At 42.0% G+C, this 56,163-nt stretch overlaps 1 protein-coding gene across 1 annotated transcript; it reads left to right on the plus strand.

Annotated features, from left to right (window-relative positions):
- The first annotated feature begins 3,481 nt into the window (after positions 1-3,481).
- Positions 3,482-46,125, plus strand: LOC111977532 (brorin-like). Its single transcript, XM_024006984.2, has 4 exons — positions 3,482-3,797; positions 21,513-22,270; positions 24,726-24,855; positions 44,699-46,125. Exons 2-4 carry the CDS (start codon positions 21,593-21,595, stop codon positions 44,839-44,841), a joined length of 951 nt encoding a protein of 316 aa, XP_023862752.1. The 5' UTR covers positions 3,482-3,797; positions 21,513-21,592; the 3' UTR covers positions 44,842-46,125.
- Positions 46,126-56,163: the final 10,038 nt, after the last annotated feature.

A 56,163-nucleotide genomic window follows, 5' to 3' on the forward strand; every position in this document is an offset into this window, starting at 1 on the left:
GTACGCAACAAGGCACTAAAGTTATACTGCAAGGAAACACCGCAAAGCAATACACTTTTTGGCCTAAATGCAAAGCCTTATGTTTGGGGCAAATCCAACACAACACATCACTGAGTAACTGCCTCCTTATTTTCAAGCATGGTGGTGGCTGCATCATGTTATGGGCCTTAATGGCCATGTACTCTTACAATCTCCACCCGGCACATCCAGAAGAGGACTGGCAACCCCTCATAGCCTGGTTCCTCTTTTCTTTCTAGATTCCTGCCTTTCTAGGGAGTTTTTCCTAGCCACCATGCTTCTACATCTGCATTTCTTGCTGTTTYGAGTTTTAGGCTGGATTTTCCCCCCACTTTGACATTACAGAGATCATTGACAAAAAAAGTATAATTAAACGTATTTTAATCTCACTTTGTAACACAATAAAATGTGAAGAAATCCAAGGGAGGGGAATACCTATAATACKCTCTGTACAGTATATCTTTCTCATTCACATGAAGAGTGAGCCAAAATTCAGATATGGTATGGTAATTGAGTCCACAAATACCTTTCCACTTTGCTAGATTCTTTTTCAATAATTTATTGTATACTAAAGTCCATGTTATTTTTGTCAAAATAACCTTTTTCTTGGAAKTAACCCTATTTATACCTAGTATTCCTATGTGGGAAATTGTACAGAGTTGCATGACAGTATTCAGGATATGGAGTTACAACACTGTTTTATACCTTGGCTAGAGGTTGTCATAATAGTTATCCTGATCATACCATACAAAGTCTAATGCAGTTATAGTTAAGTTTGGAGCATGTTTAAATATGCAAACCTTGATAGAGTACTCTGTAGTCTCGCTGGTGAAATCTATGTTGATCGATACGTTTGTATGACTGTTGTGTGCTATTTATTGCATCAATTCTTCAATCTTGTTTTTGTGGTTGGTCACAAATCACATCACAAATCTTCTGTCTGTCAATACCCTAGTAATAAACCCTAGTTTCCTATGAAATAATATTGCTTTCTGTCAAATGATACACTGTACCTTTAAGCTACAAACAGTGGGCAAACTGTTTTAAATAATAAAACATTTAGATGAACTTGGCTTAACCCAAAACATCAACTCAATATTCAACACTGTTTCTCATGTCCAAATAGTATATTATTTCCATTCAGGTCTAAAATGCTGTTGGTGATAATCAATAGTTAATAGGGGATGGAAATGTAATGACAGCGAGTGAAGCCATTTCAACCTTAGGGTGAAGTGTAAATGCAGCAGCCAACTGCCAACAGTGTGCTGTGCTGTGTGCCCTGGGCAGTTAGGAGTTCACAGATTCTTGCTTAATGCTATATTAATGATTTCCCCTATCACCCTGTCACAGGGAAAAGGGAAGGGACACTGAATTACTCTAAATAATCAATTATATTAATGCAGTACACACAGTATCGAGAATGAAAAGCATTTTAAGGGCAAAATCACTCTGCAGTGCTGCATATTGCCATACTCACTCAGTTAGTTGCCTAGATTTTCAGACAATGACCATGGAGTAAGACATAGACCAAAGGGCTTAATTATGGTACTGGAAAGCTTTATAAATTACTCGTGGTAAAGGGTAAGGAGTCCTGAAGCTTGTGAGGGATGTTTGTGTGTGTATGTGTATGTAAACTCAAAAAAAGGAAACGTCCTCTCACTGTCAACTGCGTTTATTTTCAGCAAACTTAACATGTGTAAATATTTGTATGAACATAACAAGATTCAACAACTGAGACATAAACTGAACAAGTTCCACAGACATGTGACTAACAGAAATGGGATAATGTGTCCCTGAACAAAGGGGGGGTCAAAATCAAAAGTAACACTCAGTATCTGGTGTGGCCACCAGCTGCATTAAGTACTGCAGTGCATCTCCTCCGCATGGACTTCACCAGATTTGCCAGTTCTTGCTGTGAGATATTACCACACTCTTCCACCAAGGCACCTGCAAGTTTCCGGACATTTCTGAGGGGAATGGCCCTAGCCCTCACCCTCCAATCTAACAGGTCCCAGACGTGCTCAATGGGATTGAGATCCGGGCTCTTCGCTGGCCATGGCAGAAGACTGTCATTCCTGTCTTGCAGGAAATCATGCACAGAAGGAGCAGTATGGCTGGTGGCATTGTCATGCTGGAGGGTCATGTCAGGATGAGCCTGCAGGAAGGGTACCACATGAGGGAGGAGGATGTCTTCCCTGTAACGCACAGCATTGAGATTGCCTGCAATGACAACAAGCTCAGTCCGATGATGCTGTGACACACCGRRSCAGACCATGACGYACCCTCCACCTCCAAATCGATCCCGCTCCAGAGTACAGGCCTRGGTGTAACGCTCATTCCTTCYACGATAAYCGCGAATCCGACCATCACCCCTGGTGAGACAAAARTGCGATTCGTCAGTGAAGAGCACTTTTTGCCAGCCCTGTCTGGTCCAGCGACGGTGGGTTTGTGCCCATAGGCGACGTTGTTGTCAGTGATGTCTGGTGAGGACCTGCCTTACAACAGTCCTACAAGCCCTCAGTCCAGCCTCTCTCAGCCTATTGTGGACAGTCTGAGCACTGATGGAGGGATTGTGCGTTCCTGGTGTAACTCAGGCAGTTGTTGTTGCCATCCTGTACCTGTCCCGCAGCTGTGATGTTCGGATGTACCGATCCTGTGCAGGTGTTGTTACACGTGGTGTTCCACTGCGAGAACGATCAGCTGTCCGTCCTGTCTCCCGGGAGAGCTGTCTTAGGCGTCTTACAGTACGGACATTGCAATTTATTGCCCTGGCCGCATCTACAGTCCTCATGCCTCCTTGCAGCATGCCTAAGGCACGTTCACGCAGATGAGCAGGGACCCTGGGCATCTTTCTTTTGGTGTTTTTCAGAGTCAGTAGAAAGGCCTCTTTATTGTCCTAAGTTTTCATAACTGTGACCTTAATTGCCTATTGTCTGTAAATGTTAGTGTCTTAGACCATTCCACAGGTGCATGATCATTAATTGTTTATGGTTCATTGAACAAGCATGGGAAACAGTGTTTAAACCCTTTACAATGAATATCTGTGAAGTTATTTGGATTTTTACGAATTATCTTTGAATGACTGGGTCCTGAAAAAGGGACGTTTCTTTTTTTGCTGAGTTTATGTGCGTGTCTGTGTATGTGTGTGCGTGCGTGCGTGCTATTAGACTATAGGATTGATCCATCTGGGCACACTCTCAGTTCACCATGTATTTCTCATATCAGCTCAATTAAATTACAGTCGTAAAACATTACACAGAGACCATGAAAGATTAAACAGGAGACTAAGATTGGTTAATCTGAGCGTCTTCACAGAGTTCACTCATTGATTCTCTACAGAGAAGCTATACCCCTCCTAGTGGTCAAGTCGACGCTCCCATTTCGCTGAACCATGAATATGTGACGTAAGGACCCTAATATATTTTTTTGTCACTCATACCAAAAAAAGTGCCAACGTAGACGAGGAAGAAAGCATTGGCGCCACTCGCCTTGCAGTGTTTCGAACGAAAGACTGAGGAAGGAAGACCTCCCTATATGAAGGATGACGGCAAGTTGCGCAAGARGCATCTACGGACAATCAAGCATCCTTATTGGGAACTACTAGATCCGTGTTTGCAATAGTGTTTGTAGTTTTGTTTTGTTGTAGGCTATATGCGACAGTTGTCTCTATAGTGATATGTTGTTACCGTGAGCAGCTTATAGCCTGCAATAAAAAAGCTTCGACTTTACCTCAACCCAACGGTCACCCAACGGATAAGGACACATGCAGAAGCTTACAGGTATGCATCTATATTATCTGCCACTCTTTCAATTGTTTCGCAACTTAACAGGTGAACACTCAACCAATTCATCCAATATGAAATCATGTACATTCATACCAACTTACTTTGTTGCAATAGGAGATAGTGTCTATATATAGATTCATAACGTTACGCCCCTGACGTCCATAGTAGCCCATCTGCAAAGGATTTAAAGGTAGTAAATGCACATGCAATTGTTATGCATCTGAAAAGCATGGAATCCAGTGAGGTAGTAATAAGAGCACCATTCGAAGACAGTCTACCTGCTAAGACTGTGGTGCTCGATTGTGCCAACCAAATGAATGAACTCAAAATGTGTATGCCGCTATATTCAGAGTAATGAAAGGTTTTATTGTCATTTTGAGGTGGACTACAGTACAATGTGGATTGGCTGCCCAATTTTWTTTATTTATTGTTTGATCGTGCCTCCTGTTTTGCGACGTTCTGCAATGTCTGAAGTGCGTGCAGTAGACTAGGCTAGGGCTGTAACAGGTGGGGATGTCAAGACTAAGCATCATCTATTTTTATCATACAATGCATTATACAGCAAATGCACGCCTTGGAATGAGCAATTGCAATATGGAACATTGCATTCTCCTATCACATGCATCATTTGTCATCAAGTTAAATCCTATTGAAAGGTATGTAATGCATACATTGTGTTGAATGACCAGCAAACCCCATTTTTCATGGGGACCCATACATTATCCATCTGCACGATTCCAGACATGCATTGACTTCAGGGGCCAATTTTTTATAATATTAATCAATATCAAAATGATCATGCTTTGTCTAAGATTCTGTTCACCCATAGGAGTGGCAATATTTCAACCAAAGAGGCAATATTTGGTTGAAATGCAATATTTAAATTACATAGCATGGGATCATTAATAAAACAGGATCTTTGCTGTTGCACAATATGCAGTATCATCAGATATCTGGTTCAAATTTGATTTTAAGTTCCACCCAAAAGCAAAGAAATACCAGGGTGGTGGTGGTGAGGGGATACATTTGATCTGGATTACTGGATCAAAGATTTTGCCACCTCACACAATTTCTGAATAATCCCACACATCTCAGATAGCCCARATGGTTAACACATTAACCCCAGCAGACATGAACCTGGGACCTTTTGCATATCAGCCTTATTAACTGGCCATTAAGCTTGAGGATCAATATTGTTATTTCCAGTTACAACCTTCAACAGGCTTAATGTATTTGGGCATACACAATTATATTCATAACTTACATTTTGGGGTAATTTAATTATTTTTGATTAAGGATTGTTATTGAATGTTTAGGCTTGTTTTTTTTGGGACTTGGGATTTGGGTCAGTAATAAATATCACAGACAATGCCTGCAATTCAATGAAACACTGGCAGGCAGCATTAGCCAAGTATTGTATTCTGTCTCAGCCACTCTCATTGCTTTAATTCTATTTTTATAATTTCACACCATTTATTCACATAAACATATGGAAGCTTTTCAAGTTAAGGAAAATATATTCAATGCCGTCCCAACACTGTCAACTCTCAGCTCACTTGCCACCACTGTTGGAACACTTTCCATTTCATCTCACTTGATCTACATTGTCACAAAACTAAACCGATCTCAAAGGAAACGCTTGAGCTGCATATGTCTTCTTTGCAGAACATGCTATGTCATCTATGCATACAGTGCCTTCAGGAAATATTCACACCCTTTGAAGTTTTCCACATTTTGTTGTGTTACAGCCGGAATTTAAAATGGATTAAATAGAGATTTTTTTCATCTGGCCTACACACAATAACCATTGGCCAGATACATTTGAATTATGTTTTTAGAAATTTTACAAATGAATMAATTGAAAATGAAAAGCTGAAGTGTCTTGTTATGGCAAGCATAAAGTTCAGGAGAAAAAATGTGCTTAACAAGTCACATAATAAGTTTCATGGACTCACTCTGTGTGCAATAATAGTGTTTCATTTTTTTTTGAATGACTGCTTAATCTCTGTACTCTACACATACAATAATCTGTAAAGTCCCTATATTCGAGCAGTTCATTTCAAACACAGATTCAACCACAAAGACAAATGCCTCGCTTAGAAGGGCACCTATTTGTAGATGGGTAAAAAWTWAAAAAAGCAGACATTGGGKTTTCAACATCAGGCCAATGGTGACTTAAAAACAGTTACAGAGTTTAATGGCTGTGATAGGGGAAAACTGAGAATGGATCAACAACATTGTAGTTACTCCACAATACTAAACTAAATGACGGAGTGGAAAGAAGGAAGCCTGTACAGACTAAAACTATTCCAAAACATGCATCCTGTTTGCAATAAGGCACTAAAGTAAAACTGAACTTTGAACTTTACAGTGCATTCGGAAAGTATCCAGACCCCTTGACTTTTTTCACATTTTGTTACGTTACAGCRATATTTTAAAATGGCTGTAAAAAATAGATGAGAACTCTATTGGTAGATAGTGTGGTCTACAGCTTATCATAAGGTACTCTACCTCAGGCGAGTAATACCTCGAGACTTCTTTAATATTAGACATTGCACAGCAGCTGTTATTGACAAAAAGACACACACACCCACCCCTCGTCTTACCAGACGTAGCTTCTTTGTTCTGCCGGTGCATTGAAAATCTCTCCAGCTCTATATTATCTGTGTTGTCGTTCAGCCACTATTCGGTGAAACATAAGAAATTACAGTTCTTAATGTCCCGTTGGTAGTATAATCATAATCGTAGGTCATCAATTTAATTGTCCAATGATTGTATGTTAGCWAGTAGGATTGATGGCAAGGGGAGTTTACTCACTCGCCTACGGATTCTCAAAAGGCAGCTCGATCTGCGTCCTCTTTTCCTCCGTCTTTTCTTCACGCAAATGACGGGGATCTGGGCCTGTTCACGGGAGAGCAGTATATCTTTCTCATCGGACTCGTTAAAGGAAAAAGCTTKTTCCAGTTCGTGGTGAGTAATCCCCGTMCTGATGTCCAGAAGTTATTTTCGGTCATAAGAGACGGTAGCAGCAACATGATGTACAAAATAAGTAAATAAATAAGTGACAAACAATGCAAAAAAATGAACAAAATAGCACAATTGGTTATGGGCATGTAAAATGTCAGCCATCCTCTTCGATGCCATCTTAACATGATTGGAGTTCCTCTGTGGAGATGGGTGAACCTTCCAGAAYGATAACCATCTCTGTAGCACTCCACCAATTAGGCCTTTATGGTAGAGTGGCCAGAATGAAGCCACTCCTCAGTAAAAGGCAGTGGTGGAAAAAGTACTACATTTTCAAACTAAAAGTAAAGTATACCTTAATAGAAAATGACTCAAGTCAAAGTGAAAGTCACCCAGTAAAATACTACTTGAGTAAAAGTCTAAAAGTATTTGGTTTTAAATATACTTAAGTATCAAAAGTAAATGTAGTTGCTGAAATGTACTTAAGTATCAAAAGTAAAAGTAAAAGTATGAATCATTTAAAATTCCTTAAATTACCCAAACCAGAAGGCACAATTGTTTTMTTWTTTTWATTTATGGATCGCCAGGGTCACAATCCAACACTCAGACATKATTTACAAACAAAGCATTTATGTTTAGTGAGTCCCCCAGATAAGAGGATTGGACCATTTTCTGTCCTGCTAAGCATTCAAAATGTACTTTTGGGTGTCAGAGAAAATGTATGTAGTAAAAAGTACATAATATTCTTTAGGAATGTAGTGAAGGAAAAGTAAAAGTTGTCAAAAATGTTAATAGTAAAGTAAAGGACAGATACCAAAAAAAACTACTTAAGTAAAAAATACTTTAAAGTACTACTTAAGTACTTTACACCAATGGGAAAAGGCACATGACAGCCCGCTTGGGGTTTSACAAAAGGCACCTAAAGGATTCTCAGACCATGGAAACAAGATTCTCTGGTCTGATGAAACCAATATTGAATTCTTTGGCCTGAATGCCATGCACTGGAGGAAACATGGCACCATCCCTACGGTGAAGTATGGTGGTGGTAGCATAATGCAGTGGGGATGTTTTTCAGCAGCATGGACTGGGAGACTAGTCCGGATCGAGGAAATGATGAACGGAGCAAAGTACAGAGAGATCCTTGATGAAAACCTGCTCCAGAGCGCTCAGGACCTCAGACTGGGGTGGTTCACCTAAAGTTCACCTTCCAACAGGAACATTAGCACACAGCCAAGACAATGCAGGAGTGGCTTCGGGACAAGTCTGAATGTCCTTGAGTGGCTCCGCCAGAGCCTGGACTTGAACCCCATCGAARATCTCTGGAGAGACCTGAAAATAGCTGTGCAGCGACYCTCCCCTTCCAACCTGACAGATTTTCAGAGGCTCTGCAAAGAAGAATGGGAGAAACTCCCCAAATACAGGTGTGCCAAGCTTGTAGTGTCATCATACCCAAGAAGATTTGAGGCTATAATTGCTGCCAAAGGTGCTTCAACAAAGTACTGAGTAAAGGGTCAATACTTACAGTACCAGTCAAAAGTTTGGACACCTACTCATTCGATGGGTTTTCTTTATTTGTACTATTTTCTACATTGTAGAATAATAGTGAAGACATAAAAACTACGAGTTAACACATTTGGAATCATGTTGTAACCAAAAAAGTGTTCAACAAATCAAAATATATTTTATATTTGACATTCTTCAAAGTAGCATTTGCACACTGTTGGAATTATCTCAACCAGCTTCATGAGGTAATCACCTGGAATGCATTCCAATTAACAGGTGTGCCTTGTTAAAAGTTAATTTGGGGAATTTCTTTTCTTAATGCATTTGAGCCAATCAGTTGTGTTGTGACAAGGTAGGGGTGGTATACAGAAGATTGCCCTATTTGCTCAAATACAAAATCTATACTTTGGGAAGAACAGCTCAAATAAGCAAAGAGATATGACAGTCCATCATTACTTTAGGACATGATGGTCAGTCAATCTGGAAAAGTGGAGTCGCAAAAACCATCAAGTGCTATGATGAAACTGGCTCTCATGAGGACCGCCACAGGAAAGGAAGACCCAGAGTTACCTCTGCTGCGGAGGATAAGTTCATTAAAGTTACCAGCCTCAGAAATTGCAGCCCAAATAAATGCTTCACGGAGTTCAGGTAACAGACACATCTGAACATCAACAGAGGAGACTGTGCGAATCATACCAAATTCATACCAAATCATACCAAATTTCAAATCAAATGTTATTTGTCACATGTGCCGAATACAACAGGTGTAGACCTTACAGTGAAATGCTTACTTACAAGCCCTTAACCAACAATTCAGTTTTAAGAAAAATGCCAAAAAAACTAAGAAATAAAATTWACAAATAATTAAAGAGCAGCAGTAAAATATCAATAGCGACGCTATATACAGGAGGTCAATGTGCGGGTGCACCGGTTTGTCGAGGTAATTGATGTAATATGTGGGTAGAGTTATTAAAGTGACTTGTGCAATGCAAGTAGTTTGGGGAGCCATTTGATTAGATGTRCAGTYAGCTAAGGATCCTGGGACTAAACACCTCCCTTTGCAACTGGATTCTGGACTTCCTGTCGGGCCGCCCCAGGTGMTGAGGGTAGGTAGCAACACATCTGCCACGCTGATCCTCAACACTGGAGCCCCTCAGGGGTMRGTGCTCAGTCCCCTCCTGTACTCCCTGTTCACCCACGACTGCATGGCCAGGCACGACTCCAACACCATCATTAAGTTTGCAGACGACACAGCAGTGGTAGGCCTGATCACCGACAACAACGAGACAGCCTATAGGGAGGAGGTCAGAGACCTGGCCGGGTGGTGCCAGAATAACAACCTATCCCTCAACGTAACCAAGACTAAGGAGATGATTGTGGACTACAGGAAAAGGAGGACAGAGCACGCCCCCATTCTCATCGACGGGGCTGTAGTGGAGCAGGTTGAGAGCTTCAAGTTCCTTGGTGTCACATCACCAAAAACTAGAATGGTCCAACACCACCAAGACAGTCGTGAAGAGGGCATGACAAGCCTATTCCCCTCAGGAAACTAAAAGATTTGGCATGGGTCCTCAGACCCTCAAACGGTTCTACATGCAACATCGAGAGCATCCTGACTGGTTGCATCACTGCCTGTTACGGCAATTGCTCGGCTCTGACCGCAAGGCATACAGAGGGTAGTGCGAACAGCCCAGTACATCACTGGGGCTAAGCTGCCTGCCATCCAGGACCTCTATACCAGGCGGTGTCAGAGGAAAGCCTAAAAATTGATTTGACTTATGACTTGGGGATAGAAACTGTTTAGAAGCCTCTTGGACCTAGACTTGGCGCTCCGGTACCACTTGCCGTGCGTTAGCAGAGAGAACAGTCAATGACTAGGTTGGCTGGAGTTTATTTTTTATTTTTTAGGGCCTTCCTCTGACACCGGCTTTCATGGTCGAATTGCTGCAAAGAACCACTACTAAAGGACACCAATACTAATAAGAGACTTGCTTGGGCCAAGACCACGAGCAATGGACATTAGACTGGTGGAAATCTGTCCTTTGGTCTGATGAGTCCAAATTTGAGATTTTTGGTTCTAGCCGCCGTGTCTTTGTGAGACGTAGAGTAGGTGAACGGATGATCTCTGCATGTGTGGTTCCCACCATGAAGCACGGAGGAGGAAGTGTGATGGTGTGGAGGTGCTTTGCTTGTGACACTGTCGGTAATTCATTTAGAATTCAAGGCACACTTAACCAGCAGGCTACCACAGCATTCTCTCAGCAATACGGCATCCCAACTGCTTTGCACTTAATGGGATTATCACTTGTTTTTCAACAACAATGACCTAACACACCTCCAAGCTGTGTAAGGGCTATTTGACCAAGATGGAAAGTGATGGTGTGCTGCATCAGATGACCTGGAATCTACAATCACCTCAACCCAATTGAGATGGTTTGGGATGAGTTGGACCGCAGAGTGAAGGAAAAGCAGCCAACAAGTGCTCAGCATATGTGGGAACTGCTTCTAGACTGTTGGAAAATAATTATAGGTGAAGCTGGTTGAGGAATGCCAAGAGTGTGCAAAGCTATTGTCGTGTCTTTGACTATGCCAGATTGATTGCTATGACATGCTATTCTTAAAATTATTTATCCGTAATTAATATTACCTGATTGAACTAATCATGTAAATATTAATTAACTAGGGGGACACCACGAAAGAATATTTATAGAGCTGTTATCTTTCGAATAAACTCTTAAAGATTTAGTAATATTTTACTAAATATCCGTCACATTAATCGTCATTTTATTCAGTCTCATCTGAAAGTTGTAAGTCCTTGATTATCTGCAAGAATCCTGGCTAACAAGTTGAATCAGCAATACAAAATTGGGTTTAATTATTTTTTACTAAATACCAACTAATCACACAGAATCACACATATACAATTAAATCATAACTTGATCACAAATTACGTCATACAGAAAACGTCCCTAGCGGGCGGAATAGATATGACAGCTTGTTACACAAAGGGAATGGGCTGAGTCTTAGTGAAAGAGCGGGAGATTGAAACATAGGCGAGCTGTGCTCTCGTAAATCAGTATCTGATGCATTCTAAATTACCGCCCATTTGAAGAAGAAAATGCAATACATATTTACTCTGAGCTGCGCTTCAGTAGGTTGGTGGTAGATGGAAGAACGTATCGCCAACCCGAGTCCTCTGTCCTTTGGAGAATGTCTCTGGTTGTCACGGGATACTTTGTAGTAACGTTGTGTGTGGAAGACGGGATACTCGGACTGTCCTTCCTAACCTGCGTTTGTAGCAGCTGTTGCCAACTCAACGGCTAGGAGATATCACTTCTGTAGTGAACACGAGTTCAAAGTTCATACCATTCACAATCAAAGTCCATGCTGATGTTGGCCTAGTTCTGTAGTTATTGTCTGAACCATCTGAAATCGGATCGTCATCCAAAATGTACCCGGAACAGGCAGTTACATTTTTGTCACTGGCTTTATATAGTGGAGGTAGAGGGGTGTGTCTGAAAAGTCTATTACCCATGCCTCTTCACAGGGCGGGCCACTGTGAGCAGAGAACTTATGAAAGCACAGATCTCTCATTTGGAAGCTAAAATTACATTTCACCTCTTCACAAATAATGTATATTCAAACATTTTAATTAAACAACAATTCCATGTGAATCCGATACCTCTGACGTTTAGACTTTTCACAGTAGAGTTTGTCATTCTATCATTGATGAGAATGTGTCAGAGGGCAACCGAACTGACATAATATACCTTGTATACCACGCATATGTTCAGTTGGTTGGTTTATCAGAATATAGTTCATTTCCCCAACTTCTGATGTTACCCAGAATCTCTATGTTACCCCATGGGTTTCCTTATGTCACATCAGTTATAGTGGGGAGAGAGAAAAAGGGGGAAAGAGGTATTTATGACTGTCGTAAACCTACCCAACCCAACGTCATGACACTGTCATTAAGGCAAAGGGTGGCTACTTTGAAAAATCTGAAATATATAATATTTTTTGAGTTGTTTAAAAGAAAAATGGTTACCACATGATTCCGTATGTGTTATTTCATAGTGTTGATGTCTTCACTATTATTCTAAAATGTAGAAAGTAGTCCAAATAAAATAAATTACCTTGAATGAGTAGGTGTGTCCAAACTTTTGACTGGTACTGTATGTAAATGTGATACATTCAAAACATTTTCTTTGTCATTTTGGAGTATTGTTGTCACGTTCCTGACCTGTTTTCCCTTGTTTTGTATTTGTTTAGTATGGTCAGGGCGTGAGTTGGGGTGGGCATTCTATGTTATGTGTTTCTATGTTGGGTGCAATGTATTAGCCTGATATGGTTCTCAATTAGGGGCAGGTGTTTTACGTTTCCTCTGATTGAGAACCATATTAAGGTAGGCTGTTCTCACTGTTTGTTTGTGGGTGATTGTTCCTGTGTCAGTGTTTGTACCACACGAGACTGTTTCGTTCGTTCGTTCGTTCGTTCGTTCGTTCGTTCGTTCGTTCGTTCGTTCGTTCGTTCGTTCGTTCGTTCGTGTGTTCCGTCCAGTTCGTGCGTTCATGTGTTTTGTTCTCAAGTTCAGGTCTGTTCACGTCGTTTGTTATTTTGTAATTTGTTCAAGTGTTTTTCGTCTTCGTTTAAATAAACGTGATTATGTCTTTAAACTACACTGCATATTGGTCCGATCCTTGCTCCTCTTCAGATGTGGAGAAAGACGAGCGTTACAATTGTGTGTATATTGATGAGAGGAAAAAACTATTTAATCCATATTAAAATAAGGCTGTAATGTAACAAAATGTGGAAAAAGTCAAGCGTTCTGAATACTTTCTGAATGCACTGTATGTCCTGAATAGAAAGCCTTATGTTTGGAGCAAATCCAACACAACACATTACTGAGTACCACTCTTCATATTTTCAAGCATGGTGGTGGCTGTATCATGTCATGAATATGCTTGTCATTGGCAAGGACTAGGGAGTTTTTGGGGGGGTAAAAAACCCAGAATAGGGCTAATCACAGGAACAATCCTAGATGAAAGCCTGTTTCAGTCTGCTTTCCAACAGACACTGGGAGTTTAAATTCACCTTTCAGCAGGGCAATAGCCTAAAGCACAAGTCCAAATATACACTGGAGTTGCTTACCAAGATGACATTGAATGTTCTTGAGTGGCCGAGTTACAGTTTTGACTTAAATCTGTTTGAAAATCTATGGGAAGACTTGAAAATGGTTGTTTAGCAATGATAAACAACCAACTTGACAGAGCTTGACATTTTTTTTAAAGTATGATGTGCAAATATTGTACAATCAGGTGTGCAAAGCTCTTACCGAGACTTACCCAGAAACACCCACAGCTGTAATCGCTGCAAAAGGTGATTCTAATATGTATTGACTCAGTATTTCATTTTCAATACATTTGCTAYAAAGTCTAAAAACATGTTTTCACTTTGTCATTGTGGGGTATTGTGTGTAGATGGGTGAGAGAAAAAATCGATCTAATCCATTTTGAATTCAGGCAGTAACACAACAACATGTGGAATAAGTCAAGGGGAATACTTTCTGAAGGCAGAACAGAAATATGAGCCCTCAGTGTGCTTAGTAAGCATCTCTCACACAATCCGTTTAGAAAATTGTGTGTCTATGTTATAGTTGTAATAGTGCTTCTTATAAGCCTAAGGAGAACACTGCCTTTCCCTTTAATTGCAGCTTCGCTTTAATTGGGGAATTTTGGTTGTAGACTCCATTTATTTATGCTTTTTAAAATATTTTATTTAACTAGGCAAGTCAGTTAAGAACACATTTTTATTTACAATGACGGCCTACCCCGGCCAAACCCTAACCCGGCCAATTGTGCTCCGCCCTATGGGACCTCAACATGATGGAGTTGAACTACTCTGGAGATTTGTGGTGTGAATGGGGCTTCATTGCCGATGTGATAGGTGTCTGTACACACTCAAGTTGTACAACTGATACAAATGGTAGTGATACAACAGAGAGTTTTTCTGCACAAAATAAATACACAAGCATTTTGGAGTCACCCCACAGTCGTTGTGTAAACATTATTTGTGCAGTCAAGCTCTCTGTTGACTCACAAAAATATCAGCTGTATCACAACCATTCTGAAAAATTATTTGTACATCAGTTGTACAACATGAGTGTGTACAATGCCACAAAAGAGGAAATGCCAGTTATCCTCTTCCCAGCCGTAGTCTGTTATTATACACTGCTGATAATATCCTACCTCGGAGGTAAGAGCACACTCCACCTCATTCCTATTTGCATAAGACTACATTTTTGGGTAGACACTCCCTGACACAGGAGGCTGAACAACATAGTGTAGAGATGATAATCATGAATAAACCATTGTGGTAATTARTTGCTAATTGCCCCCAGAAGAGTTTGGCATGAAGTGAGAACTCCACTCAAGAATAAGAGTTTGCCCCTTCATAGATGTGTGTTGGACCAACAAGAGCATTCGAACAATCAGCCATGGAACAACCATAGGCTCACAACAAAGAAGGAACCCACTGGGCAGAGACGTCATTTCAACATCTAGTTTTGATTTACATTTGTTTGAGATGTCAACTAACATGAATTCAACTTGAAATCAACAAAAAAGGTCACAGTGTCATTGGATTTAGGTTAAAAGTTTGGTGGGGAAAAAGARGAAATTCCATTACGTTGATGACTTTTTGCAAATCCCAATCCGTTGATTCAASATCATCAGATTGCGTTTTTTGTTGTTGAAATGACGTGGAAACAACATTGATGCAACCAGTTTTTGACCGGTGGGAAGGAAGGAGGAGGAAGATCAGGTCCCCTAAAGTGCTAATTTGCTGTGTGTGCCTCCAGTTGACAAACTACACTGCCTCCCCAGTTACGCTTGCACACAMGTGTTCCTAGCACGCTAGATAGCTAATTAGCACAGGTGGCCGCCTATGTCTTCCGTCTGTCTTCTGTAAACAAGCAATATAACATGGCGATATGGCCGTGTGGGAACACTAACRCTATCAAGGTGTGTAYTATTTTAACCATTTTGATTTTGGAAAATTATTTCTCGCTAATATGAAAGATAAGTTCCGTATGTTTCCAAAACCGTACAGCAAACTATACGTTTTAACGTTCAGAACGAGTGTCGGGGATCTTAACAAAACTCCTGACCAGAAGATGCTGCCGTCCATAGGCGTGAAAGCAGTTTGCGTCTATGAATGGGTTAATACAGGACAGAGAGAATTACCCAATGAAATTACGGTAAGCAGCCAGTTACATTATATCAAAGTACTGATGTAAAAAAAAWAAWAAACAGACAAGCCCTTGTAGAATAGATCATTGTGTAATATGATGAGAAGTAGGGAGAGAGATCGATCTTCAGTCAGTCTTCAATCAGGTTAGATCTTGACCACTTAGCCGGCCACACAGGGACTGGCTCTCTTCCCATCTATCGATGTGGAGCTCCTCTTGATGAGCAGCTTGCCATAAGTCCCTCCCACCTGGCCCATGGTCAGGCGTCCAGGATTGACACACACACACAGCCAATCACATCCTTGATGAAGTAGCGTAGCTTGGAGGGGACGATGAGCACATCAGGACTGAGGGGCATCTGGCCGTAGCTCTGGAATTTCTCATTTCACCAGCAGGTACAGCGGGTAGTAGCTTCTCTGGGTCAGCATGTGTTTCAAGATGCGTGAGAATCTTTCCGAACCGGAAGCACAGCTGATCTCCTCTGCTCCCATGTCGAACACGATYTTCGTAGAGGTCAGGCCAAAGGTCACGCCCTCCATGAGCAGGGTGCAGGGGTCAGGCACCAGGGTCACGCGCTGAGGTKCGGCAGGGTGAAAGGGGGTTGTGGGTAAATTAAGCGATGGAGGACATATCTCTGGGAGGGAAAAAATACCAACCGACATCCAACTCCTTGTGTGCCCTCTACAATGCTTCCCACACATCTGGAGAAGATTGCATCKAACGTCTCAGTCACCTGAGATTTCTTTATCTGCTCATGCAAAGTCGCCAAGCAGTATGCAGACGTCGGGGCGGTCCCTGACGKTGACGTTAATGAAGTCCACCAGGGGGTGAAAGGTTAGGCTGTCAGAGGGGTTTAGGGARCACAGGCCATCAGCTGCTCTGGTACATCAGGAATGTCCATTTCCTGTTTGATGGGATTTGAGTAGAACAGAGAGTAGAGTTTAGATGCCACCAACTTCCTACTACAGTCTTACAGAATAAGACTATAATATAACGTATGTCACAATTTCAATGTCTCGATGAGTGTTATTGAACCTGGCAGTCTCACACTCTTCAATATCTTAGCTCATTTCAATGTGGCTGAAATATTGCTCTGCTCTGTTCTGTATAATTTTTTGGAATCCTTTGCACTCCAGTATCTCTACTTGCACATTCATCTTCTGCACATCTATCACTCCAGTGTTTAATTGCTAAATTGTAATTATTTCGCCACTATGGCCTTTTTATTGCCTTGCCTCCCTTACCTCATTTGCACACACTGTATATATACTTTTTTCCTATTGTGTTATTGACTGCATGTCTGTTTATTCCATGTGTAACTCTGTGTTGTTTGTGTCGCACTGCTTTGCTTTATCTTGGCCAGGTCGCAGTTGTAAATGAGAACTTGTTTCCAACTAYCCTACCTGGTTAAATAAAGGTGAAAAGAAATAAAATAAAAATAATCATTTGAGATGTAAAGACAGCCTTGACCTTAAACAGAATGAATTAAAACTATGTCAACAGTAATGACCTAACCTTCTCTCTTTAACAATTAAGACAAAACACGTTTATTCATTCTGACGCAGTAGAGCAGTAATGCTACACACCTTAAATGTCACCGGAAACATTGATAGTCTTCTGTCCGCCAGAGAGGAACCATTCATTCTGTGCTGATAAAACCACAATGCTTGTTCTGTGCTATACAGAAATAGCTAATAACCACTGTTTGATAACCATTGGGATTTTTTTTCCACATACGCAATTTCCTTTCACATGCACTAACAGATAAAAGGCAATAAGAAAAAATAATATGAGCAAAACAAAGATGAACATGCAACTGACTAGGGCCACTAGGAACCAAGGAGATGATGGTTAGCCTGAGGGCCATCCAGAGGCAAGTAGGAGGGGAAGAGGACAGCTAGCAGCAGTAGCAGTGGTACTGTGACAGCCAGGCACTAGCAGCTGTTAAAGGTAGTGAGGTTATGGAGAACGGAGCCAAGTTAAGTACTTTTACTAATTAACTATTGGCTCTGTCTGATGCGGCCCTATCTGTACGGCACTATCACTACCTCGTTCTGCTACCTCGTTTGGCCCAGTCATAGCCTTGCTCCTTGGATTTTGCCTCTTGGCTCATACACAACAATATAACAGAACAGAATCACCTCACAAATACCAAACACCACTGGCGTAACAGTTGGGTAGAGTCCATTCATTTTCAAGTCAAGTCTGTTCTGTTCTGTGAATAGATTGGACTGATTTTCGGGCATTGCAAAATGGTCATTATTTTAAATGCATACCGTGCATTCAGAAAATATTCAGACACCTCATTTTGTTACATTACAGCCTTATTCTAAAATGGGTTAAATATATATATATATTTTTTAATGTATGCACATTTATTACAAATAAAAAACAGAAATACCTAATTTATATAAATATTCAGCCCCTTTGCTATGAGATGCGAAATTGAGCTAGGGTGCATTCTGTTTCCATTGATCATCCTTGAGATGTTTCTACAACTTGATTGGAGTCCACCTGTGGTAAATTCAATTGATTGGACTTGATTTGGAAAGTCACACACCTGTCTATATAAGGTCCCACAGTTGACAGCGCATGTCAGAGCAAAAACCAAGCCATGAGGACGAAGGAATTGTCTGTAGAGCTTCGAGACAGGATTATGTCGCGGCACAGAACTGGGGAAGGGTACCAAAACATTTCTGCAAACCTGGCACCATGCCTACGGTGAAGCATGGTGGTGGCAGCAACATGCTGCGGGGATGTTTTTCAGTGGCAGGGACTGGGAGACTAGTGAGGATCGAGGCAAAGATGAATGGAGCAAAGTACAGAGATCATTGATGAAAACCTCAGACTGGGGCGAAGGTTCACATTCCAACAGGACGACGACCCTAAGCACACAGCAAAGACAATGCAGGAGTGACTTCGGGACAAGTCTCTGAATGTCCTTGAGTGGCCCAGCTAGAGCCCGGACTTGAACAAGATCGAACATCTCTGGAGAGACCTGAAAATAGCTTGAGAGGTTCTGCAGAGAACAATGGGAGAAACTCCCCAAATACAGGTGTGCCAAGCTTGTACCGTCATACCAATGAAGAATAGATGCTGTAATCGCTGCCAAAGGTGTTTCAACAAAGTACTGAGTAGAGGGTCTGAATACTTACGTAAATGTGATATTTAAGTTTTTTTATATATGGGGTATTGGTATAGATTGAGAAAAAAACWATTTTATCAATTTCAGAATAAGGCTCTAACGTAACAAAATGTGGAAAAAGTCAAGMGGTCTGAATACTTGCTGAAGGAACTGCATTGTGAAGTAACTGCATCCCCAGGCTGGAAGTCTGGTGACTTTCAACTTATATTTAGAGTTGTCTAGAATTGAGATTCACCACAGCCCTTATCTCTGTATCTCTATCTCTTATCTCCTGCTGTTTTCAACTCTCTAGAGACAGCAGGAGCGGWYGAGATACTCTGAATTATCGGCTATGAAAGCCAAACGACATTTACTGCTGAGGTGCTGACCTGTTGCACCCTCTACAACCACTGTGATTATTATTATTTGACCCTGCTGATCATCTATGACCATTTAAACATCTTGGCCARGTTCTGTTATAATCTCCACCCGGCACAGCCAGAGGAGGACTGYTTCCTCTCTAGGTTTCTTCCTCAGTTCTGGCCTTTCTAGGAAGTTTTTCCTAGCCACTGTGCTTCTACACCTGCATTGCTTGCTGTTTGGGGTTTTAGGCTGGGTTTCTGTACAGCACTTTGTGACATCAGCTGATGTAAGAAGGGCTTTATAAATACATTTGATTGATTGATCTCAATATACACTTCCCTGAGGTGCCAGGACATGATTTTACGTGTCAGGCGCATCCATTTATTAAAATGTAGTATTCCCTAAGAAATACAATGTTTTTATTCTTACTGATAACATACGTTTTTCATTCCCTTTATATTAACCTACTGCATTTTTAACAAGGCTGACTTGCTCAGGGAAAGCTTAAAGTATTTATATACCTTCTGTTCTTTCTTGAGAATCCTAATTCGGAAAGAGCAGTTGCACTCTACTCTATTGAAAACAAATTCATTGCCAGCGGAGTTGACATATTAATAAATACTGAATGGTTTATTCTTAAATGAGTCCAGACACTCATCTACAGCTAATTGTCAGGACAAAGTCAATACAGCGGAATCTCACCTTTTTACACAAAGATACAAATATTAATCCCACTGCAAGTGTTTTAATAGAGAAAAAAAAAATATGTACACAACATACTACTCTTAAGAACATGGTTGAAAGTCGAAACAAAACACAGCAAGGCATTCAAACTCAAATCATTGACATGTCAAGTTAGTTGGGTAATCAAATCATTTGATTAGTAATGTAACAAAAAAAGAAACTCATCCACTTAATTCAGTCATTGTCGTATGTCCTGCTTTGTGTCGCCCCTTTGTACATTGAAATGTTCAGTCTTTTTTTGTAAGACCAACTTAGTGGCATTGCGATTCGTGTCCACCCTGAGATTGGAAGGTTGGGAGTTTGATCCACGGCCGAGTCATGCTATAAGAGATAGACTCTCTGCTTTTGCTGGTCTGTGACTCCGCCCCCGGTCAGACGGGAATAAGGTAGGCTCACAAAAGTTACACACACAGGGAAACTTTAATTACACACACACGCACACAAACATAAACACAGAGATTCATTCTCTATACATACCAAAGACTGTAAAAATGGGACCAGATGTGGACCCATAGGGGTAAACCCTGTCTCACGCTACAGAAACTGTAGATAGGCTCCTGCTCCTACAGCATGAGTCGTTCTGGCTCACAGAAGCCAAGCCTCGTGCAAGGCTACTACTTAACTAGGATGTTGGTGCCATGATAATATCATAGCCAATGTCATAAATAGTCATGACAGTTTCTGTCTGTTCATGACAGCATGTTTATGTCATAAAACAACCATTGTTTGATTACTGAATTCAATAGATTTCATTGTAAAAAAAAATCAAATAAAAGGGGGGGAACCATTGTTTGACCAATATAAATAGTGAAACAAATATTGATTCCCTTTACATTAGTGGTCTTAAACTCCTGGCCTGCGTGCCACATCAGATCCGCAAGCTGCAGTTTGGTGGACCCAGGCCTGGTGTGTGAGCCCACTGCACATGTACAAAACCAGAGCCATAGATCTACAACATATAATGGAGCACTTAATTTTATTGTTATTTTTTTCAAATCCATTTTTTGCGGTCGCATACACATATTTAGCAGATGTTATCGCAGGTGCAGCGAAATGCTTATGTTACTAGCTCCAAAAATGCATTAATGCCTAACAAACACCAAACAATGCACACAAGTCCCCCAAAAATGTAAAGAAATAAATGAAGAAATATACACTTTTTATGCTGTTCAGTGATCTAAGTTGGTCTAGAAATGTCCTCTAGCTACAGTAAATTCATTCTTCCTGAAGAGAATCATGATCTCTTTTCGAATCAATCTCTCCCTGTATAGTTGTCTGATTTTATTTGAACCCGGAATCCATTGATTATATTTCCTTTGTTCCGGGTGGGGAGTGAGATTCAGGTTCTTTTTTTTGGCAATTTTCTCCACAGTCTATCCCTGCTGGGAGCATTTGATGCGAGGAAGTGTTAGTGTAAGAAAGCCTATTGATTTCCTGACACCGGCAATATGAATACACTCCGTTCTGACAGCCCAAGTCGCTGAGGTTTTCTTTAGGTCATGTGAGGTGTTTCTTTGATAGGATCCGGCATTGCAATGAAAAAACAGAGTCCTTATTGGGGCTAACATGAAGACAATTAGTCAGATATGTCTATGCTGTATAGCCAACTCCTATGGTCATTGTCTTGGTCATTGTTTGGCCATGATAACGACAAGAGGAGTTTGCTATAAAGCACAGAATTTGGACCAGGCTAAGAGACAATATCAATGTCTAGACTACATACTGTCAAATACTTTATTCCAGTTTCATTCTCTTTTTCCAGATGGACTGGCTCACACCTGAGATATGAAGTGTGTTATATGAAGCCAAGGTGTCATCCCACCTTCCAGGTGGTGGGGAGAGATGGTGCACTCTGTTGCCATGACAGTGGAAGTCCTCTTTGTTATGTTGTTTCTGACCAGTACTCAGTGTAATCCCGTGGCAGACTTGTCAGTGAGCCGGGAACGCTTGGAGCGTGTCCTGACCCAGGCCAGAGAGGACAAGCAAGACAAGCAGCAGGCCTCAGTGGGTGCGCTCAGCTACAGCACGCAGCAGCAGCTGGAGGAGATCAGCTTCATGGGCCTGGAGACCCACAGAGGGGCCAGCAACAGAACCTCTGTCAACAGATCCAGGCCAAACTCCAGCTCCCAGAAACTTGCTGGATCCAAGGCCGGGAAGGCATCACAGGAGTTGTGGGAAGAGCAAGAGGGGGGCCTGAGCCGAGTAGACGAGGGTCCCACGAGTGAAACAAATCTCTCTCTTGACGCTATCGACGAGTACGCATATCCAGATTACAGGGGGAAGGGCTGCATGGACGAAAGTGGCTTTGTGTTTGCCATTGGGGAGAAGTTTACCCCGGGGCCCTCCACATGCCCTTGCCTCTGCACGGACGAGGGACCCCTGTGTGCCAAACCTGAATGTCCCAAAGTTCACCCTCGCTGTATCCGGGTGGACACCAGCCAGTGCTGTCCAGAGTGCAAGGAGAAGAAGAACTACTGTGAGTTCAGGGGAAAGGTCTACACAACGCTACAAGAGTTTAAGGTGAGTCTGGAAATGATATCTTTAAAGGTTTACGGGGTGTTATTCTCTAGGAACCAAACATAAGCAAACGAGCCAAAACGGGAATGGATTACCTGAACGTGTACAACAAGAAACGCTAGTGTTTGTTTTCCGTTTCAAAACGTTTTTCGACATGAATACACCCCAGGTGATGATGYCATCCTTAGGCAGCCTCATTCATAGTGCTATTTAATTTAAATGTATTCTTGTAACAGTCTGTGCTTCAAGAGATCAACCTCTGAAATGAAAAGAAACTCCAGCACACTAGTGACCTAGTAGCTGATTAAACGCAACTCCACGATTTACGATGGAGTTGAGCGGCGACTTGTGTGGGAAGACTGGAGCTCTGACGTCACATAAAATGAATTACACACTACCAGTGGTTGAAAAAGTACCCAAATATCATACTTGAGTAAAAGTAAAGATACTTCAATGGAAAATGACTCAAGTAAAAGTGAAAGTCATCCAGTAAAATACTACTTTAGTAAAAGTCTTAACAGTATTTGGTTTTAAATATACTTAAGTATCAAAAGTAAATGTAATTGCTCAAATATACTTAAGTGTCAAAAGTTAAAGTATAAATCATTTAAAATTCCTTATATTAAGCAAACCAGACGGCACTATTTTCTTGTTATTTTTTTTTTTACGGATAGCCAGGGGGGGCACACTCCAACGCTCAGACATCATTTACAAATGAAGCACGCGTGTTCAGTGAGTCCGCCAGATCAGAGGCATGTTCCCTTGACGAGGGATGTTCCCTTGCTTAGTGTATGAATTGGACCATATTTCTTTCCTGCTAAGCATTCAAAATGTAATAATTAATTTTGGGTGTCAGGGAAAATGTATGAAGTAAAAATGACATGATTTTCTTCAGGAATGTTGTGAAGTAAAAGTTAAAGCTGTCAAAAATATAAATAGGAAAGTAGCATACAGATAACCCAAAAAACTACTATAAAGTATTTTTACTTAAGTACTTTACACCTCTGTACACGACATTGTTCTGGGTAGTTGCGAGCTATTCTTTGGATGCTAAAATGACGTCGGAGCTCCAGTCCCCACTAGTCGCCGCTCAACTCCATTGTAAATCATGGAGTTGAATTTAGTCGGCTCGTAATCTAGATGTTCCACAGTTTTAGTGGATCTCGTTACCAACGTTTCGGTCTCCGTAGACATTCCATGTGGGAAACTGTTGATAGATTGCCAGTGTATCGTGAATACTATACCAAAATACTTTTCAGTGTAGCAAGCAAACAAGCAGCGAAGCACATTTATGATGGCAAAAGTCAGCATTTATTTTTATTCACACAAAGTTTGAACATAACATTACTCTAAATTGAATAGTATGTTTAAGCTTAAGAGTAATTGTGTTAATATTCTTATCTTGATATATTCTAGTCTTGGTGGAGTTATCTATTTTAAGCCAAGCCCAGGAGACCTCAAAAGGGCTTATTCCTTCATTTATTTTAGAAGCTCCATCCACAACTATTCCATCAGCCTTCTATTCTATCTTTGATTAAAGAAAGGTATTATATGTGACTGTTTCAGGCATCTCTTTGTGCTAGCACTGGAGGGTCACACCAGGAGGTTAGGTCTAATATGGGACTTATTTCCGTTAATGCAGAGTGATACAAGCAGCTCGCTTGTAGCTCTCCTGGGAGAAGTCTGTGGAGAGAGAGAGAGATCAGAAAGAGAGAAAGGAAAAAGAGAGAGAGAGAGAGACCCACTTCCACTAAAGTAAATGTCTTCTATCCTCTGTGGATGCCTGCCTAGAGGATTAGAAACAAAGCAACAGGCGAGCCTTGTGGTTGATTGCTGTGTTCTGCGGCGGTACTGTAAGTGGGGTCTCCCTCTTGCCGTTTTTCACATTGGCGTGCTGGTCAGAAGCTCGAGCCGCTCTGCAATCGACTTGATCCATGCTGTTAGGATTAACCTATGTTCTCTGATTTAAAAGGAAATGCTCACGTGGCTTCAGACTAAAGCCTACGGTGGTAGCATCTCCAGTCAAGGGAGGTGACTTGGTTGAAGGCATATTGTCGACACAAGTTGCATCATAAGGTCTTGGGCCCTGTTTTTCTCCAATACTTTTGGACTTGGAAAGCTCCATTAATCAAACTGTTCTCTCTAGTTCACAAAGCAAGACATTTGAAGCGTATAGCTTCTGTTTCCAACTGAGCACACAATCAGCACATTGATTTCCCTATTTTCGGTTGATTGTGCACTGAAGTTCATTTCTCGACGCATGTCTCCTTCAAATGAAGTATGTATTTCCAATAAAGTGCCGTAAGATGGGACCTCCCTGTGTTCTAAGCTCTGTGGCTGAATGTTTGATGTTCAATGTCCTTATATTGGCTAGTGGACCAGACAGGTGAGTGAGTGAGTACTTGCATGAGAGAGAGAGAGATTTTGAAACACACAGTCTTTTTCCCTCTGCCCCCAGGTGTCTCCGTGTGAGAAGTGTCGCTGTGAGGGGAGTGGAGAGGTGTTGTGCTCTGTGTCAGCTTGTCCCCAGACAGAGTGTGTGGACCCAGTGTATGAGCCTGAACGGTGCTGCCCCATCTGTAAGACCGGTGAGAGATCCTGCTTGTCTCAACATTTTTGGTACCTTAATACGGAACACACAGCATTTCATTTACCATTTTCATTTGACTGTGTGTCTTTGAGAAATCATACATGATTGGCCTGACAAATGATTGACAATAGTTGGTTGCAGTGCTAGATTTATTCGTATGATTGTGTGTATGTGATAATGCATGACTCTCTATTAGCCAGCCCTGTTTGTTTCCAACGTGAACAGATATTCCTGTTTCGGTGCCACAATATGCTGGCGTGAATAAAAGGCGAATCAGGGTTTGAGCATCCTGGGTTAGTGTGTGAGAGCTCTCTGATTTGAAAGAATTACACTCTCTTATAAGAGCGCTTCTCTGGCTCACTGTGGATTATCTGAAGTTGTTTCAGATGATTTTAGACAGCATGTCCTAGATTGTGTCCCCCTTATTTTTCTTGGCGCGACTCTAATGCAACATGGCAATGTCAGCGACGTTGCTTCCTTCAGCAAAAAGAATGATGACTGGCGATACGCATCTCAGACGTGGCCTCTTAAAGCGATGCTGTTTATCACAAACAAGGGAAATGCTATCAACATTAAATGAAATACAGTGCATTTGGAAAGTATTCTGACCCCTTGACTTTTTCCCTGTATTGTTACGTTACAGCCATATTCTAAAATGTATTAAATCATTTTTTCCCCTCATCAGTCTACACACAATACCCCATAATGACAAAGAGAACTGGTTTTCAGACATTTTTGCAAATGTATGGAATAATTCAGTACCATGGCTATGAGACTTGAAATTGAGCTCAAGTACATCCCGTTTCCATTGATCATCCTTGAGATGTTTCTACAACTTGATTGGAGTCCACCTGTGGTAAATTAAATCTATTGGACATGGTTTGGAAAGGTACACACCTGTCTATATAAGGTCCCACAGTTGACAGTGCATGTCAGAGCAAATACCAAGCCATGAGGTTGAAGGAATTGTCCGTAGAGCTCCAAGACAGCATTGTGTCGAGGCACAGATCTGGGGAAGGGTACCAAAAAATGTCTGCAGCATTGAAGGTCCCCAAGAACACAGTGGCCTCCATCATTCTTAAATGGAAGAAGTTTGGATCCACCAAGATTCTTCCTAGAGCTGGCCGCCCAGCCAGACTGATCAATTGGGGGAGAAGGGCCTTGGTCAGGGAGGTGACCAAGAACCTGATGGTCACTCTGACAGAGCTCCAGAGTTCCTCTGTGGAGATGGGAGAACCTTCCAGAAGGACAACCATCTCTGCAGCACTCCACCAATCAGGCCTTTATGGTAGAGTGGCCAGGCAGAAGCCACTCCTCAGTAAAAAGCACATGACAGCTGGCTTGGAGTTTGCCAAAAGGCACCTAAAGCACTCTCAGGCCATGAGAAACAAGATTCTCTGGTCTGATGAAACCAAGATTACTCTTTGGTCTGAATGCCAAGTGTCACATCTGGAGGATGTCTGGCATCACCCCTACGGTGAAGCATGGTGGTGGCAGCATCATGCTGTGGGGATGTTTTTCAGCGGCAGGGACTGGGAGACTAGTCAGGATCGAGGCAAAGATGAATGGAGCAAAATACAGAGATCCTTGATGAAAACCTGCTCCAGAGCGGTCAGGACCTCAGACTGGGGTGAAGGTTCACCTTCCAACAGGACAATGACCCTAAGCACACAGCCAAGCCACAGAAAAGTAGCAAGGATAGTCTCTGAATGTCCTTGAGTGGCCCAGCCAGAGCCTGGACTTGAACCCAATCGAACATCTCTGGAGAGATTTGAAAATAGCTGTGCAGCAACGCTCCACATCCAACCTGATAGAGCTTGAGAGGATCTGCTTGAGAGGATCAGCAGAGAAGAATGGGAGAAACTCCCCAAATACAGGTGTGCCAAGCTTGTAGCATCTTACCCAAGAAGAATCGAGGCTGTAATCGCTGCCAAAGTGCTTCAACAAAGTACTGAGTAAAGGGTCTGACTACTTATGTAAATATGATATTTCCATTTATTTTATATGATACATTTGGAATAAAATAAAATGCTTTTGCATTGTTATTATAGAGTTTTGTTTGTAGAATTTTAGAATAAGGCTGCAATGTAACAATGTGGGAAAAGTCAAGGGGTCTGAATACTTTCCGAATGCGCTGTATCGCATTCGCGCGAAACTGAAAGCACGAACCACTGCTTTTAATCAGGGCAAGGTGACCGGAAACATGACCGAATACAAACAGTGTAGCTATTCCCTCCGCAAGGCAATCAAACAAGCTAAGCGTCAGTATAGAGACAATGTAGAGTCGCAATTCAACGGCTCAGACACGAGAGGTATGTGGCAGGGTCTACAGTCAATCACGGATAACAAAAAGAAAACCAGCCCCATCGTGGACCAGGATGTCTTGCTCCCAGACAGACTAAACAACTTCTTTGCTCGCTTTGAGGACAATACAGTGCCACTGACACGGCCTGCTACCAAAACCTGCGGACTCTCCTTCACTGCAGCCGACGTGAGTAAAGCATTTAAACGTGTTAACCCTCGTAAGGCTGCAGGCCCAGACGGCATCCCCAGCCGCGTCCTCAGACATGTGCAGACCAGCTGGCTGGTGTGTTACAGACAATTCAATCAATCCTTACCCAGTCTGCTGTTCCCACATGCTTCAAGAGGACCACCATTGTTCCTGTTCCCAAGAAAGCTAAGGTAACTGAGCTAAACGACTACCGCCCCGTAGCACTCACTTCCGTCATCATGAAGTGCTTTGAGAGAACTAGTCAAGGACCATATCACCTCCACCCTACCTGACACCCTAGACCCACTCCAATTTGCTTACCGCCCCAATAGGTCCACAGACGACACAATTGCAACCACACTGCACACTGCCCTATCCCATCTGGACAAGAGGAATACCTATGTGAGAATGCTGTTCATCGTCTACAGCTCAGCATTTAACACCATAGTACCCTCCAAACTCGTCATCAAGCTCGAGACCCTGTGTCTCGACCCCGCCCTGTGCAACTGGGTACTGGACTTCCTGACGGGCCGCCCCCAGGTGGTGAGGGAAGGTAACAACATCTCCACCCCGCTGATCCTCAACACTGGGGCCTCACAAGGGTGCGTTCTGAGCCCTCTCCTGTACTCCCTGTTCACCCACAACTGCGTGGCCATGCACGCCTCCAACTCAATCATCACGTTTGCAGACGACACTACAGTGGTAGGCTTGATTACCAACAACGACGAGACGGCCTACAGGGAGGAGGTGAGGGCCCTCGGAGTGCGGTGTCAGGAAAATAACCTCACACTCAACATCAACAAAACAAAGGAGATGATCGTGAACTTCAGGAAACAGCAGAGGGAGCACCCCCCTATCCACATCGACGGGACAGTAGTGGAGAGGGTAGTAAGTTTTAAGTTCCTCGGCGTACACATCACGGACAAACTGAATTGGTCTACCTACACAGACAGCGTGGTGAAGAAGACGCAGCAGCACCTCTTCAACCTCAGGAGGCTGAAGACATTCGGCTTGTCACCAAAAGCACTCACAAACTTTTACAGATGCACAATCGAGAGCATCCTGTCGGGCTGTATCACCACCTGGTACGACAACTGCTCCGCCCACAACCGTAAGGCTCTCCAGAGGGTAGTGAGGTCTGCACAATGCATCACCGGGGGAAAACTATCTGCCCTCCAGGACACCTACACCACCCGATGTCACAGGAAGGCCATACAGATCATCAAGGACAACAACCACCCGAGCCACTGCCTATTCACCCCGCTATCATCCAGAAGGCGAGGTCAGTACAGGTGCATCAAAGCAGGGACCGAGAGACTGAAAAACAGCTTCTATCTCAAGGCCATCAGACTGTTAAACAGCCACCACTAACATTGAGTGGCTGCTGCCAACATACTGACTCAACTCCAGCCACTTTAATAATGTAAAAATGTATGTAAAAAATGTATCACTAGCCACTTTAAACAATGCCACTTCATATAATGTTTACATATCCTATATTACTCATCTCATATGTATATACTGTACTCTATACCATCTACTGCATCTTGCCATCTTGATGTAATACATGTATCACTAGCCACTTTAAACAATGCCACTTTTATATGTTTACATACCCTACATTACTCATCTCATATGTATATACTGTACTTGATACCATCTACTGCATCTTGCCTATACCGTTCTGTACCATCACTCGTTCATATATTTTTATGTACATATTCTTCATTCCTTTACACTTGTGTGTATAAGGTAGTTGTTGTGGAATTGTTAGGTTAGATTACTTGTTGGTTATTACTGCATTGTCGGAACTAGAAGCACAAGCATTTTGCTAAACTCGCATTAACATCTGCTAACCATGTGTATGTGACAAATACATTTGATTTGATTTGATATCATTTACCTTATTGCAGCAAACATTCAATGAAAAGTGGTACCAACAAATATTTTTGGGGGGTGTATTTATTGATACACATCAAATAACCAGTGTTGGTGTGGCATTTCTTGTGAAGTTAAAAGGTCACTATGAACCTTTGTCAACTACATTTGAGAAATACAATATTTTAATATTTTAATATATTATTAAGTACTGTATTGTTTTAAATTGCAATTTTTGCAATAGATATTTTTGCATACATGTGCATTTGTTCTCTTCAGCAGTAGTACTGTCTCTCTATGGATGTTCTGGGGGTACTATAGTTACTGCAATTTCCCTGGTGCAGAGATTTAGACGGTAATCAATGTTTGCCCCAAAGTCAGGATTTTCAGAGTTAAGAGGCACAAGGACTAGCAGAAATATGACATACTGAACGTAGTGTCCATGTATATTCAAAGATCGTAACAAATTCATGTGCTCATTCAGGCAATACGAGCTTTGTGGTTTCTTGCTTTTAAGACGAATCAAGGCCCGTGTCAGGCCCTCTATTACCATAAGATTACTACATTACCATTTTCCCCGTTTCAGAGTGGCACTGTAAAATTGTCAAGTGGTACTTGACTCTACATTTAACGCAAATGTTGTCATGGCTTCATTGGGAAGTACTGCCATGTAACAATGAAACCGTAAGAGGATGTCACCTATAGTAAAGGCCACTTGTATCTGAGTCAAGCTGAGAAGTTAACCTTTTTCTCATTTGTCTCTGTTAATGTCACACCTCCAGCTGCTTTAAAGGACTATGCATGAACATTTTTGGCGACCCCAGTCACACCCATTCACTACGTTACACAAATCTAAAATAATTKAAATCAGTGAGGCTAAGTGAACAAGTGCACACTTTGCCAGGAAGCAAAGATAACTGTGGCGTAGCCAGTGTTGATGCAGGAAGTTGTGTTACTGGGCCAGTAGGCAGCATCTTCATTCTGATCTCAATGTCCCAGTGTATCATAGACACTGAGCTGTTTAGGTTCTCATGTTTTTGATCCCCCCCCCCCGCCCACCCCCCATCAAAGAGATTGAAATACATGAACACATGTTTGGTTAAGCTCATTTGCTTCCCTTGATGGTCCCTTGCTACCTCATTCACATTTCTTCCATTAGGTTTCCTTGTATGTGAACGTGTAGGTAGACAACACAACTTTTCATATTTTCCTACAGTAGGCTACTTTGTTACTTACAGTATGGGCTCTATTTTAACAAACCTAACACAAGGGAACATCTTAGCGCTGGCAGTAGTTGTTAAACATAGCACCCACACTGATATAGTGGCTAGGCCCTACCGTAAATGCATTATGGCTGAGCTATGGACATGCAAAAATGTTGTCAATAAGCAAGATGAAATGCATTGTTTATAAGGCCTAAATAGAGAGTGAATAACTCTAATGAAATTCTAATCAAAACAGCTTGTTTTAAATAGGCTATGTCTAAATACAGTTGGGGGGGTGGGGGGCGGGGAGGACTGCTAGTGTGTGTAGACAACACTACAAGAAACATGCAAGATCCAATTCCTCATTAAGCCCTTATGGGTGTAGAGTTTTTAAGGAGAAGATCCATAGGGCTTCGCCCTGGAGAAGGCGCTCATCCGTATTGCGCCATCTGCAGCTTGAGAATGCGGTCAATGGCACAGAATGTAAGATCAATCACAACATGATTAGCCTCATGAAAACGTCTGGCCACTGGTAACCTATGGATCTTCTCCTTAAAAACTCAAGGGCTTAATGACAATTTATGTTTCTTCTAGTGTCGTCTACACACTAGCAGTCCGTCCATATCTATTGCTTCTGGTATTGCTATGTAGCCCAGACTGTTATCTCTTCCCAATTATATGTGACATATGAATTGTCTATTTTTTGAAATTCCTTTTTATATATTATTTCATATATTAATATGCATTGACTCCCTATTCGCCCGTCTCTAATTAACTATCTGCTTACACCTGTTGCACTRGTTACGCACAGCAGGTGATTTAAGTACGTGTCTTCTTAATTTGTTTGTACAGGACTGATGAAGGCATATGGTCGAAACGTATGCTCTGTTTATTTAAAATAAATATATWTTTTTTTAAAGCACTTTCACTTTTTGTATTCTTTTGAGCATGGAATAAATTAATTGGGGTCAGAAGCATGATATCATAAAATTGCCAGGATAAAAAAGACATGACACATTGCTTTTGAACCAGCCTTCATTATAGTAGCCTAGGCCAAGGGTAAATGTAGCCTACGGAGGGCTTGGTTTTTAATCATATGAAACGGAAAACAAGCAATTGTTACAGAAAAATAACTTATAAATACGAGGGTCACCAGCATCATCTCATCTCTCCGTTTCATGGTCATATGGACACATACAGGACATTTTCCACATTTTGTTACATTACAGCCTTATTCTAAAATTGATTAAATGTATTTTTTTCCCTCATCAATCTACACACAATACCCCATTGTGTCGAGGCACAGATCTAGGGAAGAGTACCAAAACATGTCGTCAGCATTGAAGAGCCCCAAGAACACAGTGGCCATCATTCTTAAATGGAAGAAGTTTGGATCCACCAAGACTCTTCCTACAGCTGGCCGCCCTGCCAAACAGCAATCGGGAGAGAAGGGCCTTGGTCAGGGAGGTGACCAACAACCCAATGGTCACTCTGACAGAGCTCCAGAGTTCCTCTATAGAGATGGGAGAACCTTCCAGAAGGACAACCATCTCTGCAGCACTCCACCAATCAGGCCTTTATGGTAGAGTGGCCAGAAGTAAGCCACTCCTTAGTAAAGGGCACATGACAGRCCATTTGGAGTTTGCCAAAAGGCACCTAAAGCACTCTCAGACCATGAGAAAAAAAGATAATCTTGTCTGATGAAACCAACATTGAACACTTTGGCCTGAATGCTAAGCGTCAAGTCTGGAACAAACCTGGCGCCATCCCTACGGTGAAGCATGGTGGTGGCAGCATCATGTTTTTGGGATGTTTTTCAGCTGCAGGGACTAGGAGACTAGTCAGGATCGAGGAAAAGATGAACGGAGTAAAGTACAGAGATCCTTGATAAAAACCTGCTTCAGAGCAGAGAAACTCCCCCAAAACAGGTGTGCTAAGCTTGTAGCATCTTACCCAAGAAGACTCAAGGCTGTAATCGCTACCAAAGGTGCTTCAACAAAGTACTGATTAATGGGTCTGAATACCTACAGTACCAGTCAAAAGTTTGGACACATCTACTCATTCCAGGGTTTTTCTTTATTTTTACATTTTTCTACATTGTAGAGTAATAGTGAATACATCAAAACTATGAAATAACACAAATGGAATCATGTAGTAACCAAAAAAGTGTTTAACAAATCAAAATATATTTTAGATTCTTCAAATTAGCCACACTTTGCCTTGATAACAGCTTTGCACATTCTTGGCATTCTCTCAGCCAGCTTCATATGCAACACTTTTCCATCAGTCTTGAAGGAGTTCCCACATATGCTGAGCACTTGTTGGCTGCTTTTCCTTCACTCTGCGGTCCAACTCATCCCAAACCAACTCAATTGGGTTGAGGTCGTGTGATTGTGGAGGCCAGGTCATCTGATGCAGCACTCCATCACTCTCCTTCTTGGTCAAATAGTCTTTACAAAGTCTGGAGTTGTGTTTTGGGTCAGTGTCCTGTTGAAAAACCATTGATAGTCCCACTAAGCGCAAACCAGATGCGAGTGTGTATTGCTGCAGAATGCTGTAGTAGTCATGCTGGTTAAGTGTGCCTTGAATTCTAAATGAATCACTGACCGTGTCACCAGCAAAGCAGCCTCGCACCATCCCTTATCGCTTTGTTATTATGGGGGTATTGTGTTTAGATTGAGGGGGAAAAAACTKATGTATCCATAATATATATTTTTTTACCTTTATCTAACTAGGCAAGTCAGTGAAGAACAAATTCTTATTTTCAATGACGGCCTAGTAACAGTGGGTTAACTGCTTTGTTCAGGGGCAGAACGACAGATTTTTACCTTGTCAGCTCGGGGATTCGATCTTGCAACCTTTCGGTTACTAGTCCAACACTCTAACCACTAGGTTAGAGGCTACCTGCCCCCCCTAAGGTTGTAATGAGGCTGTATAAGGCTGTAATGTAATAAGATGTGGAAAAAGTCAAGGGGTCTGAATACTTTTCGAATGCACTGTATAGCTAACATGAAGGGGGTTTTACGCATGTCCAAAATGGGAGCTGGCTAAAATGTGGGGATGTCCACTCACTGTTTTGCTGCTCCCAAACTTGATCTTTTAATAAAGTTTTGGTTGTTTAGATTGATTTCAAACCAGTCACACGAGCCAAACCCTTTATTGATAGGCTTGCCTAATTGGCGAACGCATTACGGCAGAACAAAAAAAACGTGGCTTCATTGAGGGGAGGTTATGCTTGTTTTAAATCAAATGAAACTTTATGGAGAAAAACATTCGTTTTTTTATGTTTATTAATGCAAGGGTTACTGGCACAAAAACAGATCTCCTCTCTTGTTCCAAGAGCATAAATCAAATCAAATATTATTTGTCACATACACATGGTTAGCAGATGTTTATGCGAGTGTAGCGAAATGCTTGTGCTTCTAGTTCCGACAATGCAGCAATAACCYACAAGTAATCTAACCTAACAATTCCAGAGCAGTGTGCACTGTGCATCGCGGCCGGATAGGTTGCGCTTAAGCTCACAAAATCCATGGCATTACCAACTGCCTTTCCGCTATGACCTGCTTTTCGTTGGTCTTTAAAATCCCAATATGCACTTAATTTTAAACACACACCTCAAATATTGCCACCTCTGCCACCCGAGCTGTTATTAGACAAGTAATTTGCTGAACCTGGCGCAAGGGGTGGAAAATGCCAGAACGGCAGTTTTTACATGCTGAAATTGCCAACTAATGTGCGTTTGGCACTTGCACCGCCTTAGTAGAGCCATATGTGATCTTTATGTCCTTATCCACTTCAATGTTGATTATACATCTACCAATATTCAACAACTCACCCATTCTCCAATAAGTTTGACTCGGGTAGTCTCAAGTTTTGACTGTACTGTAGGTGTCAGGCTCATACTCCAGATGTTGTTTAAGGCGGAAACAGCTGTTGCAACCCCCCGAGAGCGCCGTGCATCTGAAGTATGACATCAAAGCATCTCTCATTGCTAATGGCTATCATGCTGCAGACAGGGTGGGAGCCTCACAAAAAAAGATTGTGCAGTGGAAATACTTGTTTATTACCCTTTCCTTACTGACATGTACAATTAGGAATTGTTTTTAGAAGAAAGTCTGAGAAATAGAAGTTGGTCATAGAATACTTGTCATCGTTCATGCTGTCATTCTTTTATCTAATTTTCACACACATTACATGACAATAATTAATTTGATAGTATGCATTGTATTACCATTGTAAAAAACCTAAGGGTTGGGAAGATTGACACAGTCATTTGGGTCATTTTCAGGCATGCAAAATCAGTTATGATCAGCAGCTAGAGCACCATGTCTCAGATGTGTTGTTCACACTGTATGCAAAGAGACACTTGAGGAAGAGCCAGGGAGAGAGATGAAAGTGAGTGGTATTGCTAACATCCACCCCAGGCAGTTGTTCATGAATATCAAAGAACATCTGTGGCATGGCACCTTTGTGAAATTAAAACAGGTTCCACCAGGTTTTTACCTGTTCATTTAACCAGTGTAATCTGTCGTGAAGATACAATCATCATGTTATATTTTCTTTCATATAACAGCTAAAATACAATTAGTCGATTGTTTGGTCGTTGGGCTGTTGGTCGACCGAGATTGTTTTAGTCGAGCAGTAACAAATATATATATTTGCGCCCATCTCCGTGAACTAATCCATTGCGGAGGCCTAGACTTAAAGTCAATTTATGCTTGATTCGAAAATGTGGTCAGAGGATCATGTGGAGGGTGTTACGCAATTGCGGAGCCTCGAGGCATGCAGAGGCCAAATCGAGCTCTGTACCACATTGCCAGTTCTGTCAATTTAGTCATTGTCTTTTGTTTGGAGCACTCCTGTCAATGTTGAGTAAGGACACACACGCATAAAAATAGGCCTTTGGGCTACCTGGCCTGCGCGCAAATGTAGGCATATAAATGTGCCCATTTGGGGATCTGATAGTATTTCTGATTGGCTTAACGCACCACCACTAATGACCTGTGGAGCTTCTCAAAGTAATGTTTTCTTCACATCAAACAGCAAACAACGAAGTCTGTTTTTACATCCATTGAGATTTACAATAGTTCCTCAATGTATTTGAAAAATCTTTCCAGCTCTCTCCCTTTCGATATCCACTCAGCGTGAAAGGAAAAAATGTCATGTTCTGAGCTAGTGGAAACGTCATAAAATAGGCTTATTATCAGTGCATGACTTGGACTGAAATAGGTTCCGGTACTCATTTTGGGTGCTGGTACTGTTTTATATTTAGGTGGAGGAGCTTCATAATACTTTTGAGCAAATATTCTATGAGAGGAACAGGAGCTCAAGCAGTAGAACATTTGAGGTGCCGCTACTCAGCTCCGGTGAGCTCCTGCCCAAGTCAAGCACTGCTTCTTATCCCTTGCGCAAATAGCCTAAAGCTGTGTCTGTCCCGAGCTCACTGGCGCGGGCAACTGCGGGCCCAGAATATTTTATACAATGTTGTAAGTTCGCTAGTGCAAGCTTTGGACCAGACCCTAGTTAATAGTTGATACATGACAGGCCATATCTAGCCAATGTGATTTATAGGATTATTTTTTTTTATCCGGATATTTTCTACCTGCAGGTTGCAATGTTTTTATTTGTTGGCTTTATGTAGGCTATTTTTACATAGTTAGCAATGGCAGTAGATGTAACGTCTCTCGTCGGAAGGCATGGACCAAAACGCAGCGTGGTAAGTGTTCATGATTCTTTATCACTAAAAAACACTCTAACAAAATAACAAAGTGAAAAAACGGAACAGTTTTGTCAGTTGCAGACACTAAACAGAAAATAACTACCCACAAAACCCAACGGAAAAGGACAACTTATATATGATCTCCAATCAGAGACAACGATAGACAGCTGCATCTGATTGGGAACCACACAAACATAGAAATAAATAAACTAGAATGCCCACCCTAGTCACACCCTGGCCTAACCAAAATAGAGAATAAAAGCCTCTCTATGGGCAGGGCGTTACAGTACCCACCCCAAAGGTGCGGACTCCAGACGCAAAACCTGACTCTAAAGGGGAGGGTCCGGGTGGGCATCCCTTCACGGCGGCGGCTCCGGTGCGGGACGTAGACACCCCTCCGCCCGCAGATCCCTCCGCTTTGGTGACGGCCCTGGTGCATGGACCTTCACTGGAGGAACCGGGCCGCAGATCATCGCCGGAGGAACCYGACCACCGATCATTGCCGGAGGCTCCGGACTGGGAACCGTCGCTGGAGGCACCAGACTAGGGACGGTCGCTGCAGGCTCCGTACTGGGGACCGTCGTGGCAGGCTCCGGACTGGGGACCGTCGCTGCAGGCTCCGGACTGGGGACCGTCGCTGCAGTCTCCGGACTGGGGACCGTCGCTGGAGGCTCCGGACTGGGGACCGTCGCTGGAGGCTCCGGACTGGAGACCGTCGCTGGAGGCTCCGGACTGGGGACCGTCGCTGGAGGCTCCGGACTGGGGATTTCTGTTGTTTTGAATTTGGCGCCCTGCAATTTCACTGCCTGTTGTTGAGGTGGGACGCTAGTGTCCCGAATATCCCAGAGAGGTTACTTGACTACAGCTCAGTATTCAACACCATAGTGCCCTCAAAGCTCATCACAAAGCTAAGGACTCTGGGACTTAACACCTCCCTCTGCAACTGGATCCTGGACCTCCCGACGGGCTGCCCCCAGGTGGTAAGGGTAGGAAACAACACATCCGCCACGCTGATCCTCAGCACAAGGGCCCCTCGGGGGTGCATGCTCAGTCCCCACCTGTTCTCCCTGTTCACTCATGACTGCATGACCAGGCACGACTCCAACACCATCATTAAGTTTGCCGATGACACAACAGTGGTAGGCCTGATCACCGACAACGACAAGACAGCCTAAAGGATAGGAGGTCAGAGACCTGGCCTTGTGGTGCCAGGACAACAACCTCATCCTCAATGTGATCAAGACAAAGGAGCTGATTGTGGACTACAGGAAAAGGAGGACCAAGCATGCCCCCATTCGGCAGGTAGCCTAGTGGTTAGAGCGTTGGACTAGTAACCGAAAGGTTGCAATATTGAATCCCAGAGCTGACAAGGTAAAAATCTGTCATACTGCCCCTGAACAAGACAGCTAACCCACTGTTCCTAGGCCGTCATTGAAAATAAGATTTTTTTCTTAACTGACTTGCCTAGTTAAGTAAAGGTAAAATAAATAACAATTAAAAACGGGGTTGAGAGCAGTTTGAGAGCTTCAAGTTCCTTGGTGTCCACATCACCAACAAATTAACATGGTCCAAGCACACCAAGACATGTCGTGAAGAGGGCACGACAAAACCTATTCCCCCTCAGGAGACTGAAAAGACTTGGCATGGGTCCTCAGATCCTCAAAAAGTTCTACAGCTGCACCATCGATAACATCCTGACTGGTTGCATCACTGCTTGGTATGGCAACTGCTCAGCCTCCAACCGCAAGGCACTACAGAGGGAAGTACGTACGGCCCAGTACACCACTGGGGCCAAGCTTCCTGCCATCCAGGACCTCTGAACCAGAGGAATGTCAGAGGAAGGCCCTAAAAATTGTCAAAAACTCCAGCCACCCTAGTCATAGACTGTTCTCTCTGCTACCGCACGGCAAGCGGTACCGGAGCGCCAAGTCTAGGTCCAAGAGGCTTCTGAACAGTTTCTACCCACCAAGCCATAAGACTCCTGACCATCTAATCAAATGGCTACCCAGACTATTTGCATTGCCCCCCCTTTCTTTTACGCTGCTGCTACTCTCTGTTATTGTCTATGCATAGTCACTTTAATAACTCTACCTACATGTACATATTACCTCAATTTCCTCGACTAACCTGTGCCCCCGCATATTGACTCTATACCTGTACCCCCTCTATATAGCCTCGCTATTGTTATTTTACTTCTCCTCTTTAATTATTTGTTACTGTTAATGCTTTTTTTTTAGGTATTTTTCTTAAAACTGCATTGTTGGTTAAGGGCTTGTAAGTAAGCATTTCGCTGTAATACCRGTTGTATTCGGCGCATGTGACAAATACAATCTTATTTTATTTGTATGTGTTAGGAGCCTGTAAAACGGCAGCCATCTCTCTCAGCACTAAATAAATAAAATGTTGAAACAAAATGGCATTGCACATCTCACTATTAATATTCTCACTATGATGAGGTTTTAATATAAGGTCCTTCTTTTTTAATTTTGTCCAAATATATCAAAAAAAAAAAAATACTTTTTATCTGTGTAAACAGACTTTATTAGGGCAAGTCTACAGTGTTCACAAATCAGTTCACTTGCAAGACCTATTACGCTGGAAATATTTTAATGTTCATTTCAAGCACTTTTGATTTAGCTAGAGTACACTTGCCAAGACCAGAATGAGCACAATCGCTTTATAATGCAACATTTTTACAGACAAAACCATCAGTAGAGTCATTTTTATTTCCACWYCCTTTTATCCCCAACAAGTCAGTTTGATGGAAACACCCCTCTGGTGAGAAAATGTGCATAGTGTTTTTATGCAGATTTTTGAATATTCGCATGTAAATCTGTCGCCACATGGATGGCAACCTAGCTAGTAACCAGATTTCCATCCAACCTTTTTATGTGAGTAAAGTACATGTACATAATCATTCCGTGCGTACTTGTTCGGTCTGTGTTGTTTATTTTATGCCTGCTGGTTAGTCGGGCAGACACAGAGAGAAGTGACAGAGGAATGCACTATCAAGAAGGATAGAGAACAGTTGCTTCACGAGGTATCTACCTGAAAATGCATGACCTAAGTGATTGATAGTTGGTATTCAGCATTCGTAAAGGTATGCCTTATTTAATTTGAAGAACTACTAAAATAGTGATTTTTGTCAGACAGCATATGCAACATTTGAAATATTTTATTAAAGAAAAGTAATGTGAACAAATGATGGTTAAGTGAAAAGCAGTAATGGGAAGTCTCTACCATCATGAGACTTTTATGAATTGCTTTATTCTGTCTGGTTACAACATTCAACCCACAAAATACAGTGCATTTCATTTAAAAACTGAAAACCGTGATCATTTTTAAAATAATAGATCAGAAACCAAAACGACACTAATTGCTTAGCACTAGTAATCGCTCAGCATTCATGGTTTTGTGTTTCATGACAAAACCACTAGTAAAGTTCAAAACCCATTTAACTTTTTTTTTTTGGTACATAGGAATTTAATCAATAATTTTTTGGTATGTGCACTCTTTCATTACACACAGTTAATTTGATGGAAACACATATCGGGTGGGAAAATAGGCATATTGTTTTTATGCACTGGTGTAAAGTACCTCAGTAAAAATACTTTAAAGTACTACTTAAATGTTTTTTTTGGCATCTACTTTATTTTATTATTTATGTTTTTGACTAATTTTACTTTCACTTCACTACATTCCTTAAGAAAATATTGTACATTTTACTCCATACATTTTCCTTGACACCCAAAAGTACTTGTTACATTTTGAATGCTTAGTAGGACAAGATAATTGTCCAATTCACACACTTATCAACAGAACATCTGTCACGTTCCTGACCTGTTTTCTCTTGTTTTGTATTTATTTAGTATGGTCAGGGCGTGAGTTGGGTGGGTTGTCTATGTGTTGTTTTCTATGTTGGGGTTTTGTGCGTTCGGCCTGGTATGATTCTCAATCAGAGGCAGCTGTCAATCGTTGTCCCTGATTGAGAATCATACTTAGGCAGCCGGGGTTCACGTGTGTGTTTGTGGGTGTTTGTCTTCCGTGTATGTAGTTGTGCCACACGGGACTGTTTGTCGGTTAGATTCTCTTTTGCTATTTTGTTTCGTTTAGTGTTCAGTTTAATTGTTAATAAAACATGGACACTTTCCACTCTTCTGACGAAGAGGAGGAAATCTGCCGTAACAGAAACACCCACCACCAAAGGACCAAGCGGAGTGGAAAAGGGCAGCAACAGCAGCAGCAGCAGCGGCCAAAAACCCAGGACTCCTGGACTTGGGAAGAGATCCTGGACGGCAAAGGACCCTGGGCTCAGCCAGGGGAATATCGCCGTCCCAAGGCAGAGTTGGAGGCAGCGAAGGCAGAGAGGCGCTGGTATGAGGAGGCAGCGCGGCGACGCGGTTGGGAGCCCGAGAGTCAGACCCKAAAATTTCTTGGGGTGGGCACACGCGGAGTGTGGCAAAGCCGGGTAGGAGACCTTAGCCAACTCCCCGTGCTTACCGTGGAGTGAGAGGGCGTCGTACTGGTCAGACACCGTGTTATGCGGTGGAGCGCACGGTGTCCCCAGTACGCGTGCTTAGCCCAGTGCGGGCTATTCCACCTCGCCGCACTGGTAGGGCTAGGTTGMGCATCGAGCCGGGTGTCATYAAGCCGGCCCAAKYSATCTGGTCTCCAGTGCGTCTCCTCGGGCRGGCGTACATGGCACCAMCCTTACAAATGGTGTCCCCGGTTCGCCAGCATAGCCCAGTGCAGGCTATTCCACCTCGCCGCACTGGCAGGGCTACGGGGACCATTCAACCTGGTAAGGTTGGGCAGGCTCGGTGCTCAAGAGCGCGTGTCCTCCTTCACGTTCCMGTAATTCCGGTGCCACCTCCACGTACCAGTCCTCCGGTGGCAGCCCCCCGCACCAGGTTGTCTCTCCGTTTTCTCTCTCCAGTTGCTCCCACCTGTCCAGCGCTGTCAGAGCCTTCCTCCTCTCCAGCGCAGCCAGAGTCTGAACTGCCTGCCTGCCCAGCGCTGTCTGAACTGCCTGCCTGCCCAGCGCTGTCTGAACTGCCTGCCTGCCCAGCGCTGTCTGAGCTGCCTGCCTGCCCAGCGCTGTCTGAGCTGCCTGCCTGCCCAGCGCTGTCTGAGCTGCCCGTCTGTCCCGAGCCGTCAGAGCTGCCGTCTGTCCGAGCCGTCAGAGCTGTCCGTCTGTGTTGAGCAGCCCAGAGCCGTCCGCAACAGGAGCAGCCAGAGCCGTCCGCCAGACAGGAGCAGCCAGAGCCGTCCGCCAGACATGAGCAGCCAGAGCCGTCCGCCAGAGAGGAGCAGTCAGTGCCGTCCGCCAGACAGGAGCAGTCAGTGCCGTCCGCCAGACAGGAGCAGTCAGTGCCGTCCGCCAGACAGGAGCAGCCTGTCCAGACAGGAGCAGCCTGTCCAGCTTCTGACGAAGAGGAGGAAATCTGCCGTAACAACATCCCTGGTCATCCCTACTGCATCCGATCTGGCGGACTCACTAAACACACATGCTTCATTTGTAAATTATGTTTGAATGTCGGAGTGTCCCCCTGGCTATCTGTAAATAATTTTAAAAAACAAAAAAGTGGTGCCGTCTGGTTTGCTTAATGTAAGGAATTTGAAATTATTTATAATTTTACTTTTGATACTTAAGTATATTTTAGCAATTACATTTACTTTTGATACTTAAGTATATTTTAAACCAAATACTTTGACTTTTACTCAAGTAGAATTTTACTGTGTGAAAATTCTCAAGTAAATGACTTACTTGAGTCATTTTCTATTAAGGTATCTTTACTTTTACTCAAGTATGACAATTGAGTACTTTTTCCACCACTGTTTTCATACGGATTTTAGAATATTCACATTCAAATCTGTAGCCAATTGGATGGAAACCTAGCTAGTGACAGCTTGAGATAAACAAGAATGGAAAATTCTCTACTTCTAGATAAACACTAAAAGCTAATATACCCTGTCGCTTCACAAGATAAAACCTTCTGCTGTCTTACAGCATTGTTCCGGAATAAAAAGATAAAAAGAAAGAAACAAAGTCACACACTCTAATTATTCTCATAGTTTACTCTCTGTTATTCAGCACCTCTACAAAACAAGAAAAATGGGGTGTGCGTCAGCTTATGCCTTTTACTCGACTAGAATAAAAAGATGACATTTAACATGTGACAGCACATATTCAAGACTACACACTCATTCTATTGCAACATGTTGGGAAGTAAATGATTCATACCATAGAAAAATCACTGCTCCAAAGGCTTCTCCCTCTTCTAACACTTTCACTTACCATTTTCACAAAGCCAAGGCATTTTGCTGCATTCATAATGCATATGTACTAAGGAACTGCATTACGGGGAAGTGATTTTTGTCTATTCTGCTATTTCCTTTACCTCAGCTCTCAGAGCCAGAAAAGTGGAGCATTAAGGTGTCCCTGATTTCTCTCATCTGGTAATGGTAATGGCTGTTCCTTTCACACTCAGTCCACCTGCTTAGTGACATTTTGGGACAAGTTTTCAGTACCTGCATATTACACAAGCACATTTTGGACTGTCCATTTGTGTTTTCTGATACAGTCTGATGCTGGAGGTTATTAATGGTGGATAATGCTCTTTTGAGGCCCATTTCATGTGTTCGGATAAAAACACTATCTACTCTCAGAGAGAAGAGAGATGTGTTAATGAAGCCACTGTGACTAAAAGGTGGGTGTTCAAGTGCTAAGCGAAAAAGAAAGGGTGACAGCAATGAGTAAGCACAGCGAAGCACAGAATGGGTGCATCAATTAATAGGAATGAGTGTCATGCTAATCATTCTGTGCACAAATTGATGACAGGCTGTCGCTTAAGTCTTGGCTGCATAATACCATTTCTTCTGATTTGTGTTGGGGTGCAGTCTACCTCTTTATAGTGTCAAACATATGATTACATGCCAGTTTGTTCATTCGGAAGTGTGTCTCAATCATTTTTATGGACTATCCTTGAGGCAATATTTAGCTTGTTATTAATGAATCAATTGCGACAGCAGACAGGGACATGTGGTGAGTTGTTATTCAGGGAGGGTTTCTTCAGTTTCCATTTGAAGAGTTATAAATGTGTGAGTGCTCACATTTTTACATTCTCAACAAACTGTTCATTACTGATTGATGCTTATTGATTGATGCTTATTGATTGATGCTTATTGATTGATGCTTATTGATTGATGCGCCAGCATGCTTTTCCTTAGTGTTTCTGTCCAGTGAAGATTCCTTTGCTTCAGCTGAAAGACTTGCAATGTATCAGTGGCAGCGGCATCTTAATACTAGAATAGTGTTGCTCAAGCCCATGTTAAAGGAGAAACCATTCCCTGCAGCTGTATGCCATGCTGTGGCTGCAGCTCCAGGAGTGGGTATTTGGGTCCATGCTGCTTGAAGGGGTGATTTATGTGAATATCTTTTTCGCCAGTCGGGAAAGACAGATGGGGTTTCTCGAGACAATGGCTAATGTTTCACATTGGGAACCAGAGCTAAGTAGGTTATAATGTAGGTTACGTGTAACTGAAGATTGATGAACAGAGATTGTACATTTCATTGCAACTGCATCCTTTATCAAATCAATGTTTTTATTTGTCACATGCGCCGAATACAACAGGTGTGGAATGCTTACTTACAAGCCCTTAACCAACAATGCAGTTCAAGAAATAGAGTTTAGAAAATATTTACTAAATAAACTAAAGTAAAAAATAAAATGAAAAGTAACACAATAAAATAGCAATAACAAGGCTATGACCCCAAACTTTTGAACGGTAGTGTAGGTCCTGGATGACAGGAAGCTTGGCCCCAGTGATGTACTGGGCTGTACGCTTTACCCTCCTTAGCGCCTTATGGTCAGATGCCGAGCAGTTGGCATACCAGGCGGTGAAGCAACCGGTCAGGATGCTCTCGATGGTGCAGCTGTAGAACTTTTTGTGTATTTGGGGATCATGCCAAATCTTTTCAGTCTCCTGAGGGGGAAAAGGTGTTGTCGTGCCCTCTTCACGACTGTCTTGGTGTGTTTGGACCATGATAGTTTGTTGGTGATGTGGACACCAAGGAACTTGAAGCTCTCAACCTGCTCCACTGCAGCCCCGTCAATGTTAATTCGGGCCTGTTCGGCCCTCCTTTTCCTGTAGTATCCATTGGATATCTGTGTTTTACAAAGTTGTACAGTATGTTGTATGGTATGTTGCTTGATATACTCATGATGTTGAAATGGTTTTGTTTACAACTATTAGTAAATATTTTTGGTTAATGGTCATTTGTGCATCAGTAACAATATCTTTCATCAGAGAGACAATCCAATGAAGGGCAACGAATTAAGGCATGTCTTCCATTTAGCCAAATGAAAAACAGCTCAGTGGGATCGTTGTTGGAGTGGGTGGAATGGCCCTACTGTGTTTGCCATTCCATCCACTCCAACCACAATCCCACTAAACTTTTTTTCAGGTCTTGGATTGACTGTATACAAGATCATGAGATTGACTGAGACCAATTTAACAGTTTATTCAATTCCTCTTTTGCCAGGGCCAAACTGTTATGCAGACACACAAGTGATCCCAGCTGGACGTGAGGTGAAGATTGATGAGTGTTCAATCTGTTACTGCACGTATGAGGAGGGCACGTGGCAGATTGAGCGTCAGGCCACCTGCAGCAAGAATGAATGCTAGCAGAACTAGAGACTGGCACTGGAAGTGGGCATGGGGGCAGGGGCTATGGGGCCATGGGTGCTCCCACCATGATAATTGCCAGTAAGTACGCAACTCAATGCTAGCCTGACTAAACCAAAGTGAACGTTGTTGAGCACAAACAATGGTGAGCGCAGTGTTCATTCTGGTTTGACCAGGCTAACTCAACGCAGCCTTCACTCAGTCTAAACCTGACGTCAGGGTCACCCTCCAGACCGTATGATTTCTGCATTTATAATCACATGGATTATTAAATCAAGCTTTGTATGAAGATTTGTAATCCACATACAGAATATCTATTTATCTATGTACTGAATTATTTATGGAGATATATAGTAGAAGAACTATAAACTAGCCAAAATATATTTTTTATAGGCACTGTATTTTATTAAYCTGCTATGTATTGGGGTTATAGGTCAAATAAACATCATGGAATGTATAGAATCCTTACTGTACAGCTGTCTGTGTTTTATAGAGGTAGAAACCATAGCCTACAGACAGGCATTGTCATTACCTGAAGTTAACCAATTGGTAAGGTTTCAATATGACAACTTTACACAATTTTGAAAATGACTTATTGAAGAAATGTAAGAAATTACTTGACTGTTTAATGATTTAGCTCAGTTTTCTTGCCATTTTGATGTGTTTTGATTTTATGTGCATTTTGTAAGCAGTTCTCTATTATGTATTCATGTTTAAAATAAACAGCAACCTGTGCACTGTAGGTGCTTGTATGGTAATATCAATTCCTTGACCCAAATACAGTTTTTAGATGTCGTAGCACACATCCTATTGATTCATATAGATTTAGATATTTAATTTTTGCAACTGTTAGCTCACGAGACCGTTTTTATATGCTTGATGCAAGAGCTGATGGTTAATATTTCATAGACTGTCAAGAGAACATAGATGAAAGTATTAAACAATTGTGCCAATTAATATGCAACAGCTATCTGCATTACAATAGAGGTCCAATGGTAACTGAAAATCTTGAATTTCCATAAAATCTGCCTAAGGACATAAGCTGGAATCGTGTTATTTTGAACTGAATTAATAAGGAGGAGACTGGGCTCTAATTACGTTGATCCCCACTTCCTGCTCTCTTTCCCAGCTGTAAAAGGTTTGCTGACTGGGAATATGTCAGTCAGAATGAATATTTAGGAAAGAGAGAAGGTTGTCTTTAATCATACAGGTAGGCTAAGGATGAAAAGACAGTACAATGTCATGATACAGTGCATTTGGAAAGTATTCAGACCCCTTCCCTTTTTCCACATTTTGTTACATACAGCCTTATTTCTAAAACCTGTTTTTGCTTCATCAGTATGGGGTATTGTGTGTAGATTGATGAGGGATTTTTTTTTTTTTTTTTTTTTAATAAGGCTTTTTAATAAGGCTGTAAATGTGGAAAAGGGGTCTGAATACTTTCCGAATGCACTGTATAATGGGGTACTAAAACCAGCTCCTGGGTTGGAGACAAAATCTGTAATGGTGGATTTAGTGTTCAGCTCTATTTTTGTATTGAGCCATTTTCACTCACAGTGTGATCTGTTGTAGTAGTACCAGATATGTATACATCTAAACTCAGCAAAAAAATAAACGTCCTCTCATTGTCAAGTGCGTTTATTTTCAGCCAACTTAACATGTGTAAATAGCTGTATGAACATAACAAGATTCAACAACTGAGACATAAACTGAACAAGTTCCACAGACGTGTGACTAACAGAAATGGAAAAATGTGTCCCTTCCACCAAGGCACCTGCAAGTTCCCGGACATTTCTGGGGAGAATGGCCCTAGCCCTCACCCTCCGATCCAACAGGTCCCAGACGTGCTCAATGGGATTGAGATCCGGGCTCTTCGCTGGCCATGGCAGAACACTGACATTCCTGTCTTGCAGGAAATCACGCACAGAACGAGAAGTATGGCTGGTGACATTGTCATGCTGGAGGGTCATGTCAGGATGAGCCTGCAGGAAGGGTACCACATGAGGGAGGAAGATGTCTTCCCTGTAACGCACAGCGTCGAGATTGCCTGCAATGACAACAAGCTCAGTCTGATGATGCTGTGACACACTGCCCCAGACCYTGACGGACCCTCCACCTCCAAATTGATCCCGCTCCAGAGTACAGGCCTTGGTGTAATGCTCATTCCTTCGACAATAAACACCAATCCACCCATCACCCCTGGTGAGACAAAACCGCGACTCGACAGAGAAGAGCACTTTTTACCAGTCCTGTCTGGTCCAGCGACAGTGGGTTTGTGCCCATAGGCGACGTTGTTGCCGGTGATGTCTGGTGTGGACCTGCCTTTACAACAGGCCTACAAGCCCTCAGTCCAGCCTCTCTCAGCCTAATGCGGACAGTCTGAGCACTGATGGAGGGATTGTGCATTCCTGGTGTAACTCGGGCAGTTGTTGTTGCCATTCTGRACCTGTCRCGKAGGTGTGATGTTCYGATGTACCGATCCTGTGCAGGTGTTGTTACATATGGTCTTCCACTTGCGAGAACGATCAGCTGTCCGTCTTGTCTCCCTGTAGCGCTGTCTTAGGCGTCTCACAGTACGGTCATTGCAATTTATTGCCTTGGCCACATCTGCAGTCCTCAAGCTTCCTTGCAGCATGCCTAAGGCACGTTCACGCAGATGAGCAGGGACCCTGGGCATCTTTCTTTTGCTGATTTTCAGAGTCAGTAGAAAGGCCTCTTTAGTCTCCTAAGTTTTCATAACTGTGACCTTAATTGCCTACCGTCTGTAAGCTGTCTTAACGACCATTCCACAGGTGCATGTTCATACATTTTTTATGGGTCATTGAACAAGCATGGGAAACAGTGTTTAAATCCTTTACAATGAAGATCTGTGAAGTGATTTGGATTTTTACGATTTATCTTTGAAAGTCAGGGTCCTGAAAAAGGGACGTTTCTTTTTTTGCTGAGTTTATGTCTGACTCTACTACAGACTACTTTTTGGACAATTACCCTTCTTAATACTGGTGGAAGAATTTAGCCTAATCCCATTATGGGTTTACAAAGTAACAGCACAGAACAGTGCATGATGAAAAGGAGGCAAATGGACAGATGTGGTGATGTTTTGTTGGAGAGGGTCTCTGTCTGCTCTTCAGCTTGGCTCTCGGTGCCCGGTCCCTAATGAGCAAGCCACACAGCAGCGCTCTTTGATCCAGGGTTGCCAGACAACGGTAGTGTGCCTCCAGCAGTGAGACGTGCCTGTGAGCCAGCCCTGCAGGATCGAGGTAAATAAGCCCAAATGTGTGCATTTACATGACAAGCTCCGCTCAAGCAGCAGGGGAGCAGTGCCACACATCCGTTTCTGTCTCTCCTCATCTACCCCTATTCCCATACGCTTCCGCTCCCTTCCAATTACATCTCAATTCACTCTCAAGATATATGGATTGGGAATGTACTTGTGTAAAATGAATGCTCTCCTTTCCCTCTTTTCCTGTATACAACAGGTTACACTTACTGGTGTGCACTGTGCATACTCCAGTCTCCATTTTGAGTTTGATCTCTTTACTTTATTTGGATAGTCCATCTGTAGATGCTCTACAGACTATCTGCAGCTTCTCTCTCCCCTCCCTTCCATCTGTCTCCGTCTGTCTCTCTCTCCCCTCCCTTCATCTGTCTTTGTCACTCTCTCCTCTCTCTCTAAGTTAGCAGTGGAAGAAAATATAAGATTCACTTCCAAATGACTAATTGTCAAAACAGAAGAGAGGCCAGCTGTGCATCCACTCCAAAAGTAATGAATGTGTGCACYGACTTTATTTTATATCTCCGGTGATTGTGGATCCAATATTAATGAAATATTGGTTTTGGGATTTAGCCATTTATTCAACAGTTATCTATTCAAAGTTGTCTGACGTGAGGTTTAAGATTGAAAAGCATGATTTAAACCATCTCGAATGTCTACATAATCCAAGAGAGACTAAATGAGTTGTCTACTTTGAAATTAAATTCCCAAAGTATAGTGCTTCAAGACTGCCGAGTCTTCCTTCAAAGAGTGTTCATTAATTGGAGACATATGTCTGCGAAAAACACAAGAGATTATCCTGGTTCTCTCGACACAGTCACCTCACAATGAATCCCTATCGTTCTGGACAATGCTCATATCAGTGAGCCTGCATGCCTTTGCTCCTATTAAATTACGAAATTCATTATTCATTAATGGTCCCGTCCCCTGGTCCCGTGTGGCTCAGTTGGTAGAGCATGGCGCTTGCAACGCCAGGGTTGTGGGTTCCTTCCCCACGGGGGGACCAGGATGAATATGTATGAACTTTCCAATTTGTAAGTCGCTCTGGATAAGAGCGTCTGCTAAATGACTTAAATGTAAATGTAAATGTAAAATTAATGGCACCCAGCCATGGACCTCTGTAAAATTAAAAAAGTGCCTGCAAGGGTTGAATCCCCATTTGTGTAGACAAGTGTTCAAATTATGAAGGCACCATCAGTTAACCAGTATCTGCGACAGTATACCAGTATTTGAGACTAGAATCTGTCATTAATTACATTTTGTTAGAATTACATTGCTGAGCTATCTCTTGAGGGATATTAACGTGTTTGCAACATCTACCTAAATGACTTACAATATCCATACGGCTGTGGAATAAACAAGTTGTGATAAATACCATTTACACGTGGATGCCAATGTAGCTAATCTATGCATACTGTACATATCTAGATATAAGTCAGCATTCAAAGAGCTACAGATCACTGCATTTGAGCTCCTCAAAGGCTCCAGAGATATTACAAGGACACCTCCGACAGAACATGAAAAGGGTCCGTGTGCGTCATTGAATACGGCTAATTCAAATGATGTATGATATCAAACATAGACATAGCCAGAGATAATTTGTTTACAGACACATTCTCTTGATATTTTTCCTCATTGCCCCCAGTGGAAAAGTCTCGCAAAAAAAAGTCAAGAGTTAAACCATACTATACTGGAGGTTTGGAAACAGCCCAGACCTAGGCTACTGCCTGTGTGTGCCAAGAAGAGTTGAGGCATTTTGTTGGCTAATCTGTTAGGAGTGCATCTCATGCAGCTTGTCAGTTCTCAGAGTATAGGATGCAACATTGCTGCATTCTGAATGTGCCTGTAGGAAATAGGAAATATCTGTAACAAATGCTTGTGCTGAAATAAAAAAAATGTTTTACTCTTTCAGTTTAGGAGATGTGAGTAATTCTGAGTCTCCTTTCTATCTATTTATGACATTGAAAGTAATATTGTTTACCATTTTACATATTTATTGCCTCATGACCTGTACCTTTAATGGGAGCTAAAGGCCATGCTTCCATGTTGTCATGTAGAGGCCAGCCATTTAAAACGATTTCTGCTTCTGGCAGAGTTCACATCCACAAACAAATCTACCTTTATACCATTTCAGTCCGAATATTAGGAATGTGTGTTGCTTGTGAGTGCTTTGAGGTGTGCTGTTTTCTGTAATGTGTCGCTGTTATTATCAATACTCTGACTCGTTAAGATATCTCATATACACAGACTTCAAGACTAAAGTTGCAGTAATTCAGAGTCAGTCCTTCTTTATGTAAAGACAGAATCGTTTTTCTGCCTTTGTGTTTTTCAGTCACGTTCTTCACTTTATTTCTTAAGAATTTGGCAGTACAGCACACTGTACATGAATTACACCAGACAGCAGCCTAATGCTGGTAAACAGCTTTGATAATTCCATTTGCTTCTATGTCCTTCTGAACTGATAGCCAACCAGATCTGTTTAAACCCATTAAATCCATCTCTAGAAATCCCACAGAACAATCACAGAACACGTACAGTAACATCCCCATGTGACCTGGCACTCCTTGATCAATTGAAGTGAATCTGTTCATGATTGAATGCTGAGCTCTAGAGAGTCTGACTGGCCTGGAATTGTACTTCAGATTCAGTATTATATCTTGTCTGTTGCTATCAGCCACACGTTAACATTTTGAATTTCACATTTCTGGATGGGGTTACATTCAGCTGGTGTTGACACGGTCACAGGGGTGAAACGCCAACATCTCTGTAACATACCCTACCATCGCATTATATTCCAGAATCCCAGTCACCATGTTTGGTTGAAAAGGGTCCAGTTGTGGTATCAGAAACCAGCATCAGCAACAGACAACGCTTTACCTCCATATCAACATCAATCACTAATGAACACTGCGTGAAGAGAGGAAAGCATGTCTCRGTCTCCCCTTCTCCCAAAAGTAACTGCCTAATGGATATTGGGGATTCAATCTAGCTCTATCCATCATGGCTTGTTTTCCGTCCAGATGGGTGAATGATACGATAAGGACTACACATCTTCTAGGACAACACCGTCTCCTCCAGAGAGAGGCAGCCAAACTCCAGTGTGACCTGATTACCGGATGCATCCCAGGTGGTTCAGTAACGAAGAGCATTGTTTTGATCGGCACACCTGCGTAACTAGCTGTCAGTCAGATTGCAGGGAGGACTGTGTTATCGTAAAGAAAGCATTTATAACCCACCATTTTATATGGCCCTCGTATTGTAATTCATCATCTAACACTTGATACGCGCTGTCAGAGCACACAGTGCATATATTACTTGGCTTACAGTAATATCGATGGCCCATCTTCTCCCCTGCGGGTACCTAGTTTGTGAACAACACAGGTGTGTCAGAATGAAATGCAAAACAACTCTTGACATTTTTAACTGAGTCTTTCCTTAATGATATCAATCCTCCAGGTACCCGACAGCAATTATGGGTTAGAGAGTGACTGACTGAGGCAGTGCATTTGCTGCATTTAAGTTTCAAAAGCAGGTAATTCCACTTTGGTCGGTGGGAATGAAAACAGCTTGGCTAGGCAATAGTGGGGTTGTTTAATAATGGAAACAGAGTCCATTTCTCTGAGCAACAGAGAAAGTCCATTACCCTCGGGGTTTCTTTGCCTAATGCAAACTCGTACTATCTTAATTCAAAATCAGAGATGTATTATTGCAGACGGATAAACAGCTTAGCCACATCCAGAGTTGTCTCTTCTGCCTCACCTTTGGAAAATACTACACCAAAAATATATACCAGGAGAATGGGTCTGAAATTCCTTTGGGTAGATTGTTTCCTGGGAGCAATTTCCTATTGTTTCCTATGATAAACCATCTGAATATAGTTTGTTTCTGAGGAATAATTGATTGATTGATTTTCTGTAGCCTTGTAATGCTGGGTCATAGTCTACATATTAAAAACCAATTTGATTTAAGTCCAAATGGGTGTAAACATGGGTGCTTGGCAAAAATGTAATTCCATATTTCAGTCATAGACCATTGACCTAAACAGTTATACATATTCAGTCATTGCTGTTCTATTACTAAAAGAATGCATCAACATCAACCAATAGTATGTAAACATCAACCAATATTATGTGAACATGGGCGCTTGCCAAAAATTGAATTCAATATTTCAGTCATAGACCATTTACCTAAACAGTTATACATATTCAGTCATTGCTGTTCTATTACTAAAATAATACATATTATTGGTTGATGTTGATGCATTCTTTGACGTTAGCTCGCTGGCTAACGTCACGTGCATGATCTTATTATTCGTATCTCAGAGCCATTTGCTTGACTAGTTACAGCCTAATGTTAGCTAGCTAACATTGAACCTGGTTGCTTAGCTACCTGCAGATTCATGCAGGGTAGTAACGTCATGAGTTGGGATTATGGTTCATTGTTTAGCTGGTTAGCTAGCTACGTGTCTTAACAAAAGACTCCACTAAGTAACCATTTCGCGTGTGTTCGTAAATTCAATCTGGCCATCTACTCCGATTTCAGAGCACTCTCGTCTGACTGTGCAAGAGCTCAGAATAACTGATGAATTTACAAACGCTCAACATCTGTTGAATATGGCCAGTGTCAGTAAACGTCGGCAAAAAAGCGGAATTAAATTGTTGCCAGCAGCGCAGTTAGTCACCAACTCTCTGGATAACATGAAAACAGCCTAACCAGCTTTGCTAAGGCAAGTAAAAAGGTCAGAGTTTGGGTGGGGCTAAAGCTTAAGAGGTTGTGATTGATGCTGAATGGGTGTAGTCAAAGAAGAGCTCTCCAGTAGGTACCAAAACATTCAAAAGCCATTTTTTCAAAAGTGAGGTTACAAGTTTATCAACTTTCAAAGCAGAATTACGTACCCATTGTTCCTCAATTGCAGTGTATGATATACCATTTTGTAGCTCTCGGTCTCTGCTTTGCAGTGTAAAAAAATAGTTTTTTAAAATGTAAATGTTGCTACATAAGACTGAATCAATTCTGTCGGTCACATATGGTTGGATTTTTTGCTAATAAATTAGTTTTTAACATTGCTTATGTATATTTGCATTATTCTTTGAAGCGCTATGCTTCAGTTGCATAATCCAGGTTAGGTTGAACACCCACTAAAAGCTTTAATTAGCAGTATGTTTAGTGGAAGACTCTACAGCTGAATTAGTAATGGGAATGAACAGGAGAAACTTAATGAGGTGACTCATCACATTTCTCCAGCAGGTAGACCTTTGTTTGCGTAGGTAGGCTCCTTACTTTTCTTTCGTGAGTTCTAACTACTCATGAATTCTTCATCTGTATGTACTGTATGTTTCCTAGTCTCTGACAGCTTCACGAGCGTGACATTGGTATATGATGATTTTCAGTAATATTCAGCCTTGGGGAATCTGAACATTAACCATCATGCTCATACAGCGTCATGATGGCGCCTTAGAGGCTGGTTTGGGGAAATAATGTGTGTGAAAAGCTCCATATTAGAAGCATTATAAAGTGGAGATTTTTCACCCCCCACCTCCTTCATGAAAAATGTACAGAGGCATATTTATGACTTCATTGAACTAACTGAGTGTGACAAGTACAGAGCAGGAGCGACTGAGGGCAGGGAAGCAGTAGCACAATAAAGCCCTTGGCCACTCTCAGAGGACATGACTGCCCCTGGTGCTCATGGGAGTTTTCATCTAAGCATTCTGTTAGAATTTTTTTCTCCAGTGGTTGGAGGTACAACATGAGACAGAATCTACTCCATCCACTTTGCCCTGAGTCAACTCTTATGCATGGCCAGTGATCAATTCACTGCCTCTTTACAATATGATGCATACATCCCAAGTGCCATGACCTACAGCACGAAGCTATAAATATATGGCCATACATTTTCATGAGTTTAGATAGACATATGGACATACTGTACTCCAAGTAACCAGTACAAAAAAACACCATGTATGGACAGTGTTTGATTCTCCTTATTTCTAGCTTATATGTAAGTGCACATACCTCATGTATAAGGATCCCTATAGATCCTTATACAGATTTCTCTCAGGTCATCACAAGACCCAAGAGCTTCTTCTGGAATTCTCCACTATTTCCTTTTTTCCTTGTGGTTATCAGCTTTTCTGGCTAACTTACCACTACAGTATGTATTTATGTGTTACATTGAGACTTTGGAATTCCATTAATGATTAAAACAATATCAAATGAGTTACTGCTGGATCAGTTTTATTTATAGGTTTGCTATGTACTCTTGAACCTAAGACCCCACAGGTCCATGCCCTCCTAACAGTATCTGTCTCTCTTTCTCCCATCAAGATTGCCTGATCCGTAGGTGTCATTCTGGGTCACCATCAGTCGGTTGTCTGATTGCTTAAAATAATCCCTGCCCAGGAGGAGAATCAACCCCACACACATTGCCTACGACAACAACACTGAAATCATGACTTTGCTTTTAATGACCCTCTGCATCACAACAGCTCCAAATTCCAAAGCGGCATTTTCTTACAGAGGAAGTGAGCCAGTTCAGATCTGTCGCTGCAGCGCGGTAGTGTTAGGCCCGGCACGACGGGATAGATGTGAGATTAAAATCATTTCCGAGACCGCAGAGGAGGAGGAGAAAGAGGCAGACAAGCTGACTAATAGTAGAGAATTCTGTAACAAGGACTGCTTCAACGGAAATTTCTCACTCCAGAAATACCCACGTCCCTGCCAAAAATACTTTCATCCTGGGGCAAGGGGAGGGTTTCAATTCATTAATATCTTTTCCTGCTACATAACTGGAATTTTWAAAAACACATTAATTGAAATAAATGATGGGATATCATGTAGAATATATTTTGAATGGGAGTGTAATAAATAGGGAAATGGGTGGAATTCATTATTTGACCTCGGGAGTAATGGACATTGAACTTTTCAATATTATTCTATGCCAGGGCAAATATACTGTACTTGACACATACTACCTGACACATTCTACAAAAGGTATATTGACTTGGTAAATGGTTGCATTATTAATAAGGTAGGCCTATTCAGTTTTGTGAAAAGCCAGTGTCATTCGAGACACCCTTGAGTGGAGCACACTGTGAGAGACAGTGTGATTTTCACAGCACATAGTTATCAGAATAACGAATTAGGTTATTTTTAACCCAGCACTTTTTAACATGTACAGCTCTTGAGATGTTTACGTTCGCTAAAGACAGCCTGACTAAAGATCATCCATCAACAGACGTCACCGTCATCACTCTGACAGCCTAGATTAGAATGAATTATCGCTCAAGATCAGAGCATAAATAGGCCTTCATTTAGCCACAATGAACAATTCAGATTGAGATGACCATATAATTGTAAGATAGTATTTAATACGGAAGAGTTTCAATTTATTTGCACAAACATTTACTTTTCAAATTGCAATTTTAGCAACCCAAGCATCTTCTAATGTATGGGCACTGAAGCAGATTGTATGTGATGTATTTTTGCTCCACTGCACATAACAAAACAGCCCTTTGCAGTCAGAACAGCAATATCACCAGATCAAGCAATTTACAAATGAACAATCCTTGTGTATCCAATGTACATACTGTATTTGTCTTTCTTCAAATGGAAAGTCAGCTATTCCTTATGGTCATGACTGTCAGCACTATCTTAGTTTGAATTTTCAATGTGCAACTTTAATTTCCACACTGGATAGTTTACATGCAACAACTTAAAACGTATTATATTATTATCCCTTTACTGGTTTTGTCCAAGAAAAACTATTTGGTAAGCTCATATCCACGAGGCCTAAATTGTAGGTCTACAATTACTATTAGGATACTGAATTGTCATATAGTGGATCTGTGCCTCCATCTAGTGACCATTTACAGGTATTGCTGAAAATAATACACACATTAAATAAAACCAAAGAGAAGGCCCGCTCTGCAGTGCATACTTTTAAGTGGGTAAATGTATTTGTTATTATTTTGAATTTCCTCCAAATTACAGGGGAGCTCCATTCTGCAAATTCTCCTTGTAATATCCTCCCCTGTGTTAGATAATTT

Source organism: Salvelinus sp. IW2-2015, linkage group LG18 (genome assembly GCF_002910315.2).
Source record: "Salvelinus sp. IW2-2015 linkage group LG18, ASM291031v2, whole genome shotgun sequence".
Classification (NCBI taxonomy): domain Eukaryota; kingdom Metazoa; phylum Chordata; class Actinopteri; order Salmoniformes; family Salmonidae; genus Salvelinus; species Salvelinus sp. IW2-2015.

Coding starts and splice junctions, on each gene's coding strand:
- LOC111977532 (XM_024006984.2), top strand. CDS start 21,593: ATGGTGCACTCTGTTGCCATGACAGTGGAAGTCCTCTTTGTTATGTTG. Junction 22,271..24,725: donor CAACGCTACAAGAGTTTAAG/GTGAGTCTGGAA, acceptor CTCTGCCCCCAG/GTGTCTCCGTGTGAGAAGTG. Junction 24,856..44,698: donor CTGCCCCATCTGTAAGACCG/GTGAGAGATCCT, acceptor CTCTTTTGCCAG/GGCCAAACTGTTATGCAGAC.